Source organism: Taudactylus pleione, unplaced genomic scaffold (genome assembly GCF_031769625.1).
Source record: "Taudactylus pleione unplaced genomic scaffold, aTauple2 ptg000015l, whole genome shotgun sequence".
Classification (NCBI taxonomy): Eukaryota; Metazoa; Chordata; class Amphibia; order Anura; family Myobatrachidae; genus Taudactylus; species Taudactylus pleione.
This window is the reverse complement of record NW_028284417.1, coordinates 25,045,083-25,117,171: the sequence shown is the minus strand read 5'-3', so window position 1 is coordinate 25,117,171 and position 72,089 is coordinate 25,045,083. Positions and strand designations below refer to the sequence as shown.

At 42.0% G+C, this 72,089-nt stretch overlaps 2 protein-coding genes across 5 annotated transcripts in view; both read left to right on the top strand.

Annotated features, from left to right (window-relative positions):
• Positions 1-6,371, top strand: part of RRAGD (Ras related GTP binding D) — an 89,827-nt gene extending 83,456 nt beyond the window's left edge. For 2 of the 3 annotated variants that reach the window (XM_088472024.1, XM_088472025.1), the window contains one exon: positions 1-2,250. This exon is cut by the window's left edge and continues 1,112 nt beyond it. The gene's annotated coding sequence lies outside the window, so the exon portion shown is untranslated. Of the gene's footprint in view, positions 2,251-6,031 lie in introns of those variants that run through there. The other variant, XR_015878371.1, reaches the window with a different exon arrangement.
• A 22,528-nt stretch (positions 6,372-28,899) lies between these two features.
• On the top strand, positions 28,900-69,675 carry UBE2J1 (ubiquitin conjugating enzyme E2 J1). 2 transcript variants are annotated; one of them, XR_015878372.1, is made up of 9 exons: positions 28,900-29,103; positions 32,215-32,288; positions 35,442-35,573; positions 35,659-35,743; positions 45,458-45,563; positions 45,749-45,872; positions 48,969-49,064; positions 68,179-68,506; positions 69,222-69,675. XR_015878372.1 is itself a non-coding variant. In XM_088472026.1 (8 exons), exons 1-8 carry the CDS (start codon positions 29,073-29,075, stop codon positions 68,446-68,448), a joined length of 918 nt encoding a protein of 305 aa, XP_088328152.1. In that variant the 5' UTR covers positions 28,901-29,072; the 3' UTR covers positions 68,449-69,675. The 2 variants fall into 2 exon arrangements, 1 of the variants encoding a protein (XP_088328152.1); XM_088472026.1 differs by having other exon boundaries at positions 28,901-29,103; positions 68,179-69,675.
• The last annotated feature ends 2,414 nt before the right edge of the window (positions 69,676-72,089 follow it).

Genomic DNA, 72,089 nt, shown 5'->3' with positions numbered 1-72,089 from the left:
TGCACTCCCTCCTCATGGTACCGTGTCAAGTGCACAAGAGACAATCCCATCCTATTGGTTTTGTAAACTTCTGTGAGTTGCTTTGGTACCCAGCGTGAACACTTTTTCCTGTACCCCAGTTGCTCATGAGCAATGTTGTGCACAGTACCCACCGAGCGTTCAGTTCATCATCAATATCACTAACTCAAATGCGTCTGTCCTTCTGAATCAGACCTTCAATGCGGCACAAATTGTTTTCTGTGGTGGACGTGCTTGGCCTGCCGGATCCCTGCTCATCTGTACTGCCATTATCAGAGACAGTGCACCAAACCCAAACCTGTTTCTGTGTCATGACATTATCACCTCAACAAGTTGGCTAAGAATTTCATCTGCTTATATGCTTTTTAGATGCAGAAATCTGATCACACTATGCACTTCAATGTTTGCCCATGTTTCAGCCAGTCCTGCCATCTTGCAACTAATGTTGGGACAGTATGACTGATATGAAGCACAGTCTACTGGTCGTGTGGGGAATCAGTGGTCTACCTGCTCTAGCCTGGCGGGAAATGAGAGGTCTTGTTACCTTACTTATTGAACCACCCTCACATATTGCTCAACACAGCATGGGTAGCTATGAAGAATAAGGGAAAAGTTAAGCACAAAAATAACACATAAAGATATCAAGTAATAAATTATCCACAAGACTACTACTTAGAAACAGTAATTCTTTAGCCATGGGCATGCAGTAACTAGTAACTGGTGAGTCGGACTGTATATTTTTGTTATTTTTGCATAGAAATCTACTGTACTGCTATAAACATGCAGTTTTACAGTGAGGCTTCACTATATTAACATTAGGATACTAATAAAAATAATTTTGTAGGTTTTCTGATTTTTATACTACAAATGTCCAAGGTATTTTTGCACAATGTTGGCGCACTTTTTATACTACTATAGTTGATAGGTTATGTGTTGTCAGGTAATTGTGAAACTTCATTGTTTTTTACAAATGTCTCATCACATTTTAGCTTTTATCATGGAAATTTTACATACAGTACACATTGATAGAGATAAAGCTGGATTAAGACTGAGGTCCAGGGCCATTTTAGGCCATAGGGGGAGCTCTATTTTAAGAGCATAGTCATGCATGAGAGAGCTTTAAAAGTAGGTAGCAAATATTAATGAGGCACTGATATGAATTACATCATAAAAGAGCATCCTAGTGACCTCAATATAATACAGAAAATATCCCAGAAACCAGCCTACAATACGGAGAGTATCCTAGTGACTCCCATACAATAGAGAGCATCCTAGTGATCACCATACCATACAGGGATCATCCTAGTGACCACCATACAATACACAGAGCATTCCGGTGACTAACAGAGCATTTTAGTGACCACCACACAATATTGTCTCCTAAGCATTAATTACTCCTCGAAATGCATTTAGTCCTTTACTCCATTGCAACAATCCCATTCAGCATAATCAACCCCTTTAAAATCGTTAACTCTCTTATCCCCATTATTAACCCCCATGCCATCAATTAATTTTATTCATACTCATTAACACCCTTCTTACTTCCATCTAACTCATAAAAAAAATTCATGTTAATTAACTTAATTTAAAACACTCACTCTTTCACCCTCACATTCAAACCCAATTACCCTAACTAACCCGTTATTGTTAACATTATCATCCCTCAACTATAGCTATTACCCTACTTCAGTCCCACTCACCTGTTGCTGATCCGGTCTTCTGTCTACGCCTCCTATACAATGCAGCCATAGTGTAGGGAAATAGTGTCCCATTGCTGCATTTGAGGGGCCAACAGAGAGGAAATAGGGGCCATGCACTCCAACAATATGCAGCACAGTCTTGACAGAATTGGCCCCTCCATGCAATCTACAAAGTAGCCTCCTCCTCTTTCTAAAATTAACATTTGTTTACACTTACATCCAGGAGACACTGTGTATGACCAAGCTCACCTCATCTCTACCACAGGGACAGATTTATCTTCAGTGTTGCATAGTAATCTATTTAGTTCCCCAAGTAACCACAACTGGTAGCCAGTAATTTAACCAAACACTCTCCATCAACACACTCCTTAACCATATTTATAACCCTCAATATTTGTGAATAATGATTCAGTTCATATCAAGTTTGAAGCAGATATAACCTCAAGCGAATGCAATAGTTTAGACATATGCAAATCTACTTGTACCAGCACATAGTTTAAAATATATATATATACAGTCAGGTCCATAAATATTGGGACATTGACAGAATTTTCATATTTTGGCCTCTATTCACCACCACAATGGCTTTGAAATGAAACAAACAAGATGTGATTTAACTGCAGACTTTCAGATTTAATTTAAGGGCAATTACATCCAAATCAGGTGAACGGTGTAGAAATTACAACGGTTTCTATATGTGCCTCCCACTTTTTAAGGGGCCAAAAGTAATGGGACAAACTAAACAATCCTAAATCTAACTTTCACTTTTTAATACTTTGTTGCAAATCCTTTGCAGGCAATTACAGCCTGAAGTCTGGAATGCATAGACATCACCAGACGCTGGGTTTCATACCTGGTGATGCTCTGCCAGGTCTCTACTGCAAATGTCTTCAGTTCCTGCTTGTTCTTGGGGCATTTTCCCTTCAGTTTTGTCTTCATCAAGTGAAATGCATGCTCAATCGGATTCAGGTCAGGGGATTGACTTGGCCATTGCATAACATTCCACTTTTTAGCCTTAAAAAACTCCTTGGTTGCTTATGCAGTATGCTTCGGGTCATTGTCCATCTGCACTGTGAAGCACCGTCCAATGAGTTCTGAAGTATTTGACTGAATATGAGCATATAATATAGCCCGAAACACTTCAGAATTCATTCTGCTGCTTTTGGCAGCAGTCACATCATCAATAAATACAAGGGAACCAGTTCCATTGGCAGCCATACATGCCCACGCCATGACACTACCACCACCATGCTTCACTGATGAGGATCATGAGCAGTTCCTTTCCTTCTCTTCTCTTCCCATCACTCTGGTACAAGTTGATCTTTGTCTCATCTGTCCATAGGATGTTGTTCCAGAACTGTAATGGCTTTTTTACATGTTGTTTGGCAAACTCTAATCTGGTCTTCCTGTTTTTGTGGCTCACCAATGGTTTGCATCTTGTGGTGAACTCTCTATATTCACTCTTGTGAAGTCTTCTCTTGATTGTTGACTTCGACACATATATACCTACCTCCTGGAGAGTGTTCTTGATTTGGACAACTGTTGTGAAGGGGTTTTTCTTCACCAGGGAAATAATTCTTTTGTCATCCACCACAGTTGTTTTCCGTGGCCTTCCGGGTCTTTTGGTGTCTCTCTGGTGAGCTCTCCGGTGCGTTCTTTCTTTTTAAGAATGTTCCAAACCGTTGATTTGGCCACACCTAATATCTCTCTGATGGGTTAGTTTTGATTTTTCAGCCTAATGATGGCTTGCTTCACTGATAGTGACAGCTCTTTGGATCTCATATTGAGAGTTGATAGCAACTGATTCCAAATGCAAATGTCACACCTAGAATCAACTCCAGACCTTTTACCTGCTTAATTGATAATGAAATAACGAGGGAATAGCTCACACCTGTCCATGAAATAGCTTTTGAGTTGATAGTCCCATTACTTTTGGTCCCTTAAAAAGTGGGAGGCACATATTGAAACTGTTGTAATTCCTACACCGTTCACCCGATTTGGATGTAATTACCCTCAAATTAAATCTAAAAGTCTGCAGTTAAAGCACATCTTGTTTGTTTCATTTCAAATCCATTGTGGTGGCGAATAGAGGCCAAAATCTGAAAATTCTGTCAATGTCCCAATATTTATGGACCTGACTGTATATATATATATATATATATATATATATATATAAAAATGATTAAAAAATTATAAAAAAAAACATTTATATATGCAAAATGTTTTATTCAAGGAATAAGGCATTTTTTAAAACTATTGTAATCTGTTATTGCCACATTGAGCAATAAGAAAATAGGTATTTGTAACTAAAAACACACAGAAAAGCATTCAGTGTTATTGCTAATTGTTAACCTTTTGATGTATAGGGCAAAAAAAGCCCTATATCCAATGGAAGCTCTTCCATGACCAGTAGTGTCTCCAAACCTCATCAGTGTGCGCTGCGTACGAGGTTATGGGCTCGACCATTAAGATCTATAATGTATCAAAAGTTTCATAATCAGTCGCTCAGCAAAAATTATTAAAATATAATTGTGCTTACCTGCCATCTTCAGTTTCAGTTATGTGACATGAGACACAGTTGTGCCTCCGTTTGTCCATGTGGATTCTGATCGGTGGCAACCAGGAATCCATTGTACACTTCAGCAGGAGGAGGTAAGGGGTAAAAAGTGGAAAAATGGAAGAAGGGAGTGGTAAGATAAGGTTCAGGGCAAGATTGTGAGGGGCACATGGGGAAATGGATGGTGTGGGGAAAAGGTAGAAGACAGTAGGGGTATCAAAGCATAGCCAGATCATCCATTATGCAACCTAGGCTTGCTGGGGGTCCAGATTACCAAAATAGTTTTTTGAATTTTTTTATAACTGGCACTGGAAACATAAGAGGGGGTAAAGACAGACAGAAAGGGAACATAGAAAGGAAAAACACCCGCAATGCAGGGACACACAAATACAGGGGGGTGGGTGCATGGAAAGAGACACACACACATATACAGAGCAGACACAATTGCACACAAACAGGCGCACATGCTCTGAGGCAGAGAGACTAGCACACACAGGAATGAGAGAACATTGCACAGATGTGAAGAGAAGTTGGTAGAAAGAGGGAAAGGAAGGTGAGAACCCTGACAGAGGAAGGGAACAAACACTAGCACAGAGAGGTAGAGTTAGAGGAAAGGCAAAGGCTGGAGGAGGGCAGAGAAGCTTGCATACAAGGGAAGAGAGGCTGGCATATAGGAGACTCATGGGTATGGTTTGAAATTGCTTTTGGCCTTAATCCATACTGAAAGGAAAACAGGGAAACATGCATCTCTATACAAAATGAGATATGTTAAGGAAAGTTGGTAGATATGCCACTCCCTTGTGTGTCAAAATGAAGCTCTGAATTGCTCAGAATCATATTAGTGACACCTCTAAATGTAGCTAAACAGCATAATGCAGATAATATTAGATGATCCACGTGTTGAGGCTCATTTATCTGCTATTACTATTACACAAGTGCTCCTAACTGTTTGCTTTATTTTATGTCCATTGAAGTGCACCCTAGTAATAGCATAAAACAGCCTGGTTTAATCTGCCTCAGACCAATCGGAAACTTCAGGTCCATTTGTGTGAGGAAAAATGCTGTGTGTCCACCCCTTAAAAATGGGAACACTTTCCTAAATGCACTTTATCCACCATCTTAGTTGAATAAAATCTTGTCCTATAAAACAAAATCTTCATTTTCCACTTCAGTTCAAAACTAGGAGCAATTCTGTGCCTAATTTGTTATTGGCAATGCCTCCAGTCACCAAGTGTAGGGTTTTGCAAGGGCACATACACCTCAATTCTTGCACACATGACAGAAAGATCGCCATGTTTGCAATATCAGACCCTACTACATTTGGCCTTCTGAATTCAATTTAACATTTTCTATGTATTACTATATGAATCACAGATATTTATTGGTAAATCGAGCTAGAAAGATTAAAGCTTTAGGATTTCTCACATGAACTGTTCAGGTAATTCCACAGAATTTGAAATTAGTTATTGTCAGGACTTTTTTTTCCCTGTACCACCATTCTCTTGCATATTGATTGTTGTGTGCATATTGATCATACTGCATAACCTACACAATGCAAAAAGCTCAATTTCAAGGGCAGATACACTTCCATGCTTATGTAGAACTTTAAAATGTATTGTTACCTTAATGACTAGGACAGTGGGTACAAAGCACCCCAAATCACGTCAACACTACTGATTGGATGAGATTTGTAGGAATACAGGACTTACTGTAATTCACATGTAACTTTTCTTTCTTCTCTCATTTATATAATCAGATCATTCTTCCAATAGTCTTCCCAATCATCCAGACAGAAGTGGTTCCTCCTTGATATTCTCATTTGCACATCACTCTTGTTCAGTATTTTCAATTGGCAACATATGAAGGTCCTGCAAATATTAATATCCAATTGTAAATCTCTGCAGAGTACATTGGTGCTATACAAATAAATGTTCCCAAAACTACAGTAATAATCCACTGGTGTGATTTGTGACTTCAAGGAATAATGCATGGCCAGCTCTTGGATTGATTTTTGTCAGATAACCATTCCTGGGATGGTACCTGTATCGAATTTATCATTTTGTATATTATCTGCCTGATTATCTTGTAAAGTAGAATCTGACAACCAAAAATAGTTGTTTTCCTATAAAAACTCTAACTCACACTGGTCATTCTATTTGTTTGAACATAATTCTAGTTACTCCCTTAATATAGTCATTTATTCAAGTAATTCAGATCCCTTTTCCAAAAAAAATACTAATAATAATCTAGCTACAGTAGTTGAAGAGCATTTGGTTTGTGTTCTTGTTTTATCAAATTTTATATATAACTTTTGGGGCAATTTCATGCATGAGTACAGGGGCCAAATACTATAAAATAAATAATTTCTAAAATAGTACTTGTAGGTCTTCATGGAAGGTGTGAGCCATATAAAATCCCTGTGCCCAGGGATGTTTTAAGAGAGGAGGGGGCCTGTGTGCAGCCGCCGTTCGGGCCCCCTCCTCTGTCAGTGCACTGAGGGCCTGATTCAGACCCGCTCGCGAGCGCACAGCGCTCGCAAGCGGGTCGATGGTCCCCCACTGCGAGACCCAGCCAGCGACGGGCGCTCCATTGCTACGGTTCTCGCACCAAAGCGGGGCAGCTGTTGATTGTGATTGACAGCTTGCCCCATTTCGGAGGCGGGCAGGGGGGGTGGCTGGCTAAACTGAGGCGTTCCTGAAGGTGATGTCAGTGGGTGAGCTTCCGGCTCTATTAGACCCGAAAGCTCACTGGGGCTTGCGGGAACGAGACCCTACCACAAAGGTCTCGTCGCAAGACCCGATGGTCGCGATGGTCGAGACCATCACCTGGCCGCTCGCTAAAGCTGTGGGTGGTCACCCACAGCTTAGCGAGCGTCCAGGAGGTGGACTTTAAAAAAAAAATAGGGACACCCTGATTCAGAGCGAGCGCTCTCAAAGAGCGTCCGGCTCTGAATCAGGCCCTGAGCGCACAAGATTCTGGCTTCATGCCAGAATCTACTGCGTATGCGCGGGTCTCTGGGAAAATGGCGTCCGCACCTATTTTCCTGGGGACATCTATTCTGCGCATACGCAGATCACTGGAAAAATGGCTGCCGCCATTTTCACAGGGATTTTTTGGCTGAATCTGCAGAGAGGTAAGTATATTAACTTTGAGTGCAGGGTGTGCGGTGTGGGCCCCCCTGGACCCAGGGGCTCATGTGCACCGCACATCTTGCACCCATTATAAAGACGCCTATGCCTGTGCCTTCCTAGGACATTTCCTCATACAACTGAAGGAAACTGGGCACACATTGGGGTATAGTGGATACATGAGATGTGTGGGCACATTAAAGGGCCCACACTCCTCATGCATCCACTATACTCCCACTTGTGGTCAGTGTCCCTCAATGGACTTAAATAAATGGGCTTAAAATAAGTACAAAAATAATTTTGCTGTACTGTTCCCATCTTGGAGTAGTAATTTATTGCATCTATGTATATTAATAAATTCATGTATTTCATGAGTAATTAAAAGGGACAATTTTTTAAACACACAGGCCAGTGTTTCCCAAACTTAATCCTCAAGGCCATATGGTTAAATCAAAACGAGTGAGATATTTATTAAATCACTTGTGCTGAAGCATGAATATCCCTAAAACCTGTACTGTTAGGGTGCCTTGAGCACAAAGTTTGGAAACCACAGCTGTAGGCTAAATAACCTGCCTCTGCTGGGTGCATGCTGTGTTATGGTTTTCCTAGGAGGCTTCCTCCCAAGGCACAGCTTGCTTTCAACTGCAAAAAGCGAGCCACGCAGCAAAACTACACAATGCAAATTTATTCAGAAAATCGCTCGCTCTGAATCAGGGCCCTCCTCCCTAAAAATGGAGCGGCCTCCTGACCACCCACAGCTATAGCGAGCGGCCATGAGGATGGTCGCGATGGTCTTTGACCATCGCGACAATCGGGCTTGCGACGAGACCCTGCGGTAGGGTCTCGCTGCCGCAAGCCCAGGAGTGATTTTGGCTCTATCAGAGCCAAAATCACTCCCACTGACATCATTACTGATGTCAGTGGGGCCGGACTCAGACGGTAGGCGTTCCCATGGGAACGCCTCCGTCTGGCAGCCACGCCCACCAAAGGGGGCGTGCTGTCACTCACCATCGACAGCACGCCCCCTTTGGTGCGAGACCCCAAGCGATGTATTCCTCGGCGCTCGCCAGGTCTCGCTCATGCGTACGACGGAGCTCCCTCCGTCGTGCGCATGCGCATTCGCCCAACATCGACCCGCTTGCGAGCGTCTGAATGACCCCCTCTGTCTGTCTGTTTAGTATTTAATATTCATCGTATGGAAGAACTTTAGATACAAGTGTCATCACCAGCTAATACTACTACTGGCATCAGTCAGAACACCTTGAAAAGCAGATGGCTAGATCTTTCTGGATTGGCATCTAGGGATCTGAGGGCAGATTTACGAAAAAGCCGATATTTTCACAGCTAAGGCGATTGTTTGCTAATGTGCATGCGCACAGTGGGAGGCACATATAGAAACCGTTGTAATTCCTACACCATTCACCTGATTTGGATGTAATTACCCTTAAATTAAATCTGAAAGTCTGCAGTTAAAGCACATCTTGTCTGTTTCATTTCAAAGCCATTGTGGTGGTGAATAGAGGCCAAAATATGAAAATTCTGTCAATGCCCCAATATTTATGCACCTGACTGTATATGAGAAGGCAGCAGTGGGCGTCCCTATGCTCGGCTATGCTTTGGAAGGCATTAGCATATTTTAGCAACTGCAATCTGGTGGTTTTAGCAGAATGCCTGCTCATGAGCAGCTCAGCACTCAATACATTCAGACTGTGGCAGACAGCATAATCAATCCACAATATTTGATCCTGGCACAGTTTAGCATATGGAGATTACAAAGAGCAGGGGAGATTGATCAAAACTACACAGTGCCACGGCAGATGGGCCCCCTTCTGTCTGTGAATGGGACTCCGGTCCCAACATTCTACCCTGATGGCAGCTCTACTAGACATGGTATTCAATGCTGCTCTGCAGAGTTATTTCAGGGGGCGATTCAGCTGCGGACGCAGTGACAGGGATCATGCAGATTCCCGATTATCGGCAATCTATACATGCGTCTGACCCATACTTCACATGTGCAGTACAGTTCTGCGATCCCACATCAACTCTGTCAGCAGACTGTCAATGATTGACAATCTGCTGCCATTTCTGGGTGACGAGGGGGCCTCTGATTCCCAAAATTGACGCATGTTGTCACCGTTGGGGAGAATGAAGAGGCCAGGATCTCACTGGCTGACAGACATTTCCTGGCTTCATTTACTCATTTGCGGAAGTCGGCTTGCGTGACTCCATGGTCACTCAGCCGGTTGAAGGGATCGCAGATTATCCGATGCTGCATCCTTGGACGCAGCTTGGATCAGTCACCCAGGTGGCCGAAGGGATCGCAGATAATCCGATGTTGTGTCCTTGACACCTCCTGCTGTATTACCATATTACAGCTAATTAGCAGCTGCAATAGCATATCCGTCTGCAGCTAAAATCATCCCCTCTGTTCTGCAGTGATTTCTGAAACAAGTGATTTTGGAAGCTACACTGATTTCTATTCTGTAAGTCAGTCTGTTCCTGATATACAGTACCCCATACCAAACAGTATGAAAATACGCCTGCCTGCACTGTCATTTACTCCTATTTTCCATAATTATACAGGTTATAGGCGAGGACAATGTAGTAAAATAAAGGCTGCAGGTAGACTTCAGGGTCCAGTCTTCAACCTAGACAACACTGAGTAACCCAGCTAGTTTTAAATAAACAAGGATACAAACACAGATTTACTAAGCATCGGTTTTCAAACCTACCAAGAACCAATGTACAACCCCCCAAATAATAGACTACCAACTGCCAGGTGTGTTTGGGGTCTAAAACACATTCTATTAGACAAAGCACATATTATCAACTTTTTCACATGTAAGTATACCTGTAACCCTTTGTATCTTTTTATTATTCTATGTCAATCAGTAAATATACTCTAAGACTCAAGGCCTGATTCAGAGCAGGACTCTATTTGCGCTCGCTCGTTCAGAAAAAGGGGCTGGCTGTTTAAATTGAGCGCTCGCTCTTTGCGGTCTGTTGACGCCTCTATGTCTGAGCGAGCAAACGAAACATGCGCTCGCTATTTTGTAAAGACGTCCCCTGGCCGCTCGCATCCTACGTCATCTCCGCTATTTATTAGATTAATCGAGTACATCGAAAGGCGTCTGAACTGCTCGCAGTGCTTGTGGTTGGATTTTCCTACCGCAATCATGCGAACAGTTCAGGCTAAGAGACAACCAAGTGACGTGGCCGATGACGCTGCTTTGTTAATTATGCACACCCTTAAAACGCCCGTTTTGACTGTTTGGCACGCCTGCGTTCGGATCTCCCCTCCCCGTTTTCAAGCACCTTCCCCTGTTACCACCCACAAACGCCTCATCCTGTCACTCATATTAGCAGGCACTCGCTATTTTGTGAACACGATTTCCGACCGCACTGACTGGTTGGCGCATGCGCATTACGACCCATATGCATGCGCAGATGTGTGAACATCGCTCGGAGCGAACGAGCGGCCGTTTACGAGCGGCTGTGAATCAGGCCCTCAGTATTATATTAAAATACAGAAATACAATTTATTGGCGCATTTACAGTAAGTGATATTAACAGAAAACAGCATGCAATTCAAGAATGAATAGCAATATAAGAATCAATACTCAGGGGAACTCATCACCGTTACTTCGATGCTCAGAATCGATGGTAAATCATCGCAGCAATATACTATCGTTCTGTGCCATAGTCGAATTCCAATAATACATTGAAGAAGCCCTTCAAATATACTGTGCAATCTGCTGACCTAATTATATTTCTGCTATTGTAACAACTCACTATAATCTGGCACTAACTGGTATTAGGACCATAATGCTTATGTGTGCCAATTCTGTTCTTTGGTCAGGCTGTGGGAGCTGAAGCTTCCTGCAGCCTGAAAGGGTCACGTAAGAGGCCAGGAATCTGCGTACGTTGATGCAGACCCTGGCCTCATCCCTCCCGGGAAATGGGTGACACGGGGAATGGTGACCAGTCACTCCCCCGCTCTGCCTCTCAAACGATGCAGCATGTCAATCATGCTGCGGCTTGGGGGGGATCTCCGGAAACATCGGAGAAGTATGTAGGCATCATCAGATGAACGTACATATCTGAGTCAGGCCCTGTGTACAGACTCCTCATGCAAGATATTTGCAAGTCTATGTAGAAATCACCAGTTACCATTTTACCCACTGGTGACAATACCCTACATTTCTGCTTTGTTATTACAAAACTAAAAATACAGTAATATTACCCCATATTGGATAGGTGCCTGATGGATATCTGCTATAATAGTTTAAAAACACAAACAAAATGTTTAGCACAATAGGCTTTACCCTGACAAATTAAACATTTTGTGCAAAATGTAGCACAACACAAGTATTACATGTTTATATCATATTTTTAAAATTGTAACATTTTGTTCACACAACAAACAAAAAACTTAACGTGAAAAATTAAATTTTCCCATACCTTGCAGAAAGATTAAAGATTGCAGGAAGGGATGATCTGGATTTATCCAAGGACATAATTAGGGCTCCTAGGGACAACTATATGGGTAATATCCAGGACAGGTTTCTGGTGTCAGCATAAAATTTCACCGAAATAGTATAATCTTACCACACCCGGAGTTATGTTTTTCTAAACAATGTCTCCAACTAAGGTTTGAGAAGTTTGGGAACATATGGTAAACTCTTAACACAAAGTACCAGTGGTAAAGCAATTTATAGGTATTTTCCTTAAAATGGACACAAAGGGGGTATATTTACTAAAGTAAGAGTTTATAGAAGTGGAGATGTTGCCCATAGCAAACAATCATATTCTACTTAACATTTAACTAGCACCTTCTAGAAGATAATAGCTAGAATCTGATTGGTTGCTATGGGCAACATCTCCACTTCTAAAAACTCTCCCTTTAGTAAATTTACCCCATATAGTGCTTTTCATCACTCCTTCCCAAATATCAGAATGCTCTTTGAGATCCAGATCTTCAGCCAAGTCAGACTGCCATTTATAATCTTGAGGGTCTTTATGTGACCCAATAAGTGATGTGTTATGCAAGGCACATTTATTTAGATGTTGTGTTTCTAGATATATAATAGAATGTCTTATGGGAGGATAGTAAAAGAAATGCCTTATCTAGAGGTATTGATAAAATGTTGTTAGGAACGTCTGATCTATGCTGAAGGTTTTTCCAAAGGGGAGGTAAGTACTCAATAGAGTAATTAAGGAATCTAAAGCTGCCACTTATAATAATAATTTTTATAGCGCTTTTCTCCAATAGGATACATTAGATGGACCATATTACAAAGGAGGAAGCCATCTTCGGCGCACTACACTGGTTACAGCAGGTGAATACATAATATGAAATACAAAGTACAACATGTAAGATGCATACAAAATCATCTGTTCCACAGATTGTTCATCCTACACATGAAAGTACCATGTGAGGCAGCCATCTTGGAAGCATAACATAGGTTACAATGGAGAGATAAGGAATAAGTGGAGATATAATTACAAAGTTCAAAATCCAATATACAAACAATAAGATTCATATAACATCAGCAGTTCCGTGGATCGAAGAAAGTACCAGGTGAGGCAGCCGTATTTGGTGCACCACAAAAGGTTACAATGGACGGGATAAGCAATGCATCAACGCACTGGGAAAAATGCTAAATATCACATACAAAATACAGTTGACCAATAGCACCTCTTAATCCACAGTTTGTTACTCCTACATATAAAAGTACAAGGTCAGGCAGCCATTTTGGCCAAGCTACATCGGTTGAGATACACAATGGATCGGATTCAGAGGTGTACGCACTGCCAATGTCGGATGTAGTGGAGATTTTTTTTGCTACTGCGCATGCGTCCCTATTATCTCTGTGCAAAGTTGCAGTTATAATTTCAGGAGCACGCAAGGAAAAGTCTACTGAAAATGTAGAGGGCGTTCCTGGCAGGTGACTGGGTGGCTAGAAATGCATGCAAAAATGGGCCATTCAATGGACGTGTCATCGACAGCAGCTAAGTACACAGATGCACACATAGGAGGCCGTACACGGACGGGGAAACAGAACCTGCCATAGGGCCGTCTAAGGACACACCAATCGGTATTACGACGTGAATGGATGCTGAAAGTCCTTTCACATTTGGCCGCACAGATGTACACAAAGGAAATAATTTGCAGCGCCATTTAAAGTCGCAGATGGACCGCCAATAGACGCTGCTGTGTAAACGACTGAATCACATTCAATTTGAGGCAAAATGATAAGCCTTAGGAAAATACACAAGAGGGCATTGGACAGTGGACAGACAAAAGACATAAGATTGCGGAGCAATTTGGACTATGGGCATAGTGGGGGTCACTTTGGTACAGAGGTTTGCTAGATGCTGAGACCATATGGTGCAGAGGCCTAGATCAAGCAGTGTCCCAGAGGGTTTACCAGCGGTGCATGTACCATAACAGCACCAAGAATATGGGTGCTGACCTTTCTATGTAGCGGGGTGCCTCTCCAAGCACCTCACAAGTTTAATAATGGTGCCACCGGGACAGTGACTATGCTGCCCCCTCTGCCTTGCCTATAGGGCGGTGGTACTGGGTGCACACTCGCAGAGGCGTCACCCCAGGTGTCCACACCCGGTGCGGCAACTCCTGGCACTCACATGCAAGGGGGCATGGCCTTGTGTCAGCGAGGTCATGTCCAATGAATAGCCCCATTTCGGGGGCATGACTGCGTGTCACGCCCCATTGTCGTCACTCTGAGGGTTTGCCCAGCTGTCCAGGACTTGCTGGGAAGCCCCCAGCCTTTTCGGCCACAGAGGGGTGTAATGGAAGATACGTGCATATTTGGGTGTTACCCCCTCAGATGGAATGACCCTCTTAGTAATGCCACTTCACACCCCTCATTACTACCCTGCATAGGTGTCTATGGTAGAATTTTTAAGATGCTTTGTAATTTGTTTAGAAAGCAGTAATTTTCTAACAAAGACAAACTACTTGCATGTAAGCCTCTAAGAAAGTGTCTGATGTGTCTGGTATACCATACCATTTAGGACTCTGGCTTCCAAACTCTATTGGAATAAGGAGGTCCTTGTCACCATCTTCTGGCCAAGCTATCTGAATGCGTCAAGGACGAATTTGCATCCAGAGAGATGCCGTCATCCTTGGTTGATTTAATATCCCTCTGTATCAAAGAGAACTTTCATTATAGGGAGAGAGCTCAAGAAAGGTCACAGTTCAGTTGTTCCAATTACATATTGGCTCCCCAGTTTACATTTCCTCTTGTGCCCACCGAAGAGCCCATGCAAATTGATAAATTGTGTCTCTCTCCTGAGGAGCGAGAATGGAGATTAGGGAACAAGCTCTGCCTGTATTGCGGGGAGCCAGGACACCTTCTCACCAATAGTCCCAAGCATTCAGGAAACAAGAAAGCCTAACTGATCAAGAAGTTGTCAGATTAGGCTCAGTTCAATACAGCCATGGCCAAAAGTTTTGAGACTGACACAAGTATTGGTTTTCACAAAGTTTGCTTATTCAGTGTTTTTAGACCTTTTTCTCAGATGGTATACTATGGTATACTGAAGTAAAATTACCAGCACATCATAAGTGTCAAAGGCATTTATTGACAAATACATTAAGTTTATGCAAACAGTCAATATTTGCAGTGTTGACCCTTCTTTTTCAAGACCTCTGCAATTCACCCTGGCATGCTGTCAATCAAATTCTGGGCCACATACTGACTGATGGCCGCCCATTCTTGCCTAATCAATGCTTGGAGTCTGTCAGAATTTGTGGGTTTTTGTTTGTCCACCCGCCTCTTTAGGATTGACCATAAATTCTCAATGGGATTAAGGTCTGAGGAGTTTCCTGGCCATGGACTCAAAATTTTGATAAACAACACACTAAAAACGTAGAGTCACTTGGATAATATATAAATGTCAGTTTCCCAAAAACAGTGAAAACTGGTTTCTTTAAAAATTCCTTAAAATATCCTTAATAAACAGTGAAAAAACTGGTTTCTTAGATCCTCCTAGTTCTCACAATTGCTTCTTTGAAAACTTCTTCGCATATGACAGCACCTCAGAAAGATCACAAAATGGATTCTACCATGTGAAGTAAAGTAACATTTATTTTTACAAAGTCTAAAAAAGTCCCAAAAACAATTTCAGGAAATATAATAAAGATGGCAGCGTACCAGAAATGACCTTTACAGAAAGGCACAGTGTAAAAGCAGAGGGTTACAATGCTACCCCTACAGCAAATCACCTTCCCTGCAGATGGACAGGTTTCTCTCTGTATTGGTGAAGACTGGCAGTCCCTTCAATACCAACGCGTTTCAGCTAAAAAAGCCTTTGTCAAGGTATCTACATGTGTCCTGAGGTGCCTGATTTATATAGAGAGGTCCAGATGAATGATAGGCCCGCTTTTTTTCTTAATCGCCTGGGTGGGTGTGTTCAAGCGGGGCTATGCGTTCCATTCACTTGGAACGCATGCCGGCTATTTCCGCCGGAAGTGACGGTGCGCCCCGCTATGCTGCAGACTCCCAATACGTTGTGCGTTCCATTGCCATGGAACGCACACCCGCTGCTTCCGCCGGAAGAAGCGTCACAGCGGGGATTCACCGCTACCTCAGAGTTCTCCGCGTGGTGCGTTCCACTCAATGTTAACCGGAAGTCCTGCATGAGAAGGTGGATGTCTGAAATGCGTTCCACCTTTCTAGATGTGCGGACGATGTCTCCTACATTTTACTGTTGATGCTTTTAGTGTTCAAGCATGGATTCAATATGTGCGGAGAGTATCACAAGGAGTTAGAAATGATACCTTATAAGTACCTAATAAGTAAAAAAGCGGCTATATCAATAACAATGTATATGATCCTCCATTGTGCAAATAACATTTATAAAGTGCATATAATATAGATGATAATGTCCAATGAATAAAAACACATAATAAAATAACATGATGAATAGGTAAAAATGGATTATATTAAAAGGAGAGTTAATTATAATGTGCAAATAAGCTATAAATAAATAAATACATACGTCTAAACATTCAAATAACAGACTCTTATTATGCATCTACCTTCTAGTCCCTAAACCTTAATAACCTAGTCACCCTGCGGGTACGCTAGTGGCGATCAAGCCAGATTTCTAGTAATACTAAAAGGGGGTTTCTACAGTTATTTTATTAAAGAAACCATTTTAATTCGAAGTCGTTATTTAGACCGTCTGGTATTAAGGTTTTCATCTCGTATATAGATTTCATTTCAGTTTTTGCTAATGAGGTTTCTACACCTTTTGATCTCCAGTGGTTTTCTACTTTTTTATGCCCATTATAACTCTAATACCACTAGTTAAACAGGAATGTTTCTCTTTAAAATGTAGCGATAAAGAGTGGTTGTCGAAACCCTTTTTGATATTTCTTAGATGCTCCATCCACCTTTCTCTTAATTTTCTTGTGGTCCTCCCTATGTATTGAAGACCACACTCGCATTCTATTATATATACACAATTAGTTGTATTACATGTGATAAACTCGTTAACCTTAAAAACCTTTTTTGTCGTGCTCGAAGTGTATTCTTCCATCTTAGATGGTTGGGTTGTATGAGTCCTACAAACGTTGCATATCCCACATCTGTGGAACCCTTTTGTTTTTATCCTACCGCTCTTTTTGTCTGGTATTGCACTTTTAACCAGACGATTTTTAAAATTTGGCGCTTTTCTATATATAAAATTAGGGTTTTCAGGAATGATCTCTTTTAAAATTGGATCCTGTCTTAAAATATGCCAATTCCGTCTAAAAATGTGCTCAACGCTTTTGTGGTGAGTATTGAAAGTCGTAATGAATGCCATAGGTACTGGGTTATTATTTGTTTTACTATCTTTTTTGTATTCTAAAAGGGTATCTTGTGGTATATCTTTGAAGCTTTCTATAGTAGCCTCAATTTGTGCTGTATCATAACCCTTCTTAGTGAATTTATTCTTTAATTCTTGTGCTTGTGTTTCAAACACATTTGTCTCTGTACAATTTCTGCGTAAACATTGTATCTGACCTTTAGGTATATTCCGCAACCAATTAGGGTGATGATGACTATTATAATTAATATAAGAATTACTGTCAGTAGGTTTGGTGTAATTCCTGGTAGCGATCTTATCCTGAATTTTATAAATAGTAAGGTCTAAAAAATTAATCTCTTGTTTATGTTTAAAAAAGGTTTTATAGAAACCAGTTTTCACTGTTTTTGGGAAACTGACATTTATATATTATCCAAGTGACTCTAAGTTTTTAGTGTGTTGTTTACCACTATAATTATATTCCCTGTATCTCCTAGAGGGAGCGCTGGCATTTTCATTTACTTTGTTTGTACCTTGGGTGACGTGTGTAGGTCACCAGATATATACCAGCTGCATTCTTTAGTATTTGGAGCGCAGAAATTTATTGATTTTTCTTCTATCTTACACATACACTTGTATTTTTCTGCTGACCATGTTGGGATACAGGGACAAAAGAAAATTATTGATTAACTCTGTCTTTGATATGAGAAAAAATAGTGATATAGATACCACAACTTTAATTGATGAAGATGTAGAAGGGATGATGTCCACACTAGAAAAAGTTCTTATTCGTGAGAGTAAGATTTGGTGGGAAATAGCTACACTAGAAAGGTACCTGTCCGATCAAATGGTACCTAAAGGTCTGCTCATCAAAAAATCATGTACATTTGATACAAATGAAGAGTTCGAAAATTAGTGGAATCTCATTCTAAAGAATTGTTCTAATTCATTAATGAACTTAATAGTTAGAGAAAGGAAAGAGAATCTAAGTAATATAGAGAAGGAGATTTCCGAACTGACATCAATAATAAATCCCTACCGTGAATCAAATGAATATAAGGAATTAGAAAGAGAAATGGAGATTAGAATTATACGAAAAGAAAAAGAAATAATCCTGAGAAAACAGAATAAATATTTGAGAGATAGTAATTATCCACCTGAACAAAAAGACCAAGAGCTAGATGATGTGAGTGAGAAAAGTTTTGAAGAAATGAAAACACCGCCTATTTGCCCTATACACTCCCGAACCCCAATCTCAAAAAATATCAATAAAAGAAAAAGGTATAGGTCACCTGTGAGACATCCATACAATAACAGATCTGGACAAACGTCTAACAGACATACCCACCTTAGAGATAGGGATATAGGAATATCCAGGTATCCCACATATTGGGAAAGAAACAGACATTTCAGTAAAAATATTGACCACCATAGAGAAGATAGGGGTCATCTTTATCCTATATCAGAAAGAAGGAAAACTTATAATAGGGAAAGACAAGTAGGTAGTGATCGATGGACTGGATCAAATAGATTTGAAGTATTAAGGAATGAAGATTTTTTAGATTGTTTTAGAAAAGATAGACACTGCCCCCACAAAAAAGAAAAAAACACATAGAGGTAAAAGAGAGAAGGGTTCTGGTAAACTTAATATGAGGAATAAAAATGCACTAACCAAAAATAATAAATCAAAAGAAGAGACTACAAAAATATTAAATTTAAGTAGTCATCAGCTTGATGAAGAGGAAGAGAAAGTTCTGAGTAAAGGATTAAAATTTGCTCCAGTAAACAAACTTAATAAATTCGAAGCCTATATCGATATACAGAAATTTGTACGTAAACTGTCTTTAAAAAAGTACTTCTGTAGCCAAAAAAAAAGAGTTCTTAGAGAAAGAGACTAATCACTTCAAACCGAAGTCGACCTTTAACCCCACTTTCAACAGGGGCTGTTTCCTTGATAGTTTCACCAGAATAGTTTGTAATGAAATGGATCAAATAAATTCGGAGAAAACCAAAATACATCATAATATCTCAAAAAAAGAGAAAGAAGCACTGGTCAGATTGGAAAAAAATAGAGATATCACTATCAAACCGGCAGACAAGGGTGGTAGCATAGTAATCATGGATACTGAAAAATATAATAACGAAATCTTACGTCAACTTGGTGACAGATCCACGTATAATTTGCTAAAAAGTAATCCTAATGAGAGAATTGAAAAAAACCTTGTCTCTTTAATACTGAAATATGAGAATAATGGGACCATTACAGAAAATGAAAGAAAATATATCATTAGGGATCAAACTAGTTTGCCTGTGATTTATGTGTTACCTAAAATTCATAAGGATTTGACCAATCCACCAGGTCGTCCCATTATTGCCAGTACCGACTCAGTGTCCTCAAACCTATCACATTTTGTGGATCATTTCTTACAACCTGAAGTGATTAAGCTTAAATCATATGTTAAAGACAGTATAGACGTTATTAAGAAATTAAGAAATATAGAAATGAAGGAAGAGTTCATTCTAGTTACCGCTGACGTATCCTCTTTATATACCATTATTGAACACAAATTAGGTATAGATGCAATTGAATTAACAAATATGAAGAAGGGTATGATAATATGAGATTAGCTTTTCTAAAAGACTCCATCCATTTCCTCTTGCATAATATTTTTTTCTGGTTTCAAGGCCAGTACTACATTCAGAATAAAGGCACTGCGATGGGTAGCAAATTTGCCCCATCGTATGCAAACCTTTTTATGGGATGGTGGGAGTACTTATGTGTATGGAATGATAATTCTTTTAAGCAATTTTTATCGATATGGATACGTTTTATTGACGATATTTTTTTTATATGGACTGGGCCAGAGGATATTTTAGAAGATTTCTGTGAAAAATTGAATAGTAACACTTTTAATATTGTATTAACCTTTTTTAAACATAAACAAGAGATTAAATTTTTAGACTATTTATAAAATTCAGGATAAGATTGCTACCAGGAATTACACCAAACCTACTGACAGTAATTCTTATATTAATTATAATAGTCATCATCACCCTAATTGGTTGCGGAATATACCTAAAGGTCAGATACAACGTTTACGCTGAAATTGTACAGAGACAAATGTGTTTGAAACACAAGCACAAGAATTAAAGAATAAATTCACTAAGAAGGGTTATGATACAGCACAAATTGAGGCTACTATAGAAAGCTTCAAAGATATACCACAAGATACCCTTTTAGAATACAAAAAAGATAGTAAAACAAATAATAACCCAGTACCTATGGCATTCATTACGACTTTCAATACTCACCACAAAAGTGTTGAGCACATTTTTAGACGGAATTGGCATATTTTAAGACAGGATCCAATTTTAAAAGAGATCATTCCAGAAAACCCTAATTTTATATATAGAAAAGCGCCAAATTTTAAAAATCGTCTGGTTAAAAGTGCAATACCAGACAAAAAGAGCGGTAGGATAAAAACAAAAGGGTTCCACAGATGTGGGATATGCAACGTTTGTAGGACTCATACAACCCAACCATCTAAGATGGAAGAATACACTTCGAGCACGACAAAAAAGGTTTTTAAGGTTAACGAGTTTATCACATGTAATACAACTAATTGTGTATATATAATAGAATGCGAGTGTGGTCTTCAATACATAGGGAGGACCACAAGAAAATTAAGAGAAAGATGGATGGAGCATCTAAGAAATATCAAAAAAGGTTTCGACAACCACTCTTTATCGCTACATTTTAAAGAGAAACATTCCTGTTTAACTAGTGGTATTAGAGTTATAATGGACATAAAAAAAGTAGAAAACCACTGGAGATCAAAAGGTGTAGAAACCTCATTAGCAAAAACTGAAATGAAATCTATATACGAGATGAAAACCTTAATACCAGACGGTCTAAATAACGACTTCGAATTAAAATGGTTTCTGTAATAAAATAATTGTAGAAACCCCCTTTTAGTATTACTAGAAATCTGGCTTGATCGCCACTAGCGTTCCTGCAGGGTGACTAGGTTATTAAGGTTTAGGGACTAGAAGGTAGATGCATAATAAGAGTCTGTTATTTGAATGTTGAGACGTATGTATTTATTTATTTATAGCTTATTTGCACATTATAATTAACTCTCCTTTTAATATAATCCATTTTTACCTATTCATCATGTTATTTTATTATGTGTTTTTATTCATTGGACATTATATTATATGCACTTTATAAATGTTATTTGCACAATGGAGGATCATATACATTGTTATTGATATAGCCGCTTTTTTACTTATTAGGTACTTATAAGGTATCATTTCTAACTCCTTGTGATACTCTCCGCACATATTGAATCCATGCTTGAACACTAAAAGCATCAACAGTAAAATGTAGGAGACATCGTCCGCACATCTAGAAAGGTGGAACGCATTTCAGACATCCACCTTCTCATGCAGGACTTCCGGTTAACATTGAGTGGAACGCACCACGCGGAGAACTCTGAGGTAGCGGTGAATCCCCGCTGTGACGCTTCTTCCGGCGGAAGCAGCGGGTGTGCGTTCCATGGCAATGGAACGCACAACGTATTGGGAGTCTGCAGCATAGCGGGGCGCACCGTCACTTCCGGCGGAAATAGCCGGCATGCGTTCCAAGTGAATGGAACGCATAGCCCCGCTTGAACACACCCACCCAGGCGATTAAGAAAAAAAGCGGGCCTATCATTCATCTGGACCTCTCTATATAAATCAGGCACCTCAGGACACATGTAGATACCTTGACAAAGGCTTTTTTAGCTGAAACGCGTTGGTATTGAAGGGACTGCCAGTCTTCACCAATACAGAGAGAAACCTGTCCATCTGCAGGGAAGGTGATTTGCTGTAGGGGTAGCATTGTAACCCTCTGCTTTTACACTGTGCCTTTCTGTAAAGGTCATTTCTGGTACGCTGCCATCTTTATTATATTTCCTGAAATTGTTTTTGGGACTTTTTTAGACTTTGTAAAAATAAATGTTACTTTACTTCACATGGTAGAATCCATTTTGTGATCTTTCTGAGGTGCTGTCATATGCGAAGAAGTTTTCAAAGAAGCAATTGTGAGAACTAGGAGGATCTAAGAAACCAGTTTTTTCACTGTTTATTAAGGATATTTTAAGGAATTTTTAAAGAAACCAGTTTTCACTGTTTTTGGGAAACTGACATTTATATATTATCCAAGTGACTCTACATTTTTAGTGTGTTGTTTACCACTATAATTATATTCCCTGTATCTCCTAGAGGGAGCGCTGGCATTTTCATTTACTTTGTTTGTACCTTGGGTGACGTGTGTAGGTCACCAGATATATACCAGCTGCATTCTTTAGTATTTGGAGTGCGGAAATTTATTGATTTTTCTTCAAAATTTTGATGTTTTGTTACCCGAGCCACTAAGTTATCACTTTTGCCTTATGGCAAGGTGCTCCTTCATGCTTGAAAAGGCATCGTTCATCATCAAACTGTTCTTGGATGGTTGGGAGAAGTTGCTCTTGGGAGTATTTTTTGGTACCATTCTTTATTCATGGCTATATTCTTAGGCAAAATTGTGAGTGACCCCACTCCCTTGGCTGAAAAGCAACCCCATACATGAATGATCTCAGGATGCTTTGCTATTGGCATTACACAAATTCTGACAAACTCCAAGCATTGATTAGGCAAGAATTGCGGCCATCAGTCAGTATGTGGCCCAGAAGTTGTTTGACAGCATGCCAGGCCTCTATAGTTGGAATCGGGGCTGTTCTCTCACAAAATGACACAGCAGGGAAATGGTTTCTTTTCTCGTAAGTTTTTGATTCCAAAAAGAACTAAGCTGTTGGGCACAAAGAGCTGTTAGCATTTAAACTTGCTCTACAGGAGTGGCGGTGTCACGGCCAGGGTATTTCAGCATGGCGCTAGGCGGGTGTTACCTGTGAGGTCGTTGTGGCGCGGGCTGTCTGGTGGCGGAGCTGGTGTCTGGCGGGGGGCTTTGGCTGCGCGCGTTGTTGTGCGGCCCTGTTGTCACTCTGCGCTGGTGAGGCCTGGCGGCGTTTCCGTTCCGTTTGGCATGGGCGCTGCCATCTTGCCTTCTGGCCATGTGATGCGGCTGGCCAATCCTGGTGAGTCACATGTTCCCTCCGGCCAGTAACAGCACGGCATGGGGTATTTAGGAAGGATCAGTGCCTTCCTTCATTGCCAGTGCAACGTGTATCTCAGCCTAGCTGAGAGGGGGTTTTCTGTGCTTTCCTGTTCCTGTGAATTCGCTGTCTGCCAGTCTGCCTGTCAGCTCCAAGTTCCCACTGGACTACCCCGCTTCCTCCATCACCCTTGCCCATACCTGAGTGCCTGAGCCTGCTGACTTCCTGCGCTTCAGTTCACTACCTGCAAACCTGGCTTGATTATTTTCAGTTCACTACCTGCAAACCTGGCTTGATTATTTTCAGTTTCACTACCTGCACAGCTCTAATTGTTTCTACCTGGACATTAACCCTTTCGCTCCCACCACAGAACTCTTGTGCACATTTATATTTTCCTGGAGTTTTATTTACTGCCACATTATATGTCTGCTCAAGCACTTATTAAAAATCCTAGTTTTATTTTCAAATCTGCTTCTGTGATCGCTCCTGCTACCACCCCGGGTCCACAAGCAACCCAGAACATAACAGGCGGCACTTATTAAAAGGAGCAAAATTCTCTGTAACGGTCTTTACCATAAAGTGTACTTTACCTGAAAACAGCACATTGTTTGAAATATCGTCAAGCCAGATAGTCATTGTTATTGGACTTATTTAATCTAGTCATCACATACTGTCCTGCAAACAAAAATATTCAATCCAATGCATTATCTCGTTCATTCTGTACCACTGAAGACGTTACTTGTGAAAACAAACCCATTTTGATACGAACTTATGTGGTTAGTAAAGATTCCTCTTGGAAAATAACTTGTGTCACCTGAGCTTTGTCCGAATCTACTTCAATGGGCATATGCATCACGTTTCACTGGGAACACGGGGGTTGAAAACAACTTTGGACCTGGTCCTTAGGAATTTCTGGTGGACATCAGTGCGGTTGGATGTAAAAGACTTTGTAGCAGCTTGCTCTGCTTGTTCTCAGCATAAAATCCAACCTCAAGTTCCTACAGGACCCTTACATCCTCTTCCCACTCCTGATCATACATGTACACATATTTCCATGGAACTAACCTTCTGTGAAAGGTTCAATAACTTCTGGGTACAGGTGGACAGGATTTCTAAAGCCACTCATTTTGTACCCTTAAAGCGATTACTCTCGGCTACAAAGTTAGCCAACATCTTTATTAAAGAATCTTCAGGCTGGATAGATTTCCTGAAAACATTGTTTCAGATAAGGGAGTACAAGTTTTGGAGGGTTTCTGTATATGTTTCAAAATTAAATTAAACTTCTCATTAGCATATCATCGTCAGAGTAATGGTCAAACGGAACGTGTAAATCAAGACCAGGAGAAATTTATTAGAATATATGGCTCTGCCAATAAAGAAGATTGGGTTTCACTGTTGTGGCGGGCTGAATTCTCTCAGAATAACCTTTTGCATGAGGCTTCATGCTCTTCTCCCTTCTACATACAGAATGGTTTCCATCCTACAATTGCCAGAATTACCCTCATGTCAGTTACTCCTCCCATAGTTTGTTACACCATTAAACACTTTCTTGAAATTTGTAACAAAGTATAGTGGAATCAACAAAAAGCTTCTTTGCACTACAAATTCTTCACCAACAGAAAAAGAAGGAGGTTCTTTTGCAAAAGCCGGGAGATAAAGTTTGGCTTTCAACTAAAAATCTACATTTAAAGGTGCCTACTATGAGACTTGCTCCTAGATTCATTGGGCCATTCCAAATTCTACAAGTGACCAATCCAGTGGCATTCAGGTTGAAGCTCCCACCTACACTCAAGAATCCTTTCACGTCCCTCTTCTGAAACCGATAATTCTAAATTGGTTTGCCACTTCTAACTGCCCTCCTTCTGCCACCTCAGTTGACCATCAGGAAGAATATGAATTAAAGCTAATCCTGTACTCCAGAAACTCTGGAGGATCCATTTAATATTTGATGGACTGGAAGTGTTTTGGTCCTAAAGAGAGATGTTGGGCCAGTTCCGCAGATGTCCATGCCCCTCAAATGGCACACAAGTTCCACAAGGAGTTTCCTCATAAATCTTTTGTAGGGTTATCAGTTCCCACCCCTAGAGGAGGTGGGGGTAATGTTGCAGCCTGCCAGTGCCCTACTTACCGGGTCTGGTGGTGCAGGTTCCCTAGGGCAGTGGTGGCTCCATTGCGGGAAGGCACTGCAGTAAAATATCCTCTTTGCTGACTGGTGGTACCACTACCTGACTGCTGTCGGGACTGCCAGCATATCCTCCCTCCCATCGGTTGCTGCTCCAGTGCGGCTCTGGCTCCAGGCAGCTCCCATAAGGCGTGCCAAACTTTGGTGTTAGACATTAAACATATATAAAATGTACAAACTTGTATTTACCTTAATATTCATTTGCTTAAATGCTACAAGGAAAAATATAGTTATTATAACAAAATAGTTTTTTCGTTTTACTAAAACCATGTTTTTAAATGAGTGATTTAAAAGGGCAACATTGTAATTTAAGTAATAAAAATAAGCATATTTTCTAATAGTTTCATTGGAACAGCCACTAAACCAAATGATAATAGGACGTCAAATATTAACTGAAATACAGCTGTAATTGGTAATTCGGCTATAATTGGCAAGAAAGTGGCAATTAATAGATTAATACATAAATAACCACATATTATGACTACGATGTGTCCTTATATAATTGATACTGAAATAGGTTTTGTGACTGTTATGCGGTATATTTGTTGTTTTTAAATGTGTACTGTTTATCCAGATGTGTCCTCCTTGCTAGTTAAAAAGCCCTTCTAGTTGCGCCATGCCGTGGCGTGACTCGGTAGCGCCAAGCGTCTCTTCACACAACTTGTTCCCTTCAAGTGTGTCTTATTTGCACAGTGATTTGAATAGCATTCTTGCTGCAGTCAGATGCGGGTAGATGTGAAAGTCGCGGCAGCCTCGGCTGATTAAAATGATATGCGGCATGCCTATATTCTGTGTGCAACTGCAGTAATATCTACATGCTAATTGCTTTGGAAGCTGTTATTACAGATGCCATTACGCAGTGATGTTGTCGTGAAAGAAATAAGATCGAGGCTTTGAACACCCGCTGGTGGATGACACTCATATACCCTTACCGGAGAATATTTACCGTATAGTAACACGACAGGTCCCTTCTGAGGAGCAGCTACACTAGGCTTGTTGCATGCGTACATCTTTTAACTTGAATGTACGTAACATATTCTTTGTCATAAAGTTTTTATACCTTTTACATCTGTACACCCCTTTCTTTTGTTTCCTAGAATACACATTGACCTTATGGCCTGGTGGAACCAATTTAAAAGCAGCGTGGGCATAAGTTGAATTTATATACTGAACACTGACTGCATTTTTGGACTTAGAGAAGTTGCACAATTAAATTCTTCTTTTGTATATATGCAAAATAAACACTAAAGTTAGTGCATTCAAATAGGCACGTGAATTTTGCTGTAAAAATTACGGCGGATGTTGCAACCACTTGTTAGTTACCATGGGTAAGTATGTTTCCATTGAAAAAAAAATTGGTTGAGGAATCTTTCGGTTTGGGGGCGAAAAAAAACAAAGTTGGGGGACAAACATAAAAACTAGCGAAATCGATTCCAGGGGTCCCCCCAAGTATACCCCAGGTGTTTTTTTGATTGCAGGTGCATGCTGAAGGTGCATTTTTTAAAAACGCACTTTAGCGATTTTTAACCATGCTTGCACGCATTTTCATGTACCCTAAATTTGCTGGGACTACTTATTTTCGGCAAAAAACCTGCTAAATACTATTCTTCACCACTTGTACAAAGACGCTAAATAGCTCCAATTGAGAGCATTTAAGCACCCCGAATACCTCCAGCAGGGCTATTCAGGGGTATTCATCGTGATCCCCCATGTCAGTGCATCTTTTGGGGGGTGTCACGGTGATTTCCCCAAATCTGACAGTACTTTTCGACGATTTCAGTTTCGCCAGGACGCGTTCTCGCATCATTTGCATTTGAATAGAGCGAATCGCGGTGACGAGCGTGATACTTTAGCCAAAACTAGCGATGACGGCGAAAACTCCGGCATGCGAAAAGTCTGGGACTTTTCGCCGGCAATTGAATACGGCCCTAAATCTTTCTTTCTAGCACTCATCTCTATAGGACTGAAAGTTTTGAATTGAAATACAAAGGTAAACATGGAAATTAAACCATGAGGTGTTTCTCTGTGTATTGTCTGGTTTATGTGTTGGTGTTTACTCTTTAAGATTGAGAATGTTAGCTGTGTTTTTTTTTCCCTGCCCTATGGGATTGATGTAGAAGTCAGATTTAGCACCTCTCTTATCTGGTTCATACTCCCTATATCAGGGACCTCAGACCCGGGGGCCGTATAAGGTCCCCAGAATCATTAGGCTTGGCCCTCGGAGCTTTATTCTGCTAGTCTCATCTGGCTAGCAGAGTGTTTAGAATGGCACCCCGCAGCCAGAATCTATGCAGTAGTGCCGCCTGGAGCATCCTTAGGATTTAATCCTTAGGATTTAACATACAGAGTACACAAGATGACTAGAACACAATAAAACATATGGGGCTCCATTTACTAACGAGTTCTACTTGCAGTGATAATTTTAATTATGGTTCACTGCGTTATTTTTCATTTCTTAATGTGTATTTGTTAAAACACATCCTAGGTGCAAGCGCTAAAGAAGATTGCCCCTGTCAGCGCTATTTTTCTTATGCAGATAGCGCTGGCGATTTTTTTTCCCTCCAACTTCTATTCTTTACACATGCGCACTGAGGGTTAAGTCCAGCGCATGCACAGTGGTGGGGCAGGGTGTGGGCCTCCCGCCGGCTAACTGCATGGATGCACTGTACGACGACTCCTGCTGGGCAGCGGCAGCAACCTTCCTTCTCAGTCCAGCACACAGTGTTGTTTGCTGGGCTGAGGAGGAAGGCTGCTGCCGCTGTCTTGCAGGGATGGAGACAGCCGAGTGCTGCTGCAGGAGGGAGAGAGAGTGTGAGTGTCAGAGAGTGAGTGCCAGGTTCTGTACATTAAACAGGAGGGGGGGGGGGGTGTAGAGAGAGGGGGTGTGTGCTGAGTGCTGTACACTGATTGGACGGGATGGACCACAGAGCGCTGTTTATCAGAAGCCAGCACCTGGCGAGTTCATTTAAGGAAAACGAATGGTAAGTTATCATTACCGTTCGTTAGTAAATAAAGGTTGCCATTTGTTCTCATGATAAAACGCTAACAAATAGCGCTATTATGCCCAAACCCTAAACGTGCATTACCAAATAGGACGAAGTGTTGTTTATCATGTGCAACGAGTTTTAACAGCTGAAACTCGTTTGTAAATGGAGCCCATAGTGCACACAGGTAACAGAAAAAGTACATGCAAAGTTGTTACATAGTCAGAAAAACATAAAACGTGTCAGTGTGCGTCTGTAATACAAGTTATATAATGAATGCGGAGCTCCTCACTCCAGTCACCAGAGTGTGCTGTCATCATCACTGTGCCATACACCAGGCTCGTACACCCATCACACAGCAGCGCTACCAGTGCCAACCAACCACCACCCGGCTAGCCATGTGCTCCATGTGACGTGCCATCCCGCCCACTCCCCTTTCGCACTGTACCGTGACGTGGCTTGGCGGGGCGATGCGGCGTGACGCGGTGGGGGCGTACTCCACTTGGAGCCGCAGGAGGATACAGGCCGCTGTCAGGCAGACATGGAGGGACGCTACAACCTGAAGAGCCCGGGTAACAGGGGAGTGGGTGTATTCAGTGCGCTGTGCGTGCGATGGGGCGGCTGTGCCCCGAGTGTACTGGCTGTACCCCGAGTGTACTGGCTGTACTCTGCGTAAAGTGTACAGTCGCTGTCACTGGGGTAACAACACTTTACACTATGGGACTCTGCCATTAGCCAGCTCACGGCTTTGTGTCATTATTGAAGTGACAAGTGACTAGCATAGTGCAGCCTATGTAACACCATTGTCCGTGCTGGAGGTCGCCTCACCGGTGTCAGTCAGTCTGGCAGCTATGAGATTACCTTGTTATCAGCAATGTGTCACGCCATAAAGGTGGATGGGGGTTTCCAGCCTGGGTCTGGGTATTGTGATTCTTCAGTGGGAAATGTGATCACTGTAAGCAACACATCAGTGTACACCTCTCCCTTTCTCAGGCCACAGCATTTCCTTTCTAGCTTTTGGGGGTCAGCATCAATTATTTGGGGTTAAAAAAATAAATAGCTGAATTGGGGAACTTAAAGGAATTGAAAGTTAAATGAAGTAAGGTATGAGACTTGTGGTGAGTTTTGTTTTTACTGGGCGTATTCTTAGTGGTTGGGTGTATGCGTCAAGTAAATAAACAGGTTTGTATGTGCCTATCACCCTTCATGTGGCTTTCTCTGATTGGCTTATAGAATAATGTGGCTGTCCAATGCGAGTGCTTCAAATGTATTTTCCGGTCATCACTACATTTGCTTCTTTACAATGTATTTTAAGCATTTTTAAAATTTAAGACCATAACACGTTTCTGTTAATGAGTGGGACAACTATGTAAGAGCAAGGTCATAGCTATAAAGTGTCATCTGTTCTGTGCGGAATATAACAGCAGGAGGTTATGGTAGATTATTGACGTTTAATAACAATGAGAATTGCCACGTCTCTATTATCAAAAGATACTTCTGATACTGTAGTCAAGTGTTTGCCTGTGTAAGTTGTAGGAGACTTGGTCTTTTTTTATTGTAATATGCAGACTGAGGATTTTGCCTTAAATGCTTAATTTTGTCCCTTAATTTTCCTATAGCCTGAATATAGTTTTATACGATAAGTTTGTGCATCAAACAAAGTTTGTGTACATATACAAAATTAATTTGTCTCATAAGTGCCTTATACACACAGCCTAAAGATAATTTTCTACAATACTTTTAATAACTTTGCAGAGTAAACAAATTTTATCTACATTGAACCATTAGAAATCAAAGATGTCACTATCTCAGTAGCACTAAGAAAAAAAAAGTGTTTCAGAATATTCCGAATTTTGGAATATTTTAATATGGGGGACCCGACCTGTACTAGAATATTCTTTCTCTCTCAAGAGTTAGAACACACTCACTTTTCCAGTCTCCTATTGAAGTTTATGCTGTTTAATGTACCAATGTGCTCTGGAATTAAAGCATAGAATAAATAAGCAATTGAAGATAACAAAAAAAAAGAAATCCTAGAATAAATATGGTTAACAAATGTTAACGTCATTTTTTTTTGCAGATACAACCACTGAACTCCATTACCATTCTTTGTGCTATGGACAACAGCGGGTTTATTTACAAAGTGTCAGTTTGTAAAACCCGACACTTCTGTTCATGTTTATGCCCGATATTTAAAAGGACAGTGCTTTAACTAACAAGACACGGCTAGTAAAAACGCTGCCCTTTTTATATATCGGGCATAAAAACGAACAGAGGTGTCGGGTTTTGCAAACTGACACTTTGTAAATAAACACCCATATATTGTTCAGGAAGTTCTTCCCAACACTGTTGTAGAAGGTCCCACAAATGTGTTGCACTTATAGGTTGCGTTGGTTTCATCCCATAGATCACACTTATACCCCTTTTACACCAGAGCTAAAACCCGGGTTATTGCAGGGTTAACCCGGGCAGCTCCCTGGTGTAAAAGGGGAGAGGGTTGGATCGCCGGGTTGAGTGACCCGGCAATCCAACCCAGGTAAATAGCAGGGTTTAACACGGACGTAGCCCGTGAAACCTGCTGTGAGAACAGCGCACTCTGAGTCACGATGACCTGGAGTGTGCTGCAAGCCCGCCGATTGGTCCGGCTTCAGTGGCGCTTGGAGATGACGTCATCTCCAAGCGTTCCCTTTCACGCCGGGAAAGCTGGGTCTATGCAGACCCGACTCCGGTGTGAGCGGCGCCGACTCGGGAATATCCCGAGTCGGCGCCGGCTAAATTCCGGGTTCCGATCCGGATAGGAACTCTGTTCCAACTCCGGGTCAGACCTGGAATTTTGGTGGAAAAGGGGTATTACTTGCTATAGGCAGAGGGGGACTCCTCTTTGAAAAATGAGTAGGTCCTGCAGTTTTCACAGTGGCCAATAGGATGTGGCTGATTTTGCCGGTATCTTACCGTCCAGTCTTGGCCTGAGGCTTTCCTGTCTACCCTCTCCTCACAAGCAGCACAGATCCTGCGCTATAAGAAGCCACCCCCACTACTTTGCTACATCACTCGCTCACCCAGGCTTTTTTACGGCAGAGATCTCATCTGTAGCGGGAGCCCTACTTTATCTCCGTGACTGCATGTGGACAATGGTGGCATTATGAGGTGAAAAACTATTTTTTAATTTCAAGCAAGTCCAATTCCCCATAAGAGTCTGCTTTGGCATGACAATGAATAAAGCACAGGGACAGGCACTTAATGTGGCCGGAGTTGACCTAAGTGGAGACACTTTTTCTCATGGACAACGTTACGTGGCCCTTTTTGCGCTTCACATCAAGACTAAATCTTTTTGTGTTGACGTCAGGAGGAAAAACGACTGTCATCTACAAGGGAATCTTATAAGACCTCTGTTAAAAAAGACTATTGCTGTGAATTCAAAATGGCGAAGCTGGGGCGGGTTGCTAGTAAGGTCATAAATCGGGTGATAACGCAGATACCGTCTATATAACTTTGAGTTTTTGCTGTAATCTGTCCAAGATGGTTGTGTTTTTTTTTTTTTTTTTTTTTAAGCTGTTATCACTTTTCTACAGCATTTTCTTTGCTGTGTTCCATTGTGTTACAGTATTTAACAGTTAACATCTTCTTTTATTCTCTAGGATAAATTGTATATATTTTTATGTTTTTTTTTTTTTTTTCCTCAGCGGTAAAACGATTGATGAAAGAAGCTGCAGAATTGAAGGATGCAACAGATCACTACCATGCTCAGCCACTAGAGGTATAGTATGTGCCATTTCAAGATTGTAAAGGTGCGTACACACTAGACTATTCGCTCCATGAGTGATCTCGTCTAGTGTGTGTCCCCGGCAGGGGTGTGCACAATGTCGTTAACGACATTGAGCACACACACTGAATGATATCGTTCAGTACCGGGCACCCTCCCTCATCCCCGAACATGCAACAGCCTGACAATATCATCATGTTGGCCTGCATGTTTGGGCGAGATGAACAAAAATGACCAACGACCTGCGGGAGCGCGCATCGTTGTTCGTTCGTCGTTATCGTTCATCGTTTTAGCGCACACACTGGCCGATATAGTGATATCGTTATCATTCATTCATTTAAAATATCGGCAAGTGTGTACACTCCTTAACTCAGAGGTGGATAGACATTTGGACTCTGCGATCTACTTTAATAGCTAAAAACCTATCGTGATCTAAAAAGGGAGCGTGGCATACAAAAATGGGACATGACCTCGCAGCAAGTGGCGACACACAGCAGTGCCCCTTATGCAATGTCCCCAGTAGTAGTGCCTCTTATGCAATGTCCCCAGTAGTAGTGCCTCTTATGCAATGTCCTCATTAGTAGTGCCCCTTATGCAATGCCCTCATTAGTAGTGCCCCTTTTGCAATGTCCCCAGTAATAGTGACCCTTATGCAATGGCCCCTGTAGTTGTGCTTTGTGCAGTTCCTTCTGTAGTAGAGCCCCTTATGCAATGTCCCCTGTATTAGTGTCCCTTATGCAATGGCCCCTGTAATAATCCCCCCTCACAGTGCAGAACAGCCCACCCACACCCCTGTGCAGTACTTACCTATCTTCATGCTGGCAGGGCTCCTGCTGTCACTGCCGCTGACTGGATTCAGCAGGCACGCAGGCTCCTCACATTGCGGGTGACGTCACGACATCACCCGCACACTGCATCACTGGGAACGCTGGCCTCTGAAGCAATCAGAAGCTTCTTTAGCCTCTGATCACTTCAGAGGCCAGCGTTCCCAGTTGCTGGAAGTAAATTGGTCACAAACTACTGGCGGGAACTCCACGAGCTACTGGCAGATCGTGATCAACGTTTTGTCCGGGACTGCTGTAACTGAACTGTACTGGTAAATAAAGTATACTTACTTGCACTTAATTTTAAAACAACACATGTCCACTGCACATAATGGATGTATATTACAATGACAATTGCAGAATTTATACCAGTGCACCGTGGTGATCCGTCTACTACACTTCAAGTTGCAGTTCTACTTCCTATCTCCAGATTCACTTTCACAAGTGCACGTAGGTATGCAGAGCGGTTGGGGAATCTCCAAAAGATGCTCTGCACAAAAGTATAAATATGGTCAGGTTGGTAGTCAGCGCTGTGGGAGGTAAAATGTCATAAGAGTGGATGAATGAGGGGTAAAAATTAAATTATTATATATTATAAAAAATAATACTATAAAATAAACATAAAAATAAAAATCTGATGATAAAAATAATGTGGGAAAGGTAATAGCATATACTGTAAAACGTCACTATAGTGCAAATGATACATTTGTAATGTTTATAGCCTTTATAGGAAAATTTTGGGAAGCAAAGTTTGGGTAAGGTGAAAGGTCTGCAATAAGCGGTAACTGTCCCTAATCTTATCCTACTGGGGGCTATGTTGGTTCTGCCGTGGTCTTCTCCTATTGCAGCGGCTGCTGGCGATCTGTTTGGGCGTGGCTTGAATGAGTCGCGGCGTCTCCTGATGATGTCAGACGCCTGCCGTAGATGGTGTTTGCGCGCAAGCACCATCGACTCATTCGAGCCACACTCGCACAGACCGCCGGCAGACGCTGCAATAGGAGTAGACCCCGGCAGAACACAGCCCCCAGTAGGTTAAGGTTAGGGACAGCTGTTACTGCTAATGGCGGACTTCTACCAAGCGGACTTTTCACCTTCCCCTAGCCTCAAACTTTGCTCCCCAAAATTTTCCTATAAAGGCTATAAACATTACAAACGTATAATTTGCACTATAGTGACGTTTTACAGTATATGCTTCTATTGAGTTTTATTTACCTTTCCTACATTATTTTTATTATCAGATTTTTATTTGATATTCATGTTTATTTTATATTATTATTTATTATCATATATTTTTATTTAATTTTTACCCCTCATTCATCCACTCTTATTACCTTAAACATTTTACCTCCCACAGTGCTCGGTCCCAACCTGACTATATTGTATTCTACTTTTATTGAGCTGCTCTAACACACGAGCGCAGCAATACTATTTCTCTGTACAAAAGTGAAAATGCCAAAATTCAACTACCATTTTAATACCTCCCCTTTCAATAAAATAGGCTCTCCTGTTTTTCTTCTAAACATTGGGCCTGATTCAGACCCACTCGCGAGCGGCTGTCCGCTCGCAAGTGGGTCGATGGTGTGCACTGCGCATGCGCACGACTGAGGGAGCCCCGTCGTGCGCATGCGCCAGACGCGACGAGCGAAGGACTTTCCTTCGCTCGTTGTGTCTGATCAAAGGGGGCGTGCTGTCGATGTTGATTGACAGCATGCCCCCTTTGGTGGGCGTGCCTCCCAGACGGGGGCGTTCCGAAAGGAACGCCTACCGTCAGAAGCCGGCCCACTGACATCACTAGTGATGTCAGTGGGAGTGATTTTGGCTCTGATAGAGCCAAAATCACTCCGGGCCTTGCGGTTGAGAAACTCAACCGCAGGCTCCGGCTCGCAGTGGCGATGGTCAAGACCATCGCGACCATCACCCTGCACGCTCGTATAGGCTGTGGGTGGTGACCCACAGCTATACGAGCGTCCAGGAGGACGCTCCATAATTATGGAGGCTGGCCCTCATTCAGAGCATGCGCTCTGCTCAGAGCGTCCGGCTCTGAATGAGGGCCCTTGTTCTTAGTTATGGCTAATGCTGTCCAGGAGAGTGAGAATGGACATTTGGCATTCTCATGTGGGCCCGGTTAAAGTATAGGATGAGACATGAAATTTGCCAAATTTATTTTATTGCAAGACGCAAATCCTTTTGCAGAATTCAATTTGTCATGCACATCCTTCATTGTTAATGGCTAATAAAATGAATGGCTTTCTAAAATCATATGCAAAAGTAGTAGTTTTTTTTTACTAGCACATTATTTAATATTAACTTTTTTTTTTAACAGGATAATCTTTTTGAATGGCACTTTACAGTTAGGGGCCCTCCAGAATCTGATTTTGATGGTGGCGTTTACCATGGCAGAATTGTCCTTCCACCAGAATATCCCATGAAACCTCCAAGTATCATTTTATTAACGGTAACTACACTGGCTTTTCCTGATTATTGTGTGGACCTTTTCTCGGTTACCAGACTACTTAACTAAGTTCAATTAATTTTATCAGGCTAATGGTAGATTTGAAATTGGAAAGAAAATATGCTTAAGTATTTCTGGTCATCATCCTGAAACATGGCAACCATCTTGGAGCAGTGAGTACTTCCTTTATATTCACTTTAGTATTGCCTATTGTATTGTGCAACCAGTAGCTGCTATACACCCATGATCAGTGAAGTAGCTGGATTACTAAACTTTCCAGAAAGCTTTAATGTGGGGTTCCTGCTTAAATAGAGATACTGTACATGCAAGTGGTGGACACCTTTACACTATTTAGATTTATTTAAATTTATTAAAATTTTTATTAAATTCGGTGGTTAACTGGTTGAAGTATCGAACTTGTGGTGCCCATACATATAGTCATTTGGGCTTGGGCCAAATATTAACATCATGATACGGTTAGGACGGTTTATTAGCAATTTTTGGGGTCTCGTACACTCCCCAATTTGTGGACATTTCGGTCTTGTGTGAGCAAAATGGCAGCACATATTGGCACATTAAGACTGGTTACATATTGTGATCAGATATTTATTTTGTATCAATTTTTTAAAGGATTAACATGTGGCTGACAATCTGTCAATACATCAAATTTAGATGGGAAAATAAATTAATAATCTAACCACTTTTGGTGGAAAACTTGCTTCCAAATGGTCAGTCTCTAGCTGAGCTCTCTGTATATTGTAGCCGTGTGATTATAATTCAACAATTTTACTAATTTACATTGCACATGCACAAAGTGTTTCTCTGTGTGAAGCAAATACACTTTTTTTATGTATATATATTTATATACAATGTGATTGAAAACAGGCATTTTTATGTCTGGTCCACCAACATGGTCAACAAAAAGCAAAATATAAAAGCTATTGGATTGGACTGTACCTTAATTATACATGCAAGTTACAGAGAAGTTAATTTTGAGATGGAAAAAAAAAATGGAATAGTACAGTCCAAACGGAGTCCTAATACATACAGCAGCTAAAGAAAAAACACTTCTGGAATTGATATCTAAACTATCCTATTTCCACTCTCCCTTTCTCATCTGATATGATTTGAGACCACTGGCGTCACTAGGGGGGTGCGGGCCACACTGGGTGGCACCATCCAAGGGGGTGACGCCAAAATAGCAGAGCTGCTCTGCTATTTTGGTGTCACCCCCTCGGATGGTGTCACCGTGACATGGAGACAGACAGGAAGAGATTGTGGGCTTCCCCAGCAGCTGCAGGAGCGCTGGGGAAGCCCACTGTGTGCAGAGAACGGGAGGCGGTAACGCCCCCAATATTGGCACACATGAGGGGGCGTGGCTTTGCGGGTTGTGACCACACCCCTTTTCACGTAGCCACACCCCCTTTCGACCGCGCGCACACAGCAATTAAGCCTTGCCGCATCGGGTGTCACAAAGGTAAGTGACGCCTCTGTTTGAGACCAGGCATGTCCACGGACAGGTGGTCATGTGCCTTCCAGTAGGAAGCATAGAAGCCAGCTGTTTGTTGGTGCTACCACTTACCCTGTCTATACATTGCATTTTTAAATCATATGGGGGGCAGGGGGACACACAAGTTCCTTAATATTCAAACCTTGCAGTGGCTATAAAAAGTATTCACTCCTTTTAGAATTATTCACATTTTAATTTTCTCACATTAAGAAAACAAAATTGATTTATTCATGAATCGTTACTCCTAATATTACAGTTAAGAAAACAGACAATTATTGATTGTTCCTCTTGTTTTATTACATGGTGGAAGCACCTTTTGGCTATAACTACAGCTGGGAGTCTGTTTAGGAGACTCTCTATCAACTCTGCATATCTGTACACTACAATTTTCACCCTTTTTTTTTAGATGTGGAATGTTACACCTATTTTTATAATAATTCCATAATTATTGATGAAGACATAACCCTGATTTATTTATTAGCATTTAACATACTCGCGTGTGCCTTTTGCTGTATACTTTAGCTCAATGTCCTTTTGGTATGTAAACCTTTTCCATTGTCCCTGGTCTCTTGCTGACTGAGTCAGATGTTCATCATTGTGGTCCTCCATTTTAACAAGTTTTCTAATCCCTAGAGTTAACTGGAAATGGATGAATAGATTCATATTTTATACAGTATATACAATTCAGTGGTCTGTTTGTTTGTCTGTCCAGTTATGCATTCAGACACCCCTACACCAATTGGGATGAAACTAACAAGATGTAGTCCAGTTGGATCCTGGCCTGGTTTTAGGGGGGTTAAGGTCCCGGACGGACCTCCCTTTGGGGTATGCTGGGCAGAACTTTGACCCGGGGAGCCTCTCCTGAGCCTTCTACTGGATGGATTTGGGTGAAAACTTCAGAGTGGTAACATTGAATCCCAGAAGACATACTAGAGGGTTGAGGTTCTGGTCGGACCTCCTGTTGGTGTACGCTGGGCAGAACTTTTAACCGGGAAGCCTGTTTTGGGCCTTCCACTGGATGGATTTTTAAAAAAACTTCACGGAGGGGTGGCAATTGGTCTGAGATTCCTAATGGAGTGGTTGGGGTCCTAGTCAGACCTCACGGCGGAGTGCGCCCGGCAGAACTTTGCCTAGCTAGCCTGTTCTGGGCCTTCCACTGGATGCATTTGGACAACATCACATAATAAAACTTAATAACTTGAAGTTTTAAACCCGGGCAACGCTGTGTACTTCAGCTAGCTAAGTATATTATTATGCACTGTTCCTACGCAATCTCAATTACTTGCACCCTTTCCACACTTCTATTGTTTACTTAAAATTGAGCCCAATTAAGCCCACCCCAGTACTTTCCACATATTACCTGCACCAAAACTGTCTTGTACAGTATGCAATACATACCTGTTATTGATACAGCAATTTGTGTATAGATACATAAATCAGTCTCTCACATTGTGTGAGTACCTATATTCATCTTTATTAATAGTCAATGTTTTCAATACAATATAATGCTTCAGACAATACCCAATACCTCAACATTCACCATCTTTACTACCCTGTTGCCAACCTGCACAAATCTGGCACTGGAGAGACAGCATGTGGGAGAAAAGGATTGGGTACGCCATCCCGGCGCTGAAAATGCCGGCGGTCAGAATCCAGGTAGTTGAATCCCGACGGTGGAAATCTCGACGTACACAGGTAAGTATTCTATCCCTAACCTCCCCCTTCGGCAGCCTAACCCTAACTGTGCCTAACCCTAAGCCTCCCCCCTAACCGTAATACTCACCATCGGGATCGCAGCCGTCAGGATTCCGCTGCCCGGATTCTGACCACCGGCATTGTGTGCGCTGGGATGACAAATACATCCCAAAGAAAAAGGTTGGTTTGGTGTAGGCAAAGTGCAACAAGAATGTGGAACATACAGACCAATAGTTAAGCTCGCTAGTATTTTGAACCCGGCACTTGCAAGTTCACTAACTGTTATGCCCAGCGTTTTCAGGTTTTTCTTCTCTACCTCGTTCCCCCTCTTGCCCCTGTCTATCTTTGTCCTTTAAGACCCATCGCGTCGCCTGTGCTGCACAGCCAATGTAGATATATGGGGCATCGTGCTTTGTGTACGGGCAGTCATCCGACTGCCTGTACACTTGCTGCCTGGGCCAGTGGTGATTGACAGCTCAACTGGGCGGACGCATGTAAATGCCCGCCCAGTTGTAATGTCAGTCACGACGGATCGGGCAGTCTGTATACAGAACATATGTTCTTCACAGACTGCAGATATAGAATATAAGCTCTCACGAGCAGGGCTCTCGTCCCTCACGTGCTTCTCCTATCCCTACTTATAGTATCATTTACTCCTAACTCCCTAATTGGCACCCAACATTTTGTTGCTGAGGCCCTGCTGCTTGTGTTATGCAGCTAACCTATGTGTATAAACCATGTCCTTGTCCTGCATTGTTTTGTATTACTATTAACTGTTTTTCTTGTGTGCTCATTTATGTACTGTGTAAGACGCTGCGGAACCTTTGTGGCGCCATATAAAGGATAATAATATATCTGCAGATATATCAGTGCGGTGTGTACCCACTTTTAGTCACTGTTTCCTCTGTACAGGCTGTGTTTGTTTATTTTTCTTATCCTTTCCTTATAACCCATCCATAAGGCAGCCAGCAGAAGATAGTCAGGTGCATAAATATTGGGACATTGACAGAATTTTCATATTTTGGCCTCTATTCACCACCACAATGGCTTTGAAATGAAACAAACAAGATGTGATTTAACTGCAGACTTTCAGATTTAATTTGAGGGTAATTACATAAAAATCAGGTGAACGGTGTAGGAATTACAACGGTTTCTATATGTGCCTCCCACTTTTTAAGGGGCTAAAAGTAATGGGACAAACTAAACAATCCTAAATCTAACTTTCACTTTTTAATACTTTGTTGCAAATCCTTTGCAGGCAATTACAGCCTGAAGTCTGGAACGCATAGACATCACCAGACACTGGGTTTCATCCCTGGTGATGCTCTGCCAGGCCTCTACTGCAAATGTCTTCAGTTCCTGCTTGTTCTTGGGGCATTTTCCCTTCAGTTTTGTCTTCATCAAGTGAAATGCATGCTCAATGGGATTCAGGTCAGGGGATTGACTTGGCCATTGCATAACATTCCACTTTTTAGCCTTAAAAAACTCTTTGGTTGCTTTTGCAGTATGCTTCAGGTCATTGTCCATCTGCACTGTGAAGCGCCGTCCAATGAGTTCTGAAGCATTTGACTGAATATGAGCACATAATATTGCCCGAAACACTTCAGAATTCATTCTGCTGCTTTTGGCAGCAGTCACATCATCAATAAATACAAGGGAACCAGTTCCATTGGCAGCCATACATGCCCACGCCTTGACACTACCACCACCGTGCTTCACTGATGAGGTGGTATGTTTTGGATCATGAGCAGTTCCTTTCCTTCTCCATACTCTTCTCTTCCCATCACTCTGGTACAAGTTGATCTTTGTCTCATGTGTCCATAGGATGTTGTTCCAGAACTGTAATGGCTTTTTTAGATGTTGTTTGGCAAACTCTAATCTAATCTTCCTGTTTTTATGGCTCACCAATGGTTTACATCTTGTGGTGAACTCTCTATATTCACTCTAGTGAAGTCTTCTCTTGATTGTTGACTTTGACACATATACACCTACCTCCTGGAGAGTGTTCTTGATTTGGCCAACTGTTGTGAAGGAGTTTTTCTTTACCAGGGAAATAATTCTTCTGTCATCCACCACAGTTGTTTTCCGTGGTCTTCTGGTCTTTTGGTGTTGCTGAGCTCTCCGGTGCATTCTTTCTTTTTAAGAATGTTCCAAACAGTTGATTTGGCCACACCTAATGTTTTTGCTATCTTTCAGCCTAATGATGGCTTGCTTCACTGATAGTGACAGCTCTTTGGATCTCATATTGAAAGTCGACAGCAATTGATTCCAAATGCAAATGTCACACCTAGAATCATCTCCAGACCTTTTACCTGCTTAATTGATAATGAAATAACGAGAGAATAGCCCACACCTGTCCATGAAATAGCTTTTGAGTTTATAGTCCCATTAATTTTGGCCCCTTAAAAAGTGGGAGGCACATATAGAAACCGTTGTAATTCCTACACCGTTCACCTGATTTGGATGTAATTACCCTCAAATTAAATCTGAAAGTCTGCAGTTAAAGCACATCTTGTTTTTCATTTTAAAGCCATAGTGGTGGTGAATAGAGGCCAAAATATGAAAATTATGTCAATGTCCCACTATTTATGCACCTGACTGTATGTTTCTGCAGCTTTAGAATGGGTATTGGGGTCTCAGGTGTCCGGAGGTAACTTCTTGTGTGTAGTTGTGTTGATCTGAGCTCTCATCACCATGCATTGGTATGATGAGCCTGCTCCTCTCTCACGGTCTCACACCCTCAGATACGATCCCCGTCTTCTGCGGTGTATACAAGTCAGTGGCAGTAATAAGAGGGGTGAAAGGACCGTTTTGCATATGCAGTGCACCGAAGAGTGCGTTTGCAATTGTCTTGTACTGACTATGGTCCTCATGATAGTGTTACACTGTACTTTGCTTACATTAGTATGTCCCTTCCTTTCCCTGTCCTTATGTTATGCAAACTGGTGTAGTTCTTAATTTGGATAAGTCCCTTTAATGCTATATCATAAGTATCTGAATTCTCTTTTTGTGTATGGTATAGTAATTAGAGTATAGTTGGCAAGGTATAATTTTGCCAGATATAAAATGTAGCTGACCAGGTATATCTAGCAATATAAAATATAATTGCCAGGTTTTATAATTAGATTCAGTAATAATGAATTAGCAACAGTGCTACAGTACATCAAATGTAATTATGTTCCACTAGCTGATGTACCCGGTTTCACCAGGGTAGACCTTAGATATTTACTGTTTCCATCATATAGAGATATATATTGTGTCCAGGGAAAGCTAGAGAGAGTGTAGAAGCTCCTATCTAGTGGTAAAGTGCAGAGGTAGAGCTTTGCCCAAAAGTCAAAGGTAAGAGACACTGGGCCTGATTCTGCACTGGGGCAGCTTTGCAATTTCAATCCTTTGCAGAATATGGTAATGTAAAGGAGGCATCATGCCCCCTGTGCATTACTTAACGGATCTGCGTTGTTCAATAGTGTCCTCGCAGCAGGCCGCCAGTTTAGAAGAAGAGGCCAGGAAATCTCTGTCACCCGACGGAGATCCTGGCCTCTTTCCTCCCCCCCCCCCCCAACGGCGTTGACACGCCTCCGTTTTCGGGTAACAGAGGCTGTCAGCGCCCCCTAACCGCCCCCAAATGGCAGCAGACTGTCAATCACTGAGTGAATTGATTCCTGTGTTTCTATTTATACCTGTGCAGAAGTTCCAAAGGAGTGTGAAGCTAAATAAAATTAATACATTTATTCATTTTGAAAATAAGCTAAAAACAATAGATGTTTGATGCTTGGCCATGGTGGCAACAGAGTAGGACACAGGATCGCGGGCTTTAACATACCTCATCCTGTAGCTCTCTGGTTCAACTGTACTTGTATTTTACTGGAAATGTTGAGTCAAAATTTGATTGTATACAGCATAGGTGGCTGCAATCCCGTTATGGTAAGGAGTCTGCCAGATGTTCCGATCCCTCTCCGCCTTTATCACCAAGGTTGCACTAGAGACTGCCATGATCTCTTTATACAAGTTGCTCCAGAGTTATTTAATCTAATACTGTGACACAGATGTGGGTGCTTGTTTATCTATTGTTATCTGTTCACCTTTTGCGAGCAACTGGTGCTCTTTTGCCATTTGTTACATTGGCTGCTGTATTCCTGGGTTCTCCTCGCTACTTACTTTTACTTCTGCTGTGCCTGTCATTATTTTCTATATGATGTATTTATTCTGAGCTATGGGTCTTATTCAGAGCTGCGAAAATATGCTAATAGTTCCAAAGTTTACTCGAATATAGGGACGCCCACTGCTGCCTTTTCATCTGCATCCGACATTGCGTAAATATCGGTAACGTCGGCGCAAATCGTCCAGTCATGCAGCCCTTAGCTGCATGGTCTCAAATACAGTGGCCCTCCTGACACGCAGAGAGCTCTCATGCTGCATAAGAGATCGCAGTTCTTACTTTATGCACGCCCATGTAACGACTTTTAAACTGTAAGACACACCTGCGTCTTTATGACCACTCGCCCCCCCCCCCCCCGTTACCTCCCCAAAAACACTGACTACCTATCACTCGCTTTGCCAAAGGATTCTCGCTGCTTGTGCGCTATGCGACTTCTGCATACTATAAATTATTGTGTAAGTGCTCTGAGGTATTTATTGTTCTTAGTATTACTATTATCTACTGTGTGTTATTGTTTATCCTCAAGTGTTAATGGTCACTCAATTTCATGTATAGTCCCGGTGTTATCAACCTAGATGTTTCTGTAGGATTGGTGTTTTTGGAAATAATTGTCCAAATTATAACAACTGTCCAAATTTTATATATCAGTGTGCAATACCTGTAGGCTGGATGTTCATCTGTGTATGATAGTCTATTGCTGAACAATCACTGGTCTCTGTGTGCCAAAACGTAGTGCTTCATCTTATATCCACTTAGTACCAAATGTTGATAAACCGTCACTCCACCTCAAAATCACATCCGATAAACCAGGTATCAGGTGCTGGAAGACACTATAGTGCAGTGTTGTAGGTAAGATATAGCGACTTACCCGGGTTTTCTCCTCCACTACTGGTCCTCCAATCGACCATGTTTCTGCGGTTGATGTGGGTGTGGGGGGCGGTCACTATGGTCCGGCTGGACCCAATGTACACTAACGTTGACCCAGAGGTGTAAAACTAATCTTTATTACCTTATCACATGCCAGCTCTGGCTCCTGTGTTTAAGGTCAGATCAATAGGGGTATACAAGCATAAATACAATGTTAAAATAGGATTAACACCTGGGTTAACCAAAGTTCGTATCAAAGTTCATAAATAGGTATGGTGTATATTGACTTACGCATACGCAATGGCGAACTCTTGATCTGTGTAAAAATTGGCATTGTGTCCATCTCTGAATCAGCCCCTATGTCTTCATGTTTTTGGAGACACTTTAAGCTCTGTTTACTGAGCTTCACACCACAATGTTATGTTCTAATATATGCAACTATTATTTTTACCACTATTGTTTTGATCGTTGAACATTTTAATAAAAATTACCCAATTACAGAAACAATAATAGATTTTTTTAAAACACACTATGGGAGTTTACCAAACTTATAACAGTAGCTCTACCTCCTGGATAGTGTCTAAACTCCGATACATGAGATATGGAGTTCCAAGCTGTTTACACTGACATCAGAATCACAGAGGAGTATTACTGGGTGGCCACACACTGAGTTGCAATATAAGGTATTTGCATGAGTTTTCTAGTTATGGATAGCTGTCAGAATTCCATTCTCAACAAGAATTCCTACCATTGATTGATACTTTTTTAAATTGGTATTGTGGTTCCTAATTGAGTGAGATGTACTTTTGCAGTGTTTATTCATTCCAATAGAAAGGTCTATGTAATGCTAGGTACACACTTCAACGACCCGACCTATATATAGATTACCTGCCCATTTACACGTTATTGAAAAGCCTGGCATCTGACTTGCACTTGTCTTTCTTCCTCTTTACTTGTCCTCTGCATGGGATTGTTGCTGATGTTTTCTTGTCTCTTTTTTTTGTTGTTGTCTGGCTTGATAAACTTAAAAAAATTAAAAAATAATAAAAAGTCAAATCATCGTTCCAGTGCGAACCATGGCTTTTTTTCTGTAGTGGAAGTCAATTGGGAAAATGTGATCAGGTGAGATCAAATAACCCGGTTAGACTCTTTCCACACGATAATCAGCCCTGGGTGCTAAGTACACATCGTGAGATAAATGCACCGACCAGCTGAGAATCGTCGAATCGGACTGTGTATTTTGTCCCCCTCTTAGCTGATAGCCTTCTATAGAATTTCTTACTCCTCGCAATCTGGTGCACTTTTATAGTGGGAATTGTGACTTTCTATTCCTAATTAATGTGCTGCATTCTTCAGCTGTGTACAACTAAGCTCTTCAGTTGCATTATTGAAGCACCCTACTCCTGCTATCATTTGGCTTGAGGCTCACTTGAGTTTTTTATTATATCGGAACTCCATATCATGTATATTGATAGAAGCTATCCATTGGTAGTGGTACTGTTATATGTTTGATGAGCAAACTTGTCAGTCAAATCTTTTACATCTCGACATTCAAATTTATTGCATGATTCAGAGTAACGCATTGTGTGTTTTGAAGCCTCTGTTTTTATATAGCCAATTTGTTTTCTATTAACACAATTCACTTGATATGTTTAGTACGAACTGCTTTGTTGGCTATAATTGGATTCATGCCTACCAAAGGGGAAGGTGCCATAGGTTCTCTGGATTACACACCTGAAGAAAGGAAAGCACTTGCCAAAAAGTAAGCCACTGTTTCTTATGTTTGCACAATGGTCTTTATTGGGAAAAAATTACTTTTATTTTCATTACTCAAACTACTGTTTTAACTATTGTGCAGAAGTGCTGAGATTATAAAATGTTTCTGGAAATAAGACTTGTGGAAAATGTCTTGGTGCCATTCCTTATAGTAGTGTCTTTTATTCTTAGGTCTCAGGACTACTTCTGTGAAACTTGTGGGATGAGCATGAAATCTGCTCTGCTCCCACTCAATTCAGAATCCAGCTGTGATGACAGAGAAGCCCGAGAGCTTGCTAGACAAATCAGCTTTACGGTATATAAGCCAAAATATTCATTTTGAACGGCTTTATCTTTGTACTGGGGTGGACAAATGATACATATGTATATAAATCTTACATTAGGTTATAAGGTGACCTATATCAGACATGACCTCTTCCACCAGGTACAAAATTCTCTGCTCCTGGACTTCCCACTTTGTTTACAATTGCAGGCACTTGTGCCACTTTAAATAGATAACTAGTTATTAATAGTGTCCTCCTATTACTTATACAAAACTTAGCACTTCTGGAGTAAATAAAGTAAGCCATCTCAATACATATTGCACAGAATATGCAAAGGAGTTTCATTTTCTCTTATTAAGTTAATTTGAATAACATTAACATGCAGCATACTTTCCCAGACTGTTTGTATTACTGCCCTATATAGGATTTACATAGGAATACTAGACAATGGTAAGAGGATATAATCATGCGCTTCTTGGAGTTTAAGCAAGCCCACTGTGGTATTGGGGTACCCCTATGTTGACCCCAGTATGAATACGAGCAAATAATGTTTTGGGACCATTATATTATACCTCAGTGAGTTGTCAACATATTATCTTATACATTTTCATTGGATTCTGTTTTACCGTTTTCTTGTGTGTTTTTTTTTAACTATTTTTATCAAATGTGTTACAGTAATTTTACTACTCATTATAGTAGTGTCCAATTTCTGTCCACACACATTTTAATTTGTTGTAAATGCATATGTACAAATTGATCACATGTCATCCTATGTTCACATGAGAATTAGTATAGAGGAGCTGGTGCCAAGCACTGTGGTATACTATAATCAGGATTTACATAGTGTCTATACACAAAACATACATGTATAATGAAAATTACAAGTTCATATGAGGTGTGAAAGCTAAATACATGTCCTAAAGCAAATTAAGCGTTTATAGGAACATAGAATAAGATTACAATATACTGCAGAGTGTTAGCCACCTGGATATGTATGGTTACAGTTCTGTTACACACATTTTGTAACAGAAATTATACAAAATATCTAACATCCACATTGTGAGCAATTGTATTTACAGTGTACCGAATACTGAACACTGCAATCTTGTTTTAGGAGGTATTTAATATGAAGAAAGTAAGCTGCATTTTTAATTTTAAGCAAATTAACTTGATAAAAAAAAAAAATGTCTCTGTATATTCTGTATGATATGTATCAAGATGGGTTACTTTATTTACTCCAGAAGTGCTGACTATAAGTTTTGGACTTGTAAAAGGAGGATACTATTAAAGATTATATTTTCAAAAGAATCGCCTGTTTGATCAGACGGGACATTTGACATCTGAAAAGTAATTTGCATACAGCTAATAGCATTGCAAGTTGCCAGATCGACCTGGAGATTTAAGGCGGGTATCCACTACCCGATTGAACGATAACGATATCATTATCGTTCACTCGTTTGTTAATCGAGTACAAATCGGACAGCTTAATGTCAAAAACAACCAGCGATGCGTGCTCCCGCTGGTCGTTTTTGACATCTATCATCGCCCGAACATGCTGGTCAATCTGCCGATAACGACAGATTGGCCATGTTCGGGGATGAGGGAGGGTGCCTACAGTGAACGACTGATTGTTCAGTGTAGGCACAGCACAGACTGACACGACTGCACGATTACAATGTCGTAATCGTTCAATCGTTTCACAGTCTGCTAGTGGATACGCACCTTTAAACTTGATAATTGGATGTACCTACCATCTCTGAAGAATCCCTCTGGGGTGAAATGCATTATCTGTAGAAGGTTGAACAGGGCTGTATGGTAAATCTCCAATTGCCTAAGGAAAGGAAAGTTTTAAACTTGTTTGGAGGTGACTTAAATATTAGTTGATCTCTGGATCTCATAATAGCCTATTTAATATAGTATTATTCTGGATTCCCAATACCCTGAAAATTATCTATTGATCCTATTACCTGCATATGTAGTGGGAACTGCACATCAGTTATTATACATGTGAATGAATTTGTGAAACGTGTGTTATAGACTTCATTGTACTGCTGTGTATTTCTGCTGTTTTTTTGTGCATTTTTGAATTTTTCCCTAACTTGGTGTGTTTTCTTGTGTTTTTTTTTTTTTTTCTTCTTCTTCTGTTTAGATAAGTGCAAGCTATTGTTCTCCATTATAAGCTGTCTAACTCCAAACTACTGTGTCCTTTTAGTACTTACATTTTAGACATTTTAGACTTAATTGGCCACAAATCGATCTGTGTCTTATGGTAGCCGTCAAATGTTTACCGGGATAGATGATAAATGTGGTTAGATATGGACGGCTTCAGACTTTATATGTGGTCATTGCATGAGCACGCTATTGCAGTTTAGACACATCTGGACATTCAACTTGAGCATGCAATGTCCAACATTTATTTTTATCCATACATGGACAAATATGGGTGAGATCTGGCCGCCAGAAGACTAGATTAGCCAGTGTATGACCTGTGTATGACCTGATTTTAAAGATAGGTAGTTTTCTGTGAATAGTAAAAATAAATATTTAACCACAGTACTTACTGTATCTATCCCCTTTGCTTTCCAAAAGCAATGGCGATTGTTGCAGTGGTGTCCCATCAATAACATGTAGCTGCCTAATTCCACTAACGGCAATAGCAATTCTCACCCAATAAACTTTAATAGATATAATAATACTGAAGTGGTGAGAGCGCTCACTTTTTGAATAATACTTCAACAACTGCAGTGTGAGTTTTGAATTTGATCTGTGCTTCATAAATCATTTACAGGAGGTGACTGGTGAGCTGTAATGGTTTATACATTAAGTACACCGCAATGAGGAAGCAGCTCAGCAGTTACTGTGCTATGCACTCAGTAAATAAAATGTACTGTACTGGCTAAGCTTGGGCCTCCATTATAATACCTACAATCATGTGGTAGCAGTTTGCCTTTTGTAGTAAGAGTAAATATTGTAGCAACTGTTCTGTTTTCTTTTCCATGTACCCATTGGCATTTTTACCTACATTTTTTACTACTATTTTTTTTTTTTTTTTTTTAGAAATTTTACTTTTAAACAACACACAGTCCTTTGTCCTAATGCATCACAACCTCTTTCACCACCATGCACAGGTAAACCCACCTGGAGGTTCTCGAGCAGAAGGAAATCTCTCCAATCAGCCACAGAAGCCACCTGAAGCGAATCAGTTTGCCGACACAACTCTTCAGGTTTCATACTTCTAACTTTATATAGGCTCTATTTATGCAAGATAATTATATTAACAATTTCTGTAATTATCTAATTTAGTATTGCAACTATGGACATGTTTTCCATTAGCAAAAGTATAGACAAGACCTGTTTGTAAAAAAAATCTGTAGGCAAGGTGACACAAAATAAGTATTAAATTAATTCCTTTTTATTTTCTCCATTTTTCAATTGATGATCTTGGTGATTTTTTTATTGAGATTCTCACTTGGCTGAAATATTGCTAAATTCCTACACATCTAAGCAAAACTTGGCATGCCAAAGGATAATCCTTTTTATGTTGATCCTAAAGATATTGGAAAAACTATAAAAGGTCGACCTCACAATGGAGTCAAAAAACTAACTGGAAAATGCCTTCTGGCCAAGTCTAATATAAAATCATGTATGTAATTAGAAATTGTGTCCAATTAAAAAAATATAAATTTGCTTCCCTCCATCAAAGCTAATTTCCAGCTGTTCTTGATGACTAAGGTTCCACCCACCCACAGACTTCTCCCTAATTCATACAAAAAATAATAATTTAAACATAAAACATTACATATTAAAATTCTCAATGTAAACATATTCAATGGTAGAGGTTATAGTCAATCACCAGAGATATAAAAATATATATTTTCTTAATATATTATATTAAGTCCGCTCCTGTGTTATCTGTAAACAAATTAGGACTCTCTACTCTGTGCCCCAAAGGAATCAAGCAGCAAGGTGTTTCCATTCTGTGGATCAGTCCCCTTGGCAGAATTATGGGCTGATTATAGAGTCCACCAGGTGTTTCTTGAACGCTGCAAATATTTCCAGGGATAGAGGTGTAGCTTAATATAAATCCATCAGATCACAGGTCCGGTAAAAATGAGCTCAACGCGTTTCACTGGGCTATAACCACTCAACTTCCTCAGGAGCATAGTGATAAGATGATCCTTATTCTGTTGATCCTAAAGATTATGAAAAATTATAAAAGGTTGACCCCACAATGGAGTCAAAAATCTATAAGGATAATGTCTTCTGGCCAAGTCTAATATAAAATCATGTATGTACTAGAAATTGTGTCCAGCTTAAAAAATATAATTTGCTTTCCTCCATCAAAGCTATTCTCCAGCTGTTTTGATGACTAAGGTTCAACCCACCCACAGACTTCTCCCCTAATGCAGTTTTAGCATAGTATTCTAATGCTATGCTGCAATTGCATTTTTTATATACATTTCTTTTACCACAGCAGTGGCAATATGTAGCCATAGTCCGGACCGCAATTAACAGAGAAAGCGCTACCAATGGGTAGCCTTGTCGTGAGCCCTATCCAGCTTCTGGGAGCTGCAGCTGATGCCGTCCCCAGAAGCTGGTGCTTCTGTGCATGCGCTGGTCGTGGGCCCTGCCAGGTACATTGCGCACCTGGCAGGAGCCGAAGAGAACAGGAGCCACCCAGGCTGCAGCAAAAGACCCGCCTCTGGACAATTCTAAAGAATAATTAGTTGGGTTTTATGGATATAGCAGAACTCCATTATTATTGGCTCTTCATGAGAAAACAGTTTTTGTTTGTTTATTAATTTTGGGCGGAGTAACTTTATTATTTGTAGATTACCAAAGAAAACGTTTGTGTTTTTTATTCGCATGACAGATACAAATTTGTAGCTTTTAATTTTAGCTTTTTAAAAAATATATATTTAATTTTAAGTTGTAAAATACATCATTAGAGAGGGAGAGAGTATACTGTACAAGATTTGCTCATTATAATATAGACATCAGATAAGATGTACTTTACACTAAAAGTGCCCATACAGGCTGCAATTGTAAAGTTTTCTCTAACCTTAGTACCAGGAGACCAGCAATATTACACTTTTTGGCAGCGCTGAGATAGTTAAAATGCATTCTATCAGTTTTAGTTCCCTTACATATGAACTGCGATAAGAGCTTCTTGTTTATATAATACCGCTTCTATAATTGAAAGTATTAATTTGGCATTTGCCTAATTCTTCCAGGCTATGGTTCTTATATAACCCATCCATTATGGGAGTGCATGGAGTCTGGTCCTGAGCCAAGGCAGCTGCCACTAGACTTTTTATAAATGCAATCTAAATTCAGTGATAAATTGTGCTGAAATCCCAGATAAGCTGCACTTTATTTATTTATTTATTTGTTTATTTCAGCGGTGGTGGGCCTGGGGATTGGTATAGAGAAAAACACGTCTAATAACGTCAGACCATCTGTTGCAGCAGGCTTTGCATTTTACAGGCTTGGTAAATGGGGGAATACCGTCCAACGGCAACTTCACACAAAAATCAGTACAGTGATTAATGGTCTGACCTTTTCTTTAAACCTTTAAACCTTTTCTATATCTTAAATGCTTAGTATTGTACACAGAAATCTACACAAAGAACAAGCAGTTCCCATGTTTTAAGTGACGTAGTTGATGACTTGATCTTTCCTTACTCTGCTGTTTCAATAGAAATGTATTGCTGTATTAGGCAGTGCAAAGCATACACATAGCTCATCTGTTTTCTTACAGTTCTGTATACAAAGGTGTGTGCACCTCGGGTCTGAATATTTTGCTGAATCTATATGTGAAAAGAATTTAACATGACCCCTTTAGCGTGCAAACATATGTTTGCACTTATTTTTCTTTACTAATTCTGTTTGTGTGTGTGTGTGTATCTATCTCAAGAGCTCTCATTGTATAAAATTATTCAACTTATAAGTTTAATAAATAGTATGGCCTTGGTACAGATTATTTTTCCACATGGTCCCCATACTTGTCTAGGCATTTGTTCCAATGATACACCGAGGAGGCATCTATCAGGCATAGTAGAAATCGGTGTCAAGCGCCTGAAACCAGGACATGATGGCTTGCTGAACTTCAAAGTCTGTTGCGAATCATCTTCCACCCAGGTGCACAGTACCCACTGAGATGTTCTCCTGAATCAGACCTTTAATGTGGCACAAGTTGTCATCTGTGATGGACGTGCTTGGCCAGCCGGATCGCTGCTCATCTTGAACATCTGTTCAGCTGTTATCAAAAGCAGTGCACAAAACCTGTGTTTCCCTGACATGACGTTATTACCGTACACCAACAAGTTGGTGGGTAACTTCCGCTTCTGATGTGCCCTTTTAGATGCAGAAATCTAATCACATTGTTTGACCATGTTTCCGCCAGCCCCCTCATCTTACAACTGATATTGGGACAGTATGACTATGAGGTGCAGTCTTAATGGCTGTGAGGGTAAGCAGTGGTCTACCTGCTCTGGCCTGGTGGGATATTAGAATTAAATAAGGAACATTACACATGTGAGAGGTCTTGTTACCTTACTTGTAGAACCACCCGTGTGAGTAGGTGTGTGTGATTGTGTGTATATATATATATATATATATATATTTATTATTATTATTATTATTATTATTATTATTATTTATTTATTTATTTATTTCCAAAAAATGGTGGAGCTACTAATTCACAGAATTGTGCTCATTGGAATACACACATGCTGTATATGCTACTGAGGTCTGAGCAGTTATGTGGCACACACATCCCGCTAAGTGCCCACAATGTTTCCAGTCGATCATAACAACAATCCCACTGGGTTCCAACATCTTTCTCGTTTCATACATCCACCTCATTCAGAAAACACATTCCGCTCCCTAATTGCTATAACTATCATACTCTATCTATGCATGTACACTTTCTTCCCCTATATGCCTCCATGCTGATGTATCTTCCCCAATCACTTCTGCTGTGTGCTAATCTGTATTCCCTCATCCGCACCAATCTGTCTTTCCCCATGCGCGCCGCCCTGTCTTCCTGCATCCATACCACTCTTTCCCCTCACCTGTTCCATTGTTTCTTCCTCCATCTGCACCACTCTGTCCCACCCAACCATGCCACTCTGTCTCCCCCCCCCCCCTTCCCCACTCGCACAAATCTGTCTCCCCCCATAAGCACCAATCTGTCTTCTCCAATCCCTACTGATGTGTGTTCTCCTATTTGTGTTAGTCTGTATTTCCTCATCTGCAGCAATCTGTCTTTACCCATCTTGCTGCATCCACTCTGTATCCCCCATCCATGTCGTTCTGCCCCCCCAAATTGTGCCACTCTGCCCCCCCCTCCTCTGCACCACTATTTTCCGCCCATCTGCATTACTTTGTAGTCGCCCCTCCCCCATACGCACCACTGTTTAAAAACCCATCTGCACCACTTTGCTTCCCCATCAGTGTTGCTTAATCTCCCCCCCCCCTCTCCACGCCTTTCTATCTCCCCCATCCACACTGCTGTCTCCTCCCCCCATCCACACCACTCTTATCCCATCTGCGCAGCTCTTTCTTCTACTCAGACCTCAGTTGCATAGACTGCATGTGTGAATTCCAGTGAGCACACAATTCTGTGAATTAGCAGCTCAACCACTTTGTGAGTGACAGCAATCTCACTCTGTGAGAGTGCTGAATCTGCAGTTAACCACAGGGTGTGATGGCATACCATATCTGTATTGCGCGAGGAACACGTTCAGTAAGGCATCAACCTTAATTTCTGGAATTTCATTGCTTTTTTGAGTTTGTGTGTCAGAAATTCAATAGGTTTTGTGAAATTTAAGATCATGTCTAAGAAGCCTTAATGAGAGATGTGAAACCGTAAAAATTTTTGTCTATGGAATTTCATTGCTTTTTTAAATTTATTAATCAGGGTGTGGAGGAGCAAACCAGGCCACTTGCAAGGGAGAAGGGCATCAAAATGGAACACTAGCGCGGGTGGATGGGACATAAGTGTTTTGGAGGTTCAGAGGGAGAGACTGCTGCGGGGGCAGGCTGCAGGTGTGTGGGGCAGTGGCAGCAGAGGGGCAGTGCACAAGGGGCATCAGCGGACGACAGAGTGGCTCAATGGCGCTGAGCATGCATTTGAGTAAATAAAATCAATAAGACACAGATGCATGGACATATCAGTGAGATCCATCCATGCATCTCTTTTAAAAAATAAAAAAAGACACAACCAGCCCCAGGGTGTTCACAGCCAGTCCTGGTTGTGAAAATACAGGGGACAAACGACATGGGGGTCCCCTGTATTTAGCACAACCAGCACTGGGCTTTCAGAGCGAGTCCTGGCTGTCAAAATACAGGGGATAGAAGACGTAGGGGTCCCCTGTATTTAGCACAACCAGCACTGGGCACAGCTGGGTCTGTCTGTCTGTCTTTGCCATAACCGGACACTTTCTAGCGGGGGGATAATGCCACAGTCAGGAGAACCCTTTCACCGTGTCCCCCGGCCAAAGCATTAACCCTGACCGCTAGTCAGCCCAGGCCGGGGGGGAGCTGGGGACCCCCCCAATAAAGGGGTCCCCCTCTCAGGGTACTACAGTCCTAGACTGATAGTCCGGGGCTATCTGCGGCACCCCTGGGCGGTGGGTGCTGGATTGATTGTGTAAAAGTGTGTTGTAAAAAAATATTGTCTTTTGCAGGTGAACCACAGGTCTCAGTAAGCCTCCCCCGCATGCTGGTACTTGGAGAACCACAAGTACCAGCATGCAGAGCATTACGGGCCCGCTGGCACCTGTAGTCCACCTGTAAAGAAAATATTAAAATAAACACAATACACTTTAATATTGTAAAAGTTTATTGTACGTCATCTTCACCTGAGGGGCGGCAGCCTTTAATCACTTTTATGGGTCCGTCTTCGCCTGGTGGATGGCAGCCAATTAGCTCGTTTGCGCGGCTGCCACCTCCCCTGGGCTTCTGGTGTTCTCTTCTCCTAGTGGGCAGCCGCCTTTGAGCTCTTTTACATGGGCGCCGCCCACTATGACCTCGGCCATCTTTTTTTCTTCGGGAGCTCTTCACGCTTCCTGCCTGCCATTGGACTGCCATGCCGCTTTCTCGTGCTGAGATATATATATATATATAAAGCAAGCCGAGGCGGCGGGGCGATGACGTTGCAAGCCATGATTGGCTCGCGACGGCCATCTTTGAATTTCAAACATGGCGCTGAGGCCCATTTTTTAAATGTGCACCGCTGCTGAACTCTTCAGAATGGCTGGCAGGGACTGTATCCTCTCTGATCCAGGCCTGCTGCTAATACAGCACCACCCCCGAGTCCCAACGGCCGCACCGCCGCCGGGTCCCGTCGCTGCTAACACTCGGACCGGCGCAGGATCCCTGGCGCAGCTAAAGACCACTACCTCTGCTGGGTGCCACCTCCGCTAACGCCTGCAAAGGGCAGCCATCTTTGTGCAGCCAAGTGAAGCCACAGTACACCCCCTGCAGAAGGCACCAAGTTGACGCTCCCTATCTCTATAACGGGGCATTTGTGGACTAATAGTTTAAAAACTGTAACTTTCTCAATTACCTGAACCCCAAAAGCATCTACAGTGGAACAAGAGCTACCTAATGAAACAAACCCCTAATCTAAATTCGTCCACTGCCCTGAGTTATGCCTTCCCAAAAATCCCCCATAGACTAAAGCAGATAAGTGGTCCTAATTGAGAATGTCAGTAAAAAGTGACAGCTGGAAATTTAGATTACTCACAAATCTAGTACCGACTGACAGTTCTACCTGTCCATGCCAAATTTCAGCTCTGTATGTTCAATAGCTTTTGAGGTGTAGCGTCTTAAACACCATGCCCTCCTCTCTGGATTTCTCTACGGGAAAATTCCATTTATCCAATTCAGCCTTAATAAGTGTGTGTGTGTGTGTGTATATGTATGTGTGTGTGTGTGTGTGTGTGTATATATATATATATATGTATATATATATATCTAAAAAAAAATAAGACTAAAATAACACATCCTAGATCTGAATGAATGAAATATTCTTATTAAATACTTTGTTCTTTACATAGTTGAATGTGCTGACACCAAAATAACACAAAAATTATGATTGGAAATCAAATTTATTAACCCATGGAGGTCTGGTTTTGGAGCCACACTAAAAATTAAAGTGGAAATACACACTACAGGCTGCTCCAACTTTGATGTAATGTCCTTAAAACAAGTCAAACTGAGGCTAAGTAGTGTGTGTGGCCTCCACGTGCCTGTATGACCTCCCTACAACGCCTGGGCATGCTCCTGATGAGGTGGCGGATGGACTCCTGAGGGATCTCCTCCCAGACCTGGACTAAAGCATCTGCCAACTCCTGGACAGTCTGTGGTGCAACGTGGCATTGTTGGATGGAGCGAGACATGACGGCCCAGATGTGCTCAATTGGATTCAGGTCTGGGGAACGGGCGGGTCAGTCCATAGCATCAATGCCTTCGTCTTGCAGGAACTGCTCACACACTCGAGCCACATGAGGTCTAGCATTGTCTTGCATTAGAAGGAACCCTGGGCCAACCGCAACAGCATATGGTCTCAGAAGGGGTCTGAGGATCTCATCTCGGTACCTAATGGCAGTCAGGCTACCTCTAGCGAGCACATGGAGGGCTGTGCGGCCCCCCAAAGAAATGCCACCCCACACCATTACTGACCCACTGCCAAACTGGTCATGCTGGAGGATGTTGCAGGCAGCAGAACGTTCTCCTTGACGTCTCCAGACTCTGTCACATGTGCTCAGTGTGAACCTGCTTTCATCTGTGAAGAGCAAAGGGCGCCAGTGGCGAATTTGCCAATCTTGGTTTTCTCTGGCAAATGCCAAACGTCCTGCACGGTGTTGGGCTGTAAGCACAACCCCCACCTGTGGACGTCGGGCCCTCATACCACCCTCATGGAGTCTGTTTCTGACTGTTTGAGCAGACACATGCACATTTGTGGCCTGCTGGAGGTCATTTTGCAGGGCTCTGGCAGTGCACCTCCTGTTCCTCCTTGCACAAAGGCGGAGGTAGCGGTCCTGCTGCTGGGTTGTTGCCCTCCTACGGCCTCCTCCACGTCTCCTGATGTACTGGCCTGTCTCTTGGTAGCGCCTCCATGCTCTGGACACTACGCTGATAGACACAGCAAACCTTCTTGCCACAGCTCCCATTGATGTGCCATCCTGGATGAGTTGAACTACCTGAGCCACTTGTGTGGGTTGTAGACTCCGTCTCATGCTAAAACTAGAGTGAAAGCACCGCCAGCATTCAAAAGTGACTAAAACATCAGCCAAAAAGCATAGGAACTGAGAAGTGGTCTGTGGTCACCACCTGCAGAACCACTCCTTTATTGGTGGTGTCTTGCTAATTGCCTACAATTTCCACCTGTTGTCTATTCCATTTGCACAAAAGCATGTGAAATTGATTGTCAATCAATGTTGCTTCCTAAGTGGACAGTTTGATTTCACAGAAGTGTGAATGACTTGGAGTTACATTGTGTTGTTTAAGTGTTCCCTTAATTTTTTTGAGGTGTGTGTGTATATATATATCTTGATAAACACTTCAAAACACTACTATAATAGGAGACGAAATGGGTTACGGTGTCTTTCACTACGAATACATGCTTTAAACCTAAGGGTGAATCGTCCATGTTCAAATGTGGAACCCTGTAAACCTAATCAGCACCGTCTAAAATTATATTGGTACTGTACAAAATGTTTTTATTGTAATTAAATGCATTGTTTTTATAAGGGTATCAATAACTTGTTGTCCACAAAAACTACTAGGTATATGTGTGTGTGTGTATGTATGTATATATGTGTATGTGTGTATATATATATATATATGTGTGTATGTATGTATGTGTGTGTATATGTGTATATATATATATATATTAATATTGGTAACCTGTTGACAACATATATTGCAAAAATCTTTTCAAAAAAATAAGTTAGATGAAGAAAGTTGCACAAATACACTTGAGGACACTTGTGTATATATTTTGCTGGTTTATACTAGTGGGGAGATAAATGCTTCCATGTAATTTTATCATTTATTCCATTTGGTATAATTGTATTAAGGTTGCGAATCCATTTGGTTTCCTACCTGAGCAGTTGTTTTGCTCTGTTGCCCCCCGGTCTATAATTTTGTGTTTTATTTTGACAAATTGTGCCCTTTTCTTGAAAATGTCTGCCCTCCGGCTGTTCCATAGGTTTTGGTATGGCTGCTGTAATAGCAGAGTGGTGTAGTGCTATTCTTTCTTTAATCTAGTGCCACAGGGACAAGTTGTCATGTAAATCACAATAGAGAAGGTGCAGGTAGTAACATGTTGAATTTTAAAGATTTTGCAAGCTGGCTCATGGGATGGTTAATACCTATTCTTCTGGTGATATAGTAATTTAAAAATATAACTGTTTTGGACAGATTTATTGACAAATTTGTCTAATTCCTCTTCCAATGCAGACCTATTACTAGTGATGTAGACCACTCTAAGCATCTGAGATCTCGGTAGTCCATTTTTTAGTGCTCTTGGATGGTGGCTTGATGCTAAGAGGAGAGTATTTTTATCCGTTATTTTTTTTAAAAACACACTGGTTTATATTTATCCATTTACATTTGTTATATGTACATCCAGATTGTTCAGTTATCTGCCACTTGATTGGAATGTGAGTTTAATAGGTGAATGCATTCATTTTGCTCATAAGTAATTCAAACAGATCCACTCCTCCAGTCAATAGCAAAAACAGGTGGTAGATGTACCTGGGAAAAAGCACAATATGTTTGGTAATTCAGGGTCACTGAAGAACATTGTGTTTTCTTCGCTGAACATAAAAATGTTGGTATATGATGGGGACCCTTCGCACAGCTGGCCTTCTGAAAGAAAAAGTTGCCATCATATTTGAAATCATTTCTGGTCAAAATGAGTTCCAGCAAGCGCATAAATAGTTGTATATCTAATTCCTGTATGTTGTCTGATAGGAGGAATTAATGCTTTGTTCTTAACCCCTCATTATGTGGTATTGCAGTTTTAACGCGTACTTCCTGTTCTGACGGAAGTGACGTTTCCATCACCTGGTGCTCCCAGTTATATTGGAGGTGCGATAGTCAGCGGCATCCATTTTGTTCAAGGGAACCCTTTTAAGGACAATGTATCTTTTATTGTCCTTGTGCGAGGGAGGGTAGGCGTGGTTATCGGCTGTGACTGTGTGTACCCTGGAACTGGACTACTTGATATAAGCATTGGGCCCCATATCTCTATCCCCTTTAAACATCGTTCGGAGTCCTAGGTCCGGATTTTCAAGGGGCCCCATGTTTACACTGATGGTACGAACCAATTCCATTTTTTGCACTGAATAATTTATATATCTTTTATCCAGTTACTGTTCAGGTTGTTTTAGTCACTTTTTAATGGGGACATTTTTTCATTTTATATTGTTCATCTGTTTGTATTTTATTCCCTTTCTTCTTTGGGGTCCACAGCCATTACGTTGGGGTATGAATCCCGGTCACCAAACAGTTAATACATACGAGCTCTCTGCTCCCAGGATGCACCGGGTTTCCTCCTCATATACCCCACCTCCTGCCTCAGGTAGCCAGTTCTTCCTGTTTGGTGTGTTCACCACATAGACAGTGGGACTGCTGGAGCAGTCCTGCAGACGAGTACAAAAAAAAAAAAAATAGAGAGTTTTACTCTCTATCTCAGCGGGTGGTCTGAGCTGTCCTGGAAGCAGCCTCGCGCCTGATTGGAGGCGCACCAGCCACGCGCTGCAACTACCTCCTCCGGCGCCGCACCGCTAGCCTCGGCAGGGGATTCGGCAGGGGCTTTCTGGCCCTGGACCGCAACCGGATCAAGGGGATGGCAGGTAAGCAGGTGGTCGTGGCGGCCGCTGACGCCGTGACCACGTGGCGGTCCGGCCTCCGGCGGTGAGACTGGCCGGAGGCGCGCTGCAGTCAGGAGGCATACGGCTTGTTTCTCCTAGCCTAGACCGCCGGGATTTGATATTCCTGACCAGGCAGGGCTTGTGACGGCGGCCAGGTCAGTTTACCGGGCAGTTCCAAGCAGCATAGGGGAGGTACTCTTCCCCGGCAGCCCCTCCCCCAATCCACACGCTAGTTCAGTCCTCTGGCACAGTTGATTGTGGATTGTTCCTCCCAGCCTCCATATAGGGCAGCCAGAGTGTATGATAGTTGCTCTCTGAACGCTGCTCCTACAAGAGGGACGCTGGGCAGTCTCCCTGTATACCTTGCGTACTGCTGGTCTAGGTTTTTACAGGGCTCTATCCTACCTAAGCTGAGGCTGATTATGGTAGTGAGAGCTTATATGCATATGGCTCGCAGAGTATTTATGCATGACATGTGATTGTTGTTTATGGATACTGTTTCTTCAGTAAAAGAACTGTAATTCCTGTATACTGTCACTCTGTCCCCTTCCCTTGCTACAGGTGTGTGGGTTGAGAGTAGAAAGCAGCACATATACACTCAGAACCAGTGGCATAGTGTTATGTCTAAGGAGTCTGAGGGTCAGGTGGCGGGAGCCCCGTTACTGATATCCTGTGTAGCCTGCAAGGCGGGAACTGTTTCAGACAGCCACCATACCAATTAAGTTTACCTGTTTCAGGCCCTGAGCCTCCTTGGGCATAATTTTCTCAGGTTATGGCTCAGGTGGCGGAACGGCTGGCTGCCCCGGTACCACCGGTTTGGGGTTTGCCTCAGCAGATGCATCCTATGCCCATGATGTGGCCGCCTTGGATTGGCCCTGGTGCTGGTAAGGTTATGGCATCATCCTCGGGGGTTTTTCAGCCTCAGGCTGTCAAGCCAAAGCAGCCTAAATCTAGGCACCATGTACCGCCTTACATGGGTGAGTACTCGAGTGCCTCCTCCTCCGAGGAACAGGCACAGGACTTTTCGCAGGAGTCTAGCTCCGAGGAGGGTGATCATTTCCCAGTAGCCGATGTCCCTTTTTTGATAAGGGCTGTAAAATCGGTGTTAAATATCGAGGAAGGGGATCTTCCGCTTAGGATAGCCCCCTGTTCAAGCACCAAAAAGTGGTTAAGACAGAATTCCCAAAGTCTGAACATTTATCAGAACTTATGGAGGAAGCCTGGGTCCTTCCGGATAAGATAAGCCATTCTTCTAAAAGAATGGCGCTTCTATATCCTTTTCCAGCAGAGGACTGTGCCAAGTGGGAGAATCCACCATCAGTTGATGCGCATGTGGCACAGCTGATTAAACTTACCACTTTGCTAATCCCAGCAGTTTCGCTGAAGGAAACCACGGATAGGAGACTGGAGTCTTGTATCAAATTAATTTTTTCGCTGGCAGGAACGGCCACCCACCCAGCTATGGCCACTGCCTGGGTAGCAAGAGCTATTGAGGAGTGGGCCAAAACTCTAACGGAGTCTTTACCAGATGCCTCTAAGGAGCAACTGGATATGATCTCCTTTATTAGAGAAGGGGCTTCTTATTTGGGTGATGCCGCCTTGGATGCAGGGATCCTTTCCTCTAAAGTTTCAGCTCAGTCCGTGGTGGCACGTAGGATCCTCTGGTTGAAGGATTGGAGGGCAGATGTCGGGTCCAAATAGGCCCTAGAATTCCTTCTATTCACAGGAGGTGTGCTCTTTGGTCCAGAACTGGACAAAATTGTATCCTCCATGGCAGCCTCAAAGACGGCAGGTTTACCATCAGCAATCTCGTCTAAATTGAGGAGGGCGTCCTTTCGGGGGTTTCGGCCGCAGGGCAAGGCCAAAGGTCAGCCCTCAGCGAGATTTCCACCAAGAAAGGCAGGACCCAGGAAGCCCTGGCAGAACAAACGTCCAGGATAAACCAGTGGCCTCATGGGACGGGCCTCCCCCTGGGGGATCCCAGGGTGGGGGGCCGACTGCTTCGGTTCTCAGAGCCCTGGCACCTCATGACGGAGGATGCCTGGGTTCCGGGAGTTGTTTCCCGAGGGTACGCCCTGACGTTTTGGAGGTCTCCTCCTCAAAGGTTCTTTTGTGTAAACCCGCAGGTGGGTTCAGAAAGAGCTTTTGGCCCTTCAGAAGGCTATTCTTGCCTTACTAGCATCAGAAGTAGTGATTCCGGTGCCAGAGAACCAGTTCCGAGAGGGGTTTTACTCCAATCTGTTCTTGGTTCTGAAACCGAATGGGTCATACCGGCCTATTCTAAATCTGAGAGAGCTCAACAAATTTGTTCGAGCCCCCGGGCGATCGATTGTGTTGGCAATGGAACAGGGGGACTATATGGTGTCCCTAGACATACAAGATGCCTACCTTCACATCCCAATCACACAGGCTCATCAAAAATGTCTTCGTTTTGCGGTAGGGGAGGAACATTTTCAGTTCCAGGCCTTGCCGTTTGGCCTGTCCACAGCCCCTCGGGTATTCACCAAGGTGATGGCAGTGATGATGGCATGCCTCAGGCGCCAAGGCGTCAGGATTTTGCCTTACTTGGACGACCTCCTGTTGCTGGGGCAGTCCCCACAGCAGTTACAGGATCTTTTGAGGCTGACAGTATCATGTCTGTACAGTCACGGCTGGATCATAAACTGGCAAAAGTCGTCACCCTGTCCGGTACAACAGATGTCATTTGGGAGCGAGATTGGACTCCGTGGTGCAGAGAATATATCTGCCGGAGGAGAAGATCCTTGCTCTACAATCACGAATATGCAGGTTGCTTCGTAACAGGCAAATATCCTTTCTAGTAGGCATGCAGGTCCTGGGGTCGATGGTGGCCACCTTCAGGATGGTGGAATACGCTCAATTCCACTCCAGACCACTGCAGCAATTCATTCTGTCTCGCTGGAACAAGGATCATCGCACGATCAGGTCCCAGCTGCTGCATCTCTCTCCAGAGGTACAGTTGTCCCTGACCTGGTGGTTGCAGACAAAGCATCTCAGGCAGGGTCGCCCCTTTTGGGTGTCGGATTGGACATTAGTCAAAACCGACGCCAGTGTTCAAGGTTGGGGGGCGATGACTGGGTCACACACTTTCCAAGCTTTAGTGCAGGCTCAGGAAATCTTAAAGGGCAGGTCGGTGCAGATACAGTCGGACAATCGCACTGCGGTCGCCTACCTAAATCATCAAGGGTGCACGAGGAGTCGGGCCTCATTTGCAGAGGTATCAAGAATCCTGGTATGGGCAGAGACTCATCTGCCCACGATATCTGCCATGTTCATTCCAGGAATCCTGAATTGGGAGGCCGATTTTCTCAGTCGGCAAGAGATAAATGCAGGGGAATGGGCCCTACTTCCACAGGTATTTCGGAACCTTGTGGACAGGTGGGGTCTACCAGAAATAGATCTGATGGCATCAAGAAGGAACAACAAGGTTCCCAGGTACGGATCCTGTACAAGAGATCCGAGAGCCGAGTTTGTAGATGCACTGACAGTAAAGTGGCGTTACAAGCTGGTATATCTGTTTCCCCCGTTTGCTCTTTTGCCCAGAGTGGTCAGAAAGATCAAACAAGAGGGCAGCACCGTCATATTAATAGCTCCGGCGTGGCTGAGACAGCACTGGTTCACAGATCTACGGTCTCTCTCAATAGACACTCCATGGCCTCTGCCATTGAGACCGGATCTGTTGCTACAGGGTCCCTGCTGGTACCCGGATCTTCATTGGCTATCTTTGACAGCATGGCTTTTGAGGCATCCGTCTTGAGGGAAAAGGGGTTTTCCGAGTCTGTTATACGGACGATGCTGAAGGCACGGAAACCATCCTCAGCCCGTATATATTATAGGGTTTGGCATACTTTCTTTCAGTGGTGTGAACTGAAAGGGTATGATCCACATAAATTCCTGATATCCAGAGTGCTGGATTTTCTTCAAAGCGGTCTGGAAAAAGGTCTACGTCTGGCCTCTTTAAGGGTACAGGTGTCAGTTCTTTCAGTCTGGTTCCAACATAAAATTGCTCTGAGACCGGATATAAAGACCTTTTTTCAGGGGGTGTTGAGGATTCAGCCTCCCTTCGTTTTCCCGGTTATTCCGTGGGACTTGACTCTAGTTCTGAAGGTTTTACAGGCTTCTCCATTCGAGCCTTTAAATTCAATAGACATCAAGTGGCTAACAGCAAAGACTGTATTCCTCCTTGCTATGGCATCTGCACGTAGCGTGTCGGATTTAGCTGCGCTTTCCTTCCGTTAGCCGTTCTTGATATTTCATCAAGATAGAGCAGTACTACGTACTAGGGAGGGTTACCTTACGAAAGTGGTGTCTAAATTTCATATTAATGAAGAAATAGTAGTTCCAGCATTTCAGGGCACAAGTCTCTCACAAGGTGAGGCTTCCCTGGATGTGGTCCGTCCGTTGAGAATTTATGTTAAAAGCACGAGCAAATGGAGGAAGTCCGATTTCACTTTTTGTTATGGTTGTCATAAGCGTGGCTGGCCAGCCAATAAACAGACACTGGCCAGGTGGATTCGCATGGCAATTTCATTGGCTTATACACAGGCTGGTATGCGTGTGCCGGATTCAGTGACGGCACATTCTACTAGGGCGGTAGGTCCATCATGGGCGGCCCGCCGGGGTGCTTCTGCTGAGCAATTATGTAAAGCAGCCACATGGTCTTCCATCCATACCTTTGTCAAATGTTATGCCTTTGACACTTTTGCCTCTCAGGATGCCTCCTTCAGGCGTAGGATTCTCCTCTCTTCCGAGAGTCGGGAGCGTCCCCGTCCGTAGGGTTAGTGCTTTGGGATATCCCCAACGTAATGGCTGTGGACCCCATGGACCCCGAAGAAGAAAATAAGAGTTATGGTATAGCATACCTTTGTTAACTCTTTCTCTTCGAGGTCCATGGGGTCCATAGGACACCCACCCAGGCGCACCTGTAGTTCTGGGGGAGGTTTTTTCTGTAGTTCTTCTCTTGAGAGTCTGAACTCGTGAGTATGGGTCCTTTTGTTTCTTACCCTTTGTTTGTCTCTGCCTGCTTGAGCTTGGTAACGAACTGGCTACCTGAGGCAGGGGGTGGGGTATATGAGGAGGAAACCCGGTGCATCCTGGGAGCAGAGAGCTCGTTTGCATTAACTGTTTGGTGACCGGGATTCATACCCCAACGTAATGGCTGTGGACCCCATGGACCTCAAAGAAAAAGAGTTAACAAAAGTATGTTATACCATAACTCTTATTTTCATAAGGGTAATTTTATATGTCCTATTGAGTTTTATTGTTCCCTTTTGTAGAGGGAATTTTCACATATTAATAAATTGCCATATTTGCGGGATTACTGTACTTGCTCCCTGTCATTTAATATTCATATTATTGTACCCAATTATAAATATTACATATAGGGGCTAAGCGCCATAAAACCACTCGCCTTCAAAATGTGTTTGTTGATCCTGGTCCTATTTGGTGAAGGGACCGAGTGGTTTTAACCTGCTAGATATACCAATATTAAATACCCCTAGGAGTGCCATACCTCGAACCCTCCTATATTTATTTCACCTTGAACTCTTTGTCCTCAATCCATTCCTGAATGAGTTTTGCAATGTGGCAGGGCGCATTGTCCTGCTGAAAGAGGCAATTGCCATCTGGTAATACCGTTACCATGAAGGGGTGTACTTGGTCTGCAACTATGTTTAGCTTGGTGGTACGTGTCAAAGTAACATCCACATGAATGTGAGGACCCAGGGTTTCCCAGCAGAACATTGCGTTGGCTTGCCTTCTTCCCATAGTGCATCCTGGTTCCATCACTTCCCCAGGGAAATGATGCACATACACTTCTCCATCCACATGATGTAAAAGAAAACGTGATTCATCAGACCAGGCCACCTTCTTCTGTTGCTCCAGTTCTTTTGCCCACATATCCATTTTATGTACTATCGACAGTGGATAGGGGACAGCATGGGCACGGTGACCGGTCTGTGGCTACACTGCGCGCTACGCAGTAAGCTGCTTATGCGCTGTGTGTTCTTACACCTTTCTATCATAGCCAGCATTAACGTTTTCAGCAGTTTGTGTTACAGTAGCTCTTCTGTGGGATCAAACCAGACCTGTTAGCTTTCACCCACCACGCACATCAGTGAGCCTTGGGCACCCATGACCCTGTCGCAGGTTCACAGGTTGTCGATCCTTGGACACCTTTCGGTAGGTCACTGCATACCGGGAGCATCCCATTGTACGCCAAAAAGTTAAACTAACATTGTATAATTATTTAGAAGTGTATTATTGGGCAAATTCAAAGGGTTTGGGCTTTCTAAATTGTGTGACATGGCTGTTATATACATTTTTCTTTAACAGTGGAAAAACTAGAAGTTTATGGGGGCAAAATAAATGCTGCAGTTAAATTAAGGGTACATAAAAATGGGTGCAACTATATTTGTGTCAAAAAGTTACAAATACACCTACTACATCCACCTGCAATCCCAAATACAATTGTCCCATCCATACAGCCCCCAAACTACCTACCACACTACTTTAAACCCATTTTCCAACACTTTTTTTATATTTTGACCCCAAAAATTACATGCCATTATTAGAGGGAATTAAGTTTATAAAACAATTATTTTTGCCTAATTAGTCATTGGGGGCAGTGTCCAAGGGGTTCTGAACAAAGTCCCCACATTTTTAGCCCAAATTAGGGGTTTTGCACATTGTTTTCACCATCTCAGAGCAGGTGAATAAAAATCTGCTTTTTAGCTGCACAAAATCTGCTTGTGTGCAAATCCTGGCTAATAGGATAGCACTATACACATTTTTGATGAAAGGTTTTGGCAAGTTTAAACTTTTTGCCAAACCGTGGCCTTTCGTAGCTTATTGGATCTGGCCCTCAGACTAATCCATATGACCATAAACAAATATCTTACACTGTTAGAATAAACGTTAGTGTTTTCAAGGATTATGTTTCTAGCTCATTGCTGCTATGTAAACAATAAATCCAGCTCTTGCACAGACAAAAATATATTATGTTGAAGTATTTATTTAATCTTATGTTTAATCATGTTAATTAGCATATTTTATTCTCCAGATGTCCGTTTCATATCAATCTTTCTTAATTCATTTAATTGCACAAACAATATGAGTGTAGTCAGCAGCCCAGCTGGCTGATTAACTATTATTCATATTTATGGAGACATTGGGGCTGAGATTATATAGGGTGTTTATGCCCATGTGGCTCTGGCCACACCACACAGCACTGATCACACCTCATCTGCTTCTCATAATAGGCCCTTGATCATTTTCAGCTACAGGCCCATGTGGCCCTAAATCCAGCCCTGGCATAGTCCACAGCAAACTGTTTAGAGGGCTGTTAATGTGGTTGAATAACCTAGGGATATCTTGGATTTGATGAGCTTTCTTTAACGGGACAGTTTTCAGGGAACTCTTGAGGGTTTAGACAGGTGAAAGTCTTGTTGCATTAGACAGGGAAATTCACAGAGTGTATGCAGCCCAGAAAGAAAGTCATGTTCTAGGGATGAGAGCAGATAATGAGTGTGGATGAGAGGTGACCTTTTGGGGCAATATGGATGGGTCAACTTGGAACATGTATGTTGGTGCAGTTTTGTTAATATAAGTATTTTATATTACATTCAGTAAAATACTGACAACCAATGTAGGGACTGACAGTGGGGTAGCAGAAGAAAGTTTTTCAAGAAAAATTTGGCTAAAAGATGCATTCAAATAGATTTTAGTGGTAACGTTTGTCTAGGGAAAGTTCAGTAAGGTCTGTCTGCCAATCATTTCGTCAGGGCAGGGTTCTATTAGGAATAAAACCACCTCTAACCCTAATACTTATTGTCGGGATGCCAGTGGTCGAGATTCCGACTGGTGTCGGGATTCCGGCACTGGCATACTGAGCGCCGGCATCCCAGCTGCTGGGATCTCAACTGCATCCCGTCATATGATAACATCATTAAGATTTCCTGTGACAATGTTATAGCAGTTTGATATGGAACATTTTTTGCACGTATTACACGTCCTTGAACTAAATTAAATAGATCTCCGCTCAGTCTCTACACCTGATGATGTCATTCACAGCTGTGATGGACAGTTAGAACCGTGATCTCTATCTCCATTGTGAAACACATAAGCATTTCTCTGTAGTATGGTACTTACAGAAATTTTTTATGTTCTTTTGCATGAAGGGGTTAATCATAAATATGCTTTGTGTGTAAGACTGCAGCCGGTGTATAGGCAACTTTCCATTTCTAACTACAAGTGATGCTCTACTTGTAGCCAAAATAGTTTTTGAAAAGTCTTTTCTATTATTTTGTTTTTTTGTAAATATTAGTACAAATGTTTCCTGCATTCTCTATTTCTGACTGAGGACTGTCTATTGCAGTTCCTCTGAAGGTGTTTATTGGACCTTTGCTAAATAAATCTCTCCTTTCTTCAGGCTGAGACTCAATATGTGGAAGCCACCCATGTTGAAGAAGCTGCACAGCCAGCACCCGCTCCGCATGTCTCAAGGAGCCCAAGGCAACGACGTGTAGCACAAAGTAATAACCTTCCCTCTCCAAGTCTCATCCAGGTCCAGCAGCATGCCGTGAATGGAAGCAGCACTGGATCCATACTGCTGATAATTGTTCTGACCCTAGCATTTGCAGCACTTTTTTTCCGCAGAATATATCTAGCCAATGGCTACATTTTTGACTATGAGCTATAAAGTTTGGTTGGTTCTGCAAGGAACTGACAAGAATGCCTCATTAAACCTCGTGTTACAGGTATGCGAAGACAACTGTTTACGGCAATGATTATTTGTATTTAAACCTGCTGTCCGCTTGAATTACTGTTTACGGCATACTGTGGCATTGTTACAGGGGTTTAGTAAGTTGGCTAACTGAATGGCCTTTTCTTCTAATGTATCTGTGTGACATACTGGACGTGTTAAAAGTAGTAATTCACATATATACATGCTTATGTTATGTATTTACTGACAGGAATGGAACAAAATATAAACTCCGTTACATACTGCATGTCCAGTTGTACAGAGCGGAACAGTACAGCACTCCTGCTGTGGATACCATTGTAGAATTATCCTGAAATTTACTTTTTCTTCACTGAAGGACACAAAAGCTTTATCCCTAATATGCCTCCGTGTCTGGTTTTAAAATCAATGGAATTCCCTGGGATGCGTTAATTGCAGGCAGCCATGATTAACAGAAAAAAATTTAGATTGTCAGAGGGATTATTGATCCATATGGCCTTAGGACTTAGTTGCTTACACATCCAACATGCTAAATACCAATATGCTAAAACATTGTATCAGCGTTTCCTGACATAGAAATGTTGGCACAATGGCCAATCATGAGGCTCCGCTGTCTATTTCATATTAGAATGTGGGATGGAATGTTCCACATGCTAATGGGCCGAGGTAAATGAGGTCTTTGAACATGGTAGGTTAGTAAATTATTAACTTTTATTTTTTCTTGATTCAAGCTTTGTGGCGCTCGGATGGTGCAAGGCATCCCTGTACTCCTGGCTGGCCGGAATACCCATTCAAGAAAAGATTCGTATAGTTTAGAAAAATTATTTATTGTGTATGCACACAACATAATCACTTCCTGGTTTGTTTCTGTCATATCCAGGAACAGTAACACATATAAGAGTGAATTCAATGAGTGTGTCTTCAGAGATCTTGTGGTTAGAGACAGTGACCGAAAGGGACATATACTGTACAGTATCTGCATTTTTTTTGTTGTTGAAAAAAATGCTGAGTCAAAGTATATAATGTATACCTCGGTTTTTAACCTCTTCTTCACCAAATGAAGACTTGAACATTTACACATTTTTTTATGTTGTAGGAAGACTTTAGCTAATTTTTGGTCTGATAATAGAAAAAAAAACGCTTAAACCGTGACAAGAGTTGTTTTTTTTTTTTTTTTAGAATGGGGTCAGATAAAGATATAATTACTTTTGTGGACATAAGTATCCTGTAGCCTTGTTATATAGTCAGATGTATATCTTGCTTTTTTTAATTAAAAACTTAATACTTAAGATGTTTATTCTTGCATTTGTTACAATGTACTATATGTAATGACCTAAAATTATTGTTCTCTGAAAAATATATAAGCAATAAAAAGAAAATATGATGTGGGGAGTTTTATTTCTAATGCTTTGAATATAGACCATACTACTGACCACTTATGGTAGTAATGGGCAACATGCGGCTTGGTGGCTGTATATTGCCAGCCAAGCCATTACCTAGAGCGCCAAGTTCATTCCTACATTATCATATTTGTTACAGCTTTTAACACATTAAATGTAATAATTTAACTTGCTACAGATATTAAGAGTAATGTGTGACTCTTGATGTTATTGGGCAGGCCAATGCAGCCCCATGAGTGTACAAGGTTGTCCATCACCGACTTATGGTAATATTTAATATAAAGGGGAAAAATATATATATATCAAAAATCCACTGCACTCGCCACCCCCAGATTTGGGGTGCAGATCTGCACTCGCCATTCCCAGGAGTGGGGTGCAAGTGGCTTGTGACCACATTGCTTAAATAAATAAAATCAGAAAACTCAAAAAAGGCAGCTGACACAGGTTATTATTAACGAGTTTGCACATGGGGTGCATGAGAAAGCTCATGTGCAAACTCGTTAATAATAACCTGTGTCAGCTGCCTTTTTTGATAGCTTCTATCATACTATGTTTGGTGACTGCCTTGCCATTAAAAGCAATTAGCTGGCAGGTGAGCTTTAAACCAGGTAACATTTTTTCAGTTTAAACTATGTGATAGCAGGTTTCCATCAGTGTGACAGATAGTGTAGGCCCTGCAGAGAAGTGGAGTCCCGTGATGTGGGCTGCAGGCTTAAATGCATTGATCAATCCATGAACCAAAACCCCATTATTTATTTATACATTATTGTGAGTGTTTAAACATGGTGAGTGGTGAGTTTTCTGAAAAAATATGTATATATATATATATATATATATATATATATATATTGTGTATATGTGTTCACTCTAGCTCCGGCGCGAGGCAGGGCGCCGGAGCTAGAGAGGGCACGTTCGTGCTCGCACGTGGGCATCGGAAAGGGGGCGTGTCTATAAGACGCGTCCCCTTTTCGTCACTCTTGGGGGCGTGCCTGGCACTTACGGACACGACGGGCAGCCCCCAAGCCCTGCAGACAGGGAGAATAGATGCCATGCGCATGCGCCCGGCGTCTATTCTCCGGCGATGACCGGGTCACCGCACATTTCTTCACCCGCGGGACACTGCGACCCGCGAGTGAAGACAGTTCCCGCAGGCTGTTAGGGCAGGGCGCTTTTTGACCTCTTTCTGGAGGGCAGGGCGCTTTTTTGCCTTCCAGAAAGAGGGCAGGGCGCCGCGCCTCGCTAAAACAGCCTAGTGGGAACGCTATACAGAGAGGGAGATAACATGGAAATATGAAGCAAACATGGGCTGTGTGTGTGTGTGTGTGTATTTTTTTTTTTAAATAGTCTGTTATATTGATACATATGTAGTAATTTGCATAAATAGTTATATGCTTAGTAAGATTACCTATTTTGAAAACAAATTTTCATATGTAATATTTGTACAAGTACACAAGAACAGTACTCTTAAATGTGGCTTTCCCCTTTAGCTTACTTTATTAGTTTGACCATACGCTCCTGCTAATTTAAATAAATACATTGTTACTTCTGCAGGCTCTCTTAGGGTGCACCCAGGTGAATATTATTTTTTTTTTCTCTCATTGGGGAACATTTACTGTGCAGTGCTTTTCAAAGCCGCTGAACCTTCAGCGCTATTGGCCGCTGAATTTTAAAGGGCAATTGTATTCAATATATTGAATATAACACTGAAGACACCATGGCTTTGAAAAGAACCGTATAGTAGATTGAGGGGCCTATTCATTAAACCTAAAAATTCTCTGGAGATAATTAGCTTTAGAACTCTCATGGAGTTCTAGCTAATTATATTTGGAATTCATCATTCCACCTCTCCATAAGTATCTATCCCGAAAAGCTGTCATTTTTGCGATGACAGCTTTTCGGGAAATAGATACTTTTCCCTGCCTACACTACCTTATCGCATCTGGAAACAGTGCTGCGCATGCGCTGTTACATCTGTAAAACCAGCGCATGCGCAGCACTGCCTACAGATGCGTTAAGTTTGTATACCCCCCCCCCAGACTTACCTGTCCGCGCAGCAGCCTCCGGCTCCGTCATGTGGTTTCCCAGCAGACCACATGACAGATCAGAAAAATTAAAAAAAAATACTTTTTTTTTTTTTTGTCTAAACTTTCTTGTGCTCTGCTGGGGAGCACACATGTCCGACCAGCCTCCGGAGCCTGA

Excerpts from the sequence above, each read along its gene's own strand:
- UBE2J1 (XM_088472026.1), top strand. The coding sequence starts at position 29,073 with ATGGAGGGACGCTACAACCTGAAGAGCCCGG. Across the intron at positions 45,564-45,748 it reads AGGAAAGCACTTGCCAAAAA|GTCTCAGGACTACTTCTGTG; the intron begins GTAAGCCACTGT and ends TTTTATTCTTAG. Across the intron at positions 49,065-68,178 it reads TTGCCGACACAACTCTTCAG|GCTGAGACTCAATATGTGGA; the intron begins GTTTCATACTTC and ends TCCTTTCTTCAG.